The sequence below is a fragment of the Amphibalanus amphitrite genome, unplaced genomic scaffold, assembly GCF_019059575.1.
Source record: "Amphibalanus amphitrite isolate SeventyFive unplaced genomic scaffold, NRLGWU_Aamphi_draft 000403F_arrow, whole genome shotgun sequence".
Taxonomy (NCBI): domain Eukaryota; kingdom Metazoa; phylum Arthropoda; class Thecostraca; order Balanomorpha; family Balanidae; genus Amphibalanus; species Amphibalanus amphitrite.
The window spans coordinates 1-72,089 of record NW_024881897.1 but is presented as its reverse complement, the minus strand read 5'-3'; the positions used below and the strand labels follow the sequence as shown (position 1 = coordinate 72,089).

At 47.9% G+C, this 72,089-nt stretch overlaps 1 protein-coding gene and 2 long non-coding RNA genes across 4 annotated transcripts in view; 2 read left to right on the top strand and 1 right to left on the bottom strand.

Moving 5' to 3' along the window:
- Positions 1 to 10,617, top strand: part of LOC122390630 — a 10,965-nt gene extending 348 nt beyond the window's left edge. The window contains exons 2-3 of the long non-coding RNA XR_006258188.1: positions 10,203 to 10,322; positions 10,595 to 10,617. This is a non-coding gene — a long non-coding RNA (uncharacterized LOC122390630). The remainder of the gene's footprint in view (positions 1 to 10,202; positions 10,323 to 10,594) is intronic.
- Positions 10,618 to 29,239: 18,622 nt separating this feature from the next.
- On the bottom strand, positions 29,240 to 65,244 carry LOC122390626. Its single transcript, XM_043383772.1, has 4 exons — positions 64,887 to 65,244; positions 57,859 to 57,958; positions 52,616 to 52,769; positions 29,240 to 30,490 (listed from the first exon to the last, which is right to left on the bottom strand). The coding sequence occupies exons 2-4, from the start codon at positions 57,949 to 57,951 to the stop codon at positions 30,372 to 30,374; spliced, it is 366 nt and encodes a 121-aa protein (XP_043239707.1). The 5' UTR covers positions 57,952 to 57,958; positions 64,887 to 65,244; the 3' UTR covers positions 29,240 to 30,371.
- On the top strand, positions 36,093 to 50,899 carry LOC122390627. 2 transcript variants are annotated; one of them, XR_006258187.1, is made up of 3 exons: positions 36,093 to 36,147; positions 47,802 to 47,989; positions 50,371 to 50,899. It is a non-coding gene; the product is annotated as an uncharacterized LOC122390627 (long non-coding RNA). The 2 variants fall into 2 exon arrangements; XR_006258186.1 differs by lacking the exon at positions 36,093 to 36,147 and having other exon boundaries at positions 47,369 to 47,989.
- Positions 65,245 to 72,089: the final 6,845 nt, after the last annotated feature.

Genomic DNA, 72,089 nt, shown 5'->3' with positions numbered 1-72,089 from the left:
GGATGCGGATAGAAGCCGAGAAAACGGTCGGTTCCGGCTCCAACAGAGATGAATAATAGGTATATATAAATTAGACAACGAAATTGACGCCTGTCATTTAATGTCATATGATCTATAGATACCATAGAGCCTGGCAGCCGTGTTTGACGGGGCCCAAATGCCTCTCACAGACACTTCGAATGTTCTTTAGTGTGCCGGCACGCATATCTGAAGCCGGAGCCGGAGCTGGAGCCACCAGAGCCGCTAGATTTTACCCGAAGCCGGAGCCGGAGCCGTTTTTAGATTTCACTCGAAACCGGAGCCTTAGCCGACTCAGATGTGCACGGCTCCGCATCCCTGATCTTGAATGCAGTGAATGCAGTGTATTTGAAAGTGAACAACCGTCATGTTTTTTTTTTTATTGGGAATTGGAGAGTAACCAATAGGGTGTGTCATTTTGGGCACTTTTTTCGCAAAACATGGTGCTCCACTGATTTTATCGTGCCCCAGACACGTAGAAACCGTGTGACATTTTTTATTTCCCCCAAATATTAACACCCATGCGGCGCCGACCGCCGACACTTTGGCCTATCTCTCAGCATTAGCGACCTCAGCGCCCCTAGCGGCAATGTTTTGAACTAACACGCCCGCTATGCTTTGTGAGCTTACGATCATCATTAAATGCATTTTACCGAAATGACGCCTTGCTGTTGGCATGTCTGGCACTCAGAATGTTGGTGAAAATGTGATGTTATGCATCTTAACCCGCGCCCTGCTGGGGGGGGGGGGTGTTTGAACACCCCCCTTGTGGTTTTTCGCGAATATCTCAAAAACGGCGGCGCGGAGCGCCGCCGTTTTTGGTACACCTTATCATACATCAATTCTACACATGTTGTGAAATTTTCAGACCAAGGTCATTCAAGGTCAGGTCACCAGGTCACTTGAAGTGACCTCACCTCATAAAAAGTTTCAATGTCTGTCATAGCTACACCGAGTGACCGATCGCTTTGAAACTTTCAGCGATTGCTAAGAGTAATAGCATGTACAAAATGTATATCTCAGAATTGTGATATCGATGACCTAAGGTCAGGTCAATTTTGCGACCTCCCCATTATAAGTCAATGGGAGAAAATTGAAATGCGCCTCTTTTGGACGAAAGACATTATAAACACTCCCAAACACCTAATTACAAGTAGTTTAGACAAACTGAACATGAAAATGGTGTCCATGACCCTTGTTTATGCCCTGAGGTCATCTTAGGTCACGAATGGTATCTAACAGTTTTTCGCAAATAACTTTTGATAGAGGCATGCTAGAGCGATGAAAACGCCTTAGATGTGTTCAGCTCGACGATACGGATCGACTGATATGCAACATGACCCTTTCCGGTCAGGTCATGACCTTGACCTGAGGTCAAATTTTCAAGTTGACCTTTCAAGGTCAAGTTATAGTTCATTCGATGCGTCTTGACGAGAGGAACACGATGCCGGTAAAAGTAAGCTCGTACAGGGCCTGGTTCAAAAGTTATTGCAGAAAAACTGTTTCCGAAAAATCGGCTATTTTTGCAGTTTTTGCCCCCTGCAGGCAAAACCGTTGACGTTAGGTCAAATCTGAGAGAATTACTCAGAAAGGGCGTTAATAGGGCTATCGAATGCGCTTTTCCGCGGCGCTGTAGCTCTATTGGTTCCCGAGTTATGCGTTGGCTTCTTGGAAATTTTCGACATTCGACCTGGAAATCGGCGAAATTTTGCCTTCAATGACCTCTGGTGACCTGACCTTTGACCTGACCAAAAAATTGACCGAAGTGATTTCGTCATTATTTTTGACGCTCTTTCGAACGCCGCCTTCCGCGTATCGCTACGTGGCCCAGGAGCCGAGTTACAAGGGGGGGTGTTCAAACACCCCCCCCCCCAGCAGGGCGTGGAAATCCAGGACCCCCAGCCGGGCGCGGGTTAAAGCACGAAATAGTTCTGTGTTAATGTATATTGCATAGTACTACCCCGATCCCCGTCCTGGTCTGACGGGATACGTACGAGTGCATGTTTATAGTGCCTGCTATTAGGTGTCACATGTTTTTTTTTGTAGCGTCGTTCACTGCATAGACCCCGGGGAACAGGGGGGGGGGGGGGGCAGTGGGGGCGCTTGCCCCCCCCCCCCCCCTCCAACTTGAGAGCCGAGTGGGCGCCGCCCCCTCAACATTGATGCAACGATGAAGGACCTCTTTATTTTTTATGGACTTTTTATGGACCCTTTTATGGACCTACATGTCTGTTTTTATATAAACATCAGCACAAGGATTTCTCTTGCATGTGAAGTGAATGGTTTCTGCTGACTCGGCATCGATTTAAGAACACCTGCTATTATCATCCCACTTTGATTTTATCTGAACTTGATCATAACTTTGGTAGGTCAGATTTTATACTGGACCATTTTGGTTCCGGATGGTATTTGATTTGGCGTGATGAGAACATTATGACGTACAACGGTGGTAAAGTCGTTGATTGATACAGGTTTACTCGCTCCGGTGGGAGGCAGTAGCGGCGGAACACCTTCAATTAAGTGGAGGGGGGGGGGGGGACACTGCCGACTTTTGGTCCCATTCTTTCCATGCAACGCCCATAGGGCTAATGTTAAAATGCCCAAATCAGAGGGGGCACGGTGCCCCGGTGCCCTTCCCGTTCCGCCGCCTATGGTGGGAGGGCGGCGTGTGGGACTCAGAAGGAGACTAATGGCTTGTGTTGTGCCTTTGGTAGGACCCTCAGTATCACCGATGCAGGGCCTTCAGAGCCTCCAATTAGGGGCCTTTAGAGGCACTGGTGTGGGGTCCTCACATACGCCCGTGTGGCCCCTCAGAGGTGCTAGTGTGAATCCCTCATAAGCACCGGTGAGGGTCCTCACAGAATACAGACGCCGTTGTGGACCCTCAGAGACACTGGTGTGGGTCCGTTACATGTGGGTGTGTGGCCCTTAGAGCTGCTGGTGCGAACCCTTTAAAAGTCGGCAGGGGGCCCTCAACGACCGGGGAGGGGGACCTCAGACCGGCAAGGGGCCCACAGAGGCCGGCGGCATCTTCAGAAGCCCTGTGGGGTCCTTAGATACCGACAAGGTACTCTGAGACGCCAGTGCGGCCCTCAGTCTCTGATGTAGGGCCCTCAGAGTTGCAGGTAGGTGGCCGTCAGATATGCTTTTGCCGAACCCTCACAGGCGCAGGTGTGGGTACCTCAGAGCCACCAATATAGGGTTGCATAAATGGTGTGGCACTGGCTTGGGGGACCCTCAGTGGTGTCCTTATGGGCCCTTAGAACCACTGGTGTGGGTCTCTCAGAGGTGCTGGTTGTGAACCCTCAGAGGCCCTGCTGAGGGCCCTCACGGTCTCCGTTATGGGATCCTCAGAAGCCGGCGTAGACCCTGACGGAGATCTTAGTGTGGCTACTTAGGGGCTCATGAGGTGCTCTTACGAGACCTGTGAGGTCTTTCTCAGCTGAAGTATAGTCAGCGTGGACCCTCAGAGGTCAGTTGGTACCGCAGGGGTCTTTATGGCCGGGTGGGCTCTCAGAAGCACCAGTGAGGGCCCTCAGTCTCACAGTCGTCGTAATGGGGCCGTCTGAGACATTGGTGTGAGGCCATTACTGATTACAGGTTGGCGTAAGGCCCTAGATATGGCCCCTCTTGGGCCGGCAAGGACTCTCAGAGGCACGCTAGCGGCCATAAGAGGCCGGTAAAGGGCCCTCAGAGGCCGCCAGTAGCCTTCAGAAGCCGGCGTGTAACCCTCATGGACAATTTAGTGAGGCTTCTTTGGACTCACGAGGTGCTGTTACGAGCCCTATTCTTTCTGAATCGAAATATGGCCAGCATAGACCCTGAGCGGTAAACTGGTGCCACAGAGCCCCTCCGACCCGAGGGGTCCTCTGAATGCGATAGGGGGGGGGGGGCATAAGCGTAGGAACCATGGGTGCAAGGGTGCAGCTGCACCCACAATATTTATCCAGTGGGTGCAGACAATGTATTCTGCACCCACAATAATCTGAACCAAAAACCCCTTTTTCATCAACACTACTTCCCATGCAGCACGGCAAATTCAGGATATGTTGCCTACTATCCATCTTTCGAAGCATTTGCTACTGTGATCAGTGATGGTCTTCAAAACTTACATTTGTGCTGAAAAAGGGAAATGGAGCATGTGATTGAACACATACCGAACCGATGACCCACTGTCAAAAATTTTAGCCCGACATCTTCGAAAATGGCTAAGTTGACCGCTTTTACTTTTTGTGGTAGTCAATATTGACAATATTAGCCCTCGAATGTGTGCAGCGTTTTCCAGCTTCTAATGTGTAGGGGGAGGGGGAGGGGCAGGCGCGGATACAAGGGGGGGGGGGGCCATGGGGGCCATGGCCCCCCCCCCCTTGGCCGATTTTTTTCAAAAATAAAATAAAAAGTTAAAAAGTTAACCCGCGCACCGACGGGGGGGGGCGGATATCCGCCCCCCCCTGAGGTTTTTCGCGAATAGCGGGAAAACCGCGGCGCGTAGCGCCGCGAAATTTGGTATGACTATTCCCTTATCAATTTTACACATGGTGTGCAAGTTTGAACCTCCTACCTTTCAAGGTCAGGTCACCAGGTCACTTTGAATGACCCAACCTCAAGTCACTTTTTTGCAACTTTGTCACCGTGCCAGAGCTACAGTAGATGTCGGAGGCCTTTGAAAGTCGCAGGATGTTATTAGGTCATTAGTAGCTACAATTTGTATATCTCGGAATTTTGATATCGGTGACCTAAGGTCAGGTCAATTTCGCGACCTCCCCATTATAAGTCAATGGGGGAAAAATCAACTCCCTGTTTTTACCACTAAAACGGGTCGGAATGGCCCTGTATACCATACATGACTTCATATACGATCAACCTTCACTACCTTGAGGTCTGTTTTGCTGTTGGGCAGCTGTGAGGTCATGTGACGTCATCAAAGGTCACCAAAGGTTTTTGGCCAATAACTCCGTACAGGAACAAGATACAGACGCGTGGATGGTCTCATTGTGTTCAGCTCGTCAAGACGCATCGAATGATATACATGATGACCTCGAGGTCACGTGACCTGAGGTCAACCTTTGACCTTGACCTTTCGAGGTCAACATATATATCATTCGATGCGGATTGACGAGAGGATCACGATGATGCCCTTAGTTTGTTCCTATCTTCACTAATTCGAAAGTTATTCGAGAAAAACTCTCTCCATATTTAGCGCCGCCATTTTGACTTTTTCGACCCCTGTGACGTCATCTTTGACCTGACCTGAAAATGACCTAAGTAAAAATTGTAGATCTTGACCGTGCGTATCCGATGCCGTTTACCGCTTGTCGCTATCTTGCTTCGTTCTCGAGATCTCAGGGGGGGGCGGTCATCCGCCCCCCCCCGTCGGTACTAAGTTGGCGCAGACCCCCGTCGGTGCGCGGGTTAAAAAGCTGAAAAGGGGGCCTCCTGAAAATAAAGTGGCCGAAATCCGATGAGTTTTTTTTTTTTTTAACCTACCCACTTAGTTATTTCTTAGAAGACTAGCTGAGAAGACTTCTTTGTTAGAAGATTGGTAAAGCTTTTCATAACTTGGAGGTCTCTTATACTCACAGAGATGACCACTTTTACAGGGCCTCCTAACCTGCACAGAGGGCCTCCAAGCCTGCACACACTGAGAGCTGTTTTGATTCCTTTTAGGCATATTAGGGGAATTGGTCTAAAACAACACCCTGATCATTTCTCCGAATATACCCCAAATACACTTTCTTTGAATATCACTCTGAAATTCTTCTAATATACCCTACACTGAGAACCTTTTTGATTCCTTTTGAGCATATTAGGGGTTTTGGTCTAAAACTACACCCTGATCATTTCTTCGAATATACCCAAACTATACCCTTGTTCTTTAAATAGCTCCCTTGAATTCTTCTAATATACCCTAGTAAGTACCGAAGAGGAAAGGAATATGATTCCTGTTCTATTCCCTGCGATACCCACAGTACACTCCTTTTAACCTACCAAAATACCCTTACATCGAAACCTCTAGTATTCCTTCTAAGCGTATAAGGGGAATATTTTGCAAACTATACTCGCATTATACCACGTAACACTCCCCTATTATTCTGTGATTTCCATCACTGATCTCAATGTATTCTTGCATTAGACCCCACATAGACCCAGAAGGGAAAATAATAATGCCCTAGGTATATTCGTCGTAGAACTTGCTCAGAAACTGCCTCATTACTCCCAGCTTCCTCGTCCGATTTCCCTTTATATATCGTAACACATCCAAAACGAGGGTTAAGGTTCTATCCCCAGCAGGGCGCGTATGGCTGAATAGCCCAGCGGGGCGCGGGTTAGTGGTCAGCAACACGTCCAGGGAGCGACTGCCCGTCCTCCTCGCCCGCCCGGCCGGCCAGTCCCGGCCCGCCGACCGGTCACCGCCGGAGGCGCCGAGCGGCACAGGTACGGTATCTGACAGTAGCGGCAGAGACTGTACACTAGGGTATATTAGAAGAATTCAAGGGAGGTATTTAAAGAATGACGGTATAGTTTGGGTATGTTCGAAGAAAATGATCAGGGTGTTGTTTTAGACCAAAACCCCTGATATGCTTAAAAGGAATCATTTGAGGAATCATTTGAGTATCTTAAGGGCATTCCGCCAGGAAAACGGCAGAGTTATAGGAGCATGACACACCATGATCAAAGGGAATAGAGAATCGTTTTGGTTGTCAGTGCAGATGTTGAGATGTTGCCTGAACAGCTAGATAAGCTCAATAGACGCAGTTTTTTTTTTTGGGGGGGGGGGCCCAACAAGTGGGAAGATGGGGCCTCCAACAGGTGGGATTATGGGGGGGGGCCTCCTGGTTTCTAATGGCCCTCCCTTGGAGATTTTCTGGATCCGCCCCTGGGGAGGGGGTCGGTCGGACCCCCTGCCGTTCGGCCCCTGATCGAGCTAGAGCTTCGCGGAAAAAAACGAGGGTGTTGCCCGTGACGAGAGGAAGCGGATGATACCCAATTTTAAGGTCCTGCTTCATTGGTTGACCTTCCAGGTCAGGTCAATATTCCAAAAGTCGGGAAAATCGGGACCTGCTAGAACTGCGTAAAGTGAAGCTGTTATCGGGTTTTTCGGGGTGCTGATCACAAATATCTGATGTTAGTTTTGATCACAGATGATTTCTTCATGCATTTAGGCCAGATCGGGTCAGGTCAGGTCAGGTCAATCATTAGGCGTCCTACCGGCTATCCATAGTAGGTGTCAACTACCACTGACGGCGTCGTAGAATGTCACGAAAGCACTAAAACTACTTCGTAAACGTTCAAATGGATGCTAAATTCGAAATCAGCCCTATAAACTACCGTAGAAACATGTAAAACTCGAAAAAGTGAACCGAGGTCATCAAAGGTCAATGACCTGACCTGACCTTCAGGTTATCTTCACACCCACCGTGATGCATGGGAAGAACATCATTTCACATGTTTGGACGTCTACAATCACAAAAAGACTGGAAACGCGCGGATAATGTGAGCTGACATACATACGCCAAATCGCGATTCCGGCCGAACATGGTCTCGAGAATCAGGTCACAGGTCAAAGGTCTTTTGGGTCAGGGTCATGAAATTGTTAGAGTAGGTGTAAAACCATTGACCTCTATTAGTACCTAGACGGCCCACTCGCGCGGCGCCACCAGCGCCGAGTCGTTCCCGCATGGAGGCTCACTAGCGCCACCTGGAAGTGGTCAGAAGTTCCCGACCGCCACAGTCGGCAATGATGGGTGGCACTTTTCTAAATGCGATTTAAGCGGGAAATATCGTGTTCGTGGTACATTTACCACTTTTCTCAAACCAAATCATGCTTTTCTCATATGACATCAGGCTCGTTTTTTTCAGCACGACGGTAACAATGGTGATAAGGCGCACCGGAGCAACACCGGAGGGGAGGCGGAATCTGCCTCCCCACCTACTTGACTTCCGCGAATATCTTGAAAACGGCGGCATGCAACCCATGGCGAACCTGGCATGCATGCGCACAATTAAATAGCACGTCTTGTGTGCAACTTTTGACCCCCTAGCCCAAAAGGTCAAGTCCCGAGGTGAGGTCAAAGTCCGAAACATGCGCAGTGCGCACCTTCACAACTCAAGGACCTTTTCATTTTTTTGGGACAGGTCAAAGGTCAGGTCACCAGAGGTCACCAAAAGTAAAATGCTGCTTATTTCAACATTTTGGAAACTACCAACGTCTAACTCGGGACGGGAACCGATAGAGCTACAGCGCCGCGAAAAAGCGCATTGGATAGCTCTTTTAACGCTCTTTCGCCAACATATCCTCAGAGTTGACCTCAGGTTATGACCTTTTGAGATATCTGCGGAAAACCGCAGAGAGGTGTTCAAACACCCCCCCCCCCCCGGCCCAGCGCGGGTTAACACCCCCAGTGGAAGGGGGGAGTCGCCCCTTAAGATCTCAGCTCCCACTGGAGCTAGAAAGACGAAATTTGGATGGTAGGTGGGGGCCCTAAAGACCTCTGTTGTATGTGAATTTCATGACCCTAGGTCAATATCTTCACGGTAAAATGAGGTCAAATGTGGTCAAATATGAGCGACTTTTTGCGTTTACACGCCAATAACTCAAAAAGTTACCGGCCGATTTTCTTTGTTCTTTCACTATACGAAAGAACATACATTTGTGAGAATGTATGATGAATTTTCTAGTAAATCCAACAATAAAAATGGCAATAAGAAGCCTGCTAAGGATATGATGTCGCTGGCTGAAGCGGGACCGGCAGACGCGGGAAATACGGCAATCACAATTTTGTGTTTACACTCTCATAAGTCATAACTGAAATTTTTACCGGCCGATTTTTTAAATTCTTTGACCATAAGATTGCCTGTACATTTCTTAGTATTCACGCAAAATTTGACACGAATCGAATATAATCAGCGCTAAGGAGCGCGATGTAAAGACGGAACCGTCCTGCCCCGGCACAGTCTACAATTCAGGCGGCGCGTAACGGCTGACGCCGGCCGACGCGCCGCCGCACCGCGGCGGCGGCAGAATGTTTGACTTTACACCGCTATTGCTAGAAAATTTGTGAGGCAATTTCCTTATTTCTTGCACGAGAAGATCCGCAATTCAATTCTGGCCAGGTAGCCAAAATTTCACATTAATGTTATGTTTGCGGCGCGAGTTATTGGCGAAAAACAGGAGGGGTGGGCGAAATCCCCCTCCCCTCCCACTGCGCGTGTCTGAGAATCTCTGACCACTTGCGGCGCTGCCGTTTTGGGAAAGGGTAAATGTAGTGAGTGGGCCGTCTAGGTATTATAGAGGTCAATGTGTAAAACTGATCAACTCGAGGGTACTAAAAGTTTCGTCGCGCTCGGCCGCTTTTTGCGCGAGTTATTTGCGAACAACCATGGGGGGGGTTCATCCGACCCCCCTACACATGCGAGGATCAATGCTTCCAAATGCACTTATCGGTTGGTACCTTTTCGACATGGTACACCCTCAAAGCTCGTTACGAGCCTTCGCTCGGGTGTCGCCCCCCCCCCCCCTCACCGGCCATGGCTGGATTTCTGCACCCATGCACCCACAATGTTCCAGCCGTTCCTACGCCCATGGGGGGGGGACTAGATGGCACGTGCCTCCTGGGACCCCCTGACTACGCTACTATTTCATATGCGTCATGTCAGGTATTTTGGGCTTGCACCCCAACTTGAAGAATGTTCCTGGGCCCCTGTGACAATATATTATATTCATTATAGGTATTCGTCATTAGCTTGCACTCTCTGCAATCTGCCCATACTATTATTTGTCCCTAGACGCGCTTACAGAAAGCAGGGATAAGCCCATACAGTCAACGGCCTGTTAGTTTCGCAAACAGCCGCCAGGGGCGCTAGGGTCGCCTATGTTGTGAGAAAGGGCAAACTTCTCTCGCTCGGCGCCGCCTGGGGGTTAAAATTTGCGGGAAATTAACAATGCCACGCCCTTTCCACATGAGTGGAGCACAATAAAATCGATGGAGCACCTTGCATTGCGATTAGTGACACACCCTAGTAACCAATATGTCGGCATCGAACTGTTTCGATAAAACAGATGCCATCAGATTAGAGCAGAGAATACGAATAGTTTGGAATTTGAAATGCATAATTCAAGCTGCTGCATGGAAGGTGTTTGCTTTTCGGATACACTGCATGATGTTGTTTATTGCTCATTACAGGTCCTTCTCCCTACGCTCGAGGAGATGCGGGGTGACCACCCTCACGTCATTGTTCAAGATAATGCCCCGCAGCACACCGCCACCATCACTAAAAACTGGTTTCAAGACCACGAAGGCCAAGTAAATTCATGCGTAGTAGAATGCGTAGAGTGTGCGCATGCGTCTCTCTCTCTCTCTCTCTCTCTCTCTCTCTCTCTCTCTCTCTCTCTCTCTCTCTCTCTCTCTCTCTCTCTCTCTCTCGCTCACCCACTCCTCCTCATGTTCTTTTGGCATAAGTATGGAAACAACTATCGTGAAAGTATTAGGCTACTTTGTATAGATATGATTGCTTAGTAAGCCACTGCACGGGCGATATTCTCATCACAAATGATAAAATGATTCATTACCTACAGGTGACAGCGCTGGAATGGGCCCCCGAAAAGTCCCGATCTAAACGTGATTGAGAACGTTTGGGCTGCCATGGCCCGGGAGCTGGGAGAGGAGGGCGGCCTTCGAGACCTAACTGCCGACCAACTGTGGCGCCGCGTGGAACTCAAGTGGGAGGAGCTGAGGTCCCGCCCGTTGATGTTCGAGAATCTGGCGGCGTCTATGCCAGGGCGGCTGCAAGACGTCCTCGACGCAGGAGGAGCGACCATCTGAGGCCCTAGGTGAAAAGAGGTGTGAGTATAAAGAAAATATAGAACAACCCTTTAACCCGCGCCGTGCTGGGGGGGGCGTTTTTACGCCCCCCCCTCAGGTTTTTCGCGAATATCTCAAAAACGGCGGCGCGCAGCGCCGCCGTTTTTGGTACACGTGTTCCTACATCATTTCCGCACATGTTGTGAAAATTTCAGACCTAGGCCGTTCAAGGTCAGGTCACCAGGTCACGTCAAGTGACCTTACCTCAGAAAAAATTCAAAGGCTCGCTATAGCTACACCGACTGAACGATCACTTTGAAACTTTCAGCGATTGATATGAGTAACAGTATGTATAAAATGTATATCTCGGATTTTTGATATCTGTGACCTAAGGTCAGGTCAATTTTGCGACCTCTCCATTATAAGTCAATGGGAGAAAATTGAAATGCGCCTCTTTTGGACGAATATCGTTCAAAACGCTCTCAAACATCGGTTCATAGGTAAACATGACACACTGAATAGGAAAAATGCACCTGTGACCCCTCTGTGTGCCCCTGAGGTCATCTCAGGTCATGAACGGTCGCCAGCAGTTTTTTGGCTATAACTTTTGATAGAGACGTGCTAGAGCGGTGAAAACACGTCAGATGTGTTCAGCTCGACGATACGGATCGACTGATATGCAACATGACCCTTTTCGGTCAGGTCATGACCTTGACCTGAGGTCAAATTTTCAAAATGACCTTTCAAGGTCAACAAATAGTTCATTCGACGCGTCTCGACGAGAGGAACACGATGCTGGCAAAAGTAATGTCATGGCGCTTATGAGTCAAAAGTTATTGACGAAAAAACGTTTTTCGTAAAAACGGCTATTTTTGGAGTTTTTGCCCTCTGGAGGCTAAACCGTTGACCTGAGGTCAAATCTGAGAACATTACTCAGAAAGGTCTGTAAAAGGGCTATCGAATGCGCTTTTCCGCGGCGCTGTAGCTCTATCGGTTCCCGAGATAGCCGTTGGCAGTTTCCAAAATGTTGAAATAGTCAACATTTTACCTTTGGTGACCTCTGGTGACCTGACCTTTGACCTGACCCAAAAAATGACCGAAGTGTTTTCGTCCTTATTTTTGACGCTTTTTCGATTGCCGCTTACCGCGTGTCGCTACGTGGCCCAGGAGCCGAGTTAGACGGGGGGGCGTGAAAACGCCCCCCCCCCCAGCACTCGGCGGAAAGTTCAGGCCACCAGCACGGCGCGGGTTAAACAGCCCATGTTTAAGTTAGGTAATTTAGAACTTCAGCTGCAGTTCAGAAACCTAAGTAATAAATTGCACAACTGTTGAAAGTGTGCAAGCAATGCCTGTGCACACATATGTCAGTAGTTTGTGTAAGATGTTTATATGGTTAACTCTCGCCCGCACATGCCATTTCAGCATCCTATAACGCATATGGAATGATTGTCACCGTTGTAACATTGTCACCAAACATTGTTACTATAGTCTGTTTTTTTTTTTTCACATCTTTGATCCTCACTCCAAGATGTGTTGTAAATAAAGCACGGACCATGTCGTGACCGATGAAAAGACACTTTTGGAAAATCAAGCCTTGGCTTTATTTTAATTTTGTGGTTGTAAGTCAGTGGCGGCGGAAGGTATTTTGGGGTGCGGGGGCACAGGAAAATTAGCGCCCCTCACAGAGAGTCGCCCTTAAAAAATTGACGCATTTATCTGCAATCACACGATAACCCTTATTTGGTCCGTCCTCTTGCAGAAAAGCCAGGCGCCCCTCGCCAGAATTTTACGGGGGCAAATGCCCCCTCTGCCCCCGCGCTTCCGCCGCCACTGTTGTAAGTTACCCTGTAAAGTATCGTGCTTTGTTATCTGTGTATCTTGAAGTGAGGGTAAAATATAAGAAAAAACGGACTTCACCTAGCATAATATGAATAAGGTGGTGCGTTTTAATTTCTTGCAGAGGCGTATCCAGCCATTTCCAAAGGGGGAGGGTGCCAAAAGGGTGCCAAAGTCCGGAGTCTCTACAAGAACTGCATATGTGTATGCAGGTCTGAGGAGCAAAAAGGGGTGCCAAACTCAGTTTTGGCACCCTGATGACCGATGTTGGCACCCCTGGCACCCCTCTGGATCCGCCCATGATTTCTTGTCTTTCTAAAGCAGGTTTTGTTACAGGTGACTGATGTCATCCATGGAGTGGAGCTTCAAGCGACGTGAAGAAGAAGTTTACGTTTGGAGATGTTGACTGTTGTTTTAGATAAATTATCATCAGTTTGTTGTTTTTTATGTTCGCATCAGTTTGATTTTAGCCATTTACAAACGTTTCGTCGTCTATGGTTGAATAGATACCTACCGGATCATGTTGAACTTTGTTTATTCGTGTGCATCCACGACCCGTCCATTGGTTGTAAGCAACGATATCAAACCGTATCGCCAATTATTTACCTGAAACACAGATACTATAAATATACAGACTAAATGTTACACGTTACCGAATTGAAGCGCTACGAAATATCTCGCTGGTAGTTGCATATTTACCGGAAAATACCACCATAACGCGACTTCATGTATATTTTTTTTCAATAGGTAAAGTTATTTTAGGTTGTTTAGCGATTGGCCGGCTGGTCGTCATGACTAGGCTGGCCTTGCAGATTTCTCGCGATGCCATAGCGCTATTAATACATTTACCTATTTTTGATATAATGATATTAAAATTTTATAAAATATATCATTATGAAACGACAAAAAAATCAAGGAAAACGTTTAATCTGCGCCGGGCCGGTGCTCTATCTGTAACACAACAGGCGGTTTTAGGAGGGGGCGGTTTTACGCCCCCCCCCCCGTCTAACTCGACTCCTGAGCGTCGTAGAGACAAGCGGTAGGCGGCGTTCGAAAGAGCGATAAAAAACGTTTTTACTTCTGATACTTTTTCTTAAATAGCTTTTGATCCAGACAAGATAAAGGATCGATTCGAACGTCATCGTTCTTAGCTTGTCAAAGCGCATCGAAAGCTATATCATGTGACCTCGAAAGGTCAAGTTGAAAATTTGACCTAAAGTCAAGGTCATGACCTGACTGAAATAGGTCATGTTGCATATCATTCGATCCGCATTGATCAGACAAACATGATAAACGTCGAACGGAGTCTCTATTTCTATTCACTCAAAAGTTATTGCAGAAAACCCCCGCTGGTGACCTCAGGTGACCTCGGATGACCTAGCGACACCTTCCAAAGGTCACCGGTGACATCTTTCGGTAGAATGACCACCAGGGACCTGCAACACCATGATCCTGAATATATTGTGTGGATCGGGTGGCATTCGGATGAAGTTGAAATTTATCCCATTGACTTATAATGGGGAGGTTGTGAGATTGACCTGACCTCAGGTCATAGATAAAAAAATCCGAGACATACATTTTGTGGATATTGTCACCCTTACTAACTCCTGAAAGTTTCATATCGATCGGTCAACAGTTGTAGCTTTGGTGCAAGTTCAAACTTTTTGTGACGTTAGGTCACTCAAACCGACCTGTTGACCTGACCTTAAGTCATATAAGGTCAAAATTCGCACACAGTATGCGCAATAGATGGAAAAACAGGTATGCAAAATTTGGTGGCGCTGCACGCCGCCGTTTTTCGGCTATCTGCGAAAAACCTGGGGGGGGGGCGCAAATCGCCCCCCCCCGGCCCGGCGCAGGTTAAGATTTTCAGTAGATATGGCTTAACGCTTTCCCGTTAATGCCAAAAAAAAAATGAAAAAAGTTTTTGCTTTATCAAAAAATAACCGGTCATAATTCGATTAAATATTTCTCTTGCGCTAATCATCATATCACCAAGCATTCGATCGTATCAAGAGCAACCATCTTCATTTTTAGGTCAGCGACCCCTGTTGAAACACCAGATAATCCTTTGATAGCTCATAGCACTCAGTCTACAATTTACACGGCGCATGAAAGCACAGCCATCATTAGACCATCGCGCTGCCCTCACATTCGTTAGATTCCTAACGCATCCGCTTGCTCGCCTCTCCCGGCCAGACCAGCCGGAGCACCCGGCGGCGAGGCCGTCCAGTGCTGGTCTGCGGTCACTCTCCAGCCGGCCGCTGTGTAGCTCCGCCCCCCGCGCGTGACGTCACAGGGCCGCCAGGTCAGCTGGGGTGTGGGCTCAGCCAACTATCGAATCCAGACCGTAGCGCCACTTGGCGGCCGGGAAAGATACATATTTGACCGACTATACCTCTGTGCCCCGGAGTGACGTCACCTGAGACACCGTGTGACGTCATTGGACACCACACTGAAAAAAATCGGGGAACCCCATTTCTTACAATCTGACACCACATACTCCAAAATACTCCTAAATTAGGCTCCGTTTTCATGATTTTAGGATGTCATGGGTGTTGTGACACCCGACACGGGAGCCCCATTACCTTTTGACGCCGCAAAAATGTACATGACCCCCTTGGGAGAGGTTCGGCTAGCGAACTCCCCAAAAATTGCAGGCCAAAAAATTGGAGTGTCGCTGAGACACCCCCGTTGAAACCCCTCTGGGGTGTCATTATCCTGGAGTGACACCCCGTGTTTTCAGCTTCAAATCCTACCGATAGATGGCGCAAACTGAAGTTGGTAAAATCGGGACCTGTTTTTCACGAATGGCTGGTGCATGTTTGGAGCTAAGGCAAAAGCGTGCATAGCGTAGAGTGGCCAACTATATCATGATGATATCTAGACTGATTACCGTGTCATACGTTGGTCGTGCACACTACAGGGCGCCGCAAGGCCGCGAACGGAAAGAGTAACTCCTCACCCGGTTATAAATATAGTCTGAGATTCTCGTTCCGAAGGACATTTAATCCTCGCCGGGAGTTTTTCGGAAGTATAGGGGAGTGAAACTTCTCTGAGAGATTCCCAGCTGAAGGCGCGCGGTTCCCCGCGTGGGGCCGGTCAGGAACAATATGGGGAGTTATATCAGAAAAATAGGGGAGTTGAGCTGCTATATTTTACACCCTAATTTGGGAGTTTGACACCCTGTCGGGTGCTTAGGGACCAAAAAGGGGTGCTCGGCTGATATTTGAGGGGTGTCACCTGCAGTCTAACGGAACCCCATGTGGGCCGGCGCTGACCCCCCCTTTAGCGGCTGCGACTCCCCACTTTGCGTCGAAACCCTCCTGGGGTGTACGCCAAACACCCCATTTATAATAGCTCAGCGACTCCCCTCAAAACACCCCACTCGGGTGTTATTTTTGACATGACCGTCAATACCCCGTACAGGGTGTCATTTTTTCTTTCAGTGCAGACCGCCGCTGTCTCGCTCTCTCGCTGTACCTCTGTGCCCCGTGCCCTACCGCGGAGTGGAGAGTCTGAGATCGGCTGTGCTGATATTCGTTGTTGGATTATGTGACGTGCTGTTGATCTGAGGCAGCCTGCTGAGCGGCTGGGCGACACTCGGAGCTTGCTGAAAGGCTTTGCGACCCTTGACCGGTCTGGTCAATGTCAGGTCACTGACTGCTACTGGCTGCTACTGGCTGCTACTGGCTGCTACTGGCTACTACTGACTGCTACTGACTGCTACTCTACTGGCTGCTACTGGCTGCTACAGCCAGTGAAGCTACTGCTGGCAGTGTGAAGCTGCTCCTCTCGGTCTGAAGTTGTATGCGCTGCTCAATCGCTTTGTGGCACGGCCATTAGGACACGGATGTGAAACTACTAGTTCTGTGCTGTATTGCTAATTGTTTTGCTGACGAATTTATTTTGGTTATTGTGGATGTGTGGGCAGCAAGTTACCACCGAGTGCAGTATGATCAATATTTATTATGGAAAGAAATGTAAACGATATGTGAGGCCAAACAATAAACACAAAGGGTTGTGACACGGGCTGTTCCGAGCAGTGGGACAGTGCGCACGGACAGGCCTGCAGTTCCTGAACTAGGTTCTGCCTCATCAAACGGAGATTGCGCCACCCGGAATCCAGGCAAAACTACCCACTTTTCATTTCATTTTCTTACACTCCTACATTTGTCATCGAATCTGTATGCATTTTCCCTACGAGCTAGCCTTATTTTTGCATGTCTAACGCAGATCCTTCAGGTTATGTGCTTCGTAGAAGGTATTTAACTATGAATGTAGCTTGTAGACCTCAGTACGTGTACAATGTAGTTATTGAATTAGGCTAGCGTAATTTGTAGATATCCCTAGATCTAGATGCAGTACATTATGCAGCTGCGTTAGCCTGAAACTCCGTAGGTATATCAACGAGGACGTTGTGTAGGTCCGCTAGCGTACCTATCTCCGTGAATATCCAATGCAACCAGTCAGCTCCGTTAGCGTATTTCCGCCAATCTCTGCAGCTCGTTTGATCCGTGTCCCAGTTTAGCAGCTCCGTTAGCGCATTCCCGCCAATCTCCGTTACCCACTACGGCTCCCCGGCGTACAGCATACAGACCACCTCGGGCCTCGGCATGGCCCCGACATCCAGCGGTACCGCCCTCATCACGCCGCTCCGCGCGTCAAAGTAGGCGAACCCGTCGTCCGTGGAGCCCGGCTCATCCACACCCCATTTGGAGGACCAGAAGGTGGACTTGGACCCGCCGAGCATCTGGAACGCACCGTCGGTGTAGCGGATGTTGAACCACACGCGGACGGTGATGGTGGAGACGAAGTAGCCCCACTGTTCCTCGGTCTCGAAGGTGGGCAGGGTGGCGGCGGGTCCGTAGGCGCTGCTGCAGTAGCTGGCGTCCTCCTCCCAGAGCGCCGACGAGGTGCTGACGGCGTCAGTGGTGTAGCAGGCGTTCCCGATCCTGGTCCACGTCAGGGGACACTCCTGGGGGATCCTGCCATCCAGCAGGTCAGAGTTGGTGAAGATCAGGGTGCCGGGGGAGGCGGTGAGGTTGGAGGAGGACGGCACCTCCGCCAGCAGGACGCAGGAGGAGGCGGATGTCTGGAAGGAGACGCAGGGAGTGGTGCGCAGGCAGCGGAGGGCGCAGGTGAGCGGCCGGTCGCCGGGGGAGGTCAGGACGGGGGTCAGTGAGGAGCTCAGGTCAGAGGAGGTCAGCTGGAACGTCACCGCGGCCGAGTGGGCGGCGCAGGTCAGCAGAAGAAGCAGCAGCTGTGGCAGCCGGTGCTGGAGCGGCGCCAGCAGCTGTGGCAGCCGGTGCTGGAGCGGCGCCAGCAGCCGTGGCAGCCGGTGCTGGAGCGGCGCCAGCAGCCGTGGCAGCCGGTGCTGGAGTGAAGTGACTGACACTGACGGTTGAAGTGGAGGACACTGCCGGTGGTGGTCCATGGTGTTATCGAGATCAGGTGACCGACCTGAAACACAGGTTGGAAACGGCGTCCAACGCTATTCCTCCACGTGGCTAAACCCTCGCATGTGTGCGGCGTTTGCCACCTTCTAATGTGTAGGAAGGGGGGGGGTCGGTTGGATCCCCCCTTTGCCGTTTGGCCCCTGATCGAGCTAGAGCTTCGCGGAAAAAACGAGCGTGTTGCCCGTGACGAGGAAAAGCCGATGATACCCAATTCCCTCGCCCCGTTGGGGGGGGGGGGCAATTTGGACCCCTTTGGTTTTTCCTGAATAACAAGAAAACGGAGGCGCACAGCGCCGCCAAATTTTTAGTTCCTTCCCGGGCATCAATTTGACACATTCACACCAAATTTCAAGTCTTAGGTCACCTTAGGTCAGGAGTTATTGAGGTCGAACTGAGGTCATGTTCGAGCAAAAATGAGCAAAAAACATGCAATCTTGAAACGCTCAGCAAATCTACAGTTACCAAGCAATTTCAAAATTATTTATACGGTCTAGTAGAAAAAAAGCGGCGCTACAAAACTGCCGTATAAGATTTTCAAACTTTGGGGTTTTTGACCCCTAAAAATAAAAAAAAAATGATTTTTCTAAAGACAAACTATTTTTTTTTAAATTTAGGATTTAGGAAAAAAACGGAATATATGTGATAGTCCCTGCGCTTTTCTATATACCTACCAAATTTCAGATCGATATCTCGTTTTTTTGGCAAAGTTATAGCGAAAAAACTGTTCAAAAATGATGACGTCAAATATTTGAACTCAATTTGTAGCGATTCTAGACCACGTAGGGCAAAACAAAGACCACCATTGAACTCCCCGTGACGAGCTGGAGTCGATGCCAATTTGATGCAAAAATATCAACTTTGAACTTTGACCTAATTTGACCTGATCTTGACCTGACCTTGACCTGACCTTGACCTGACCTTGACCTGACCTTGACCTGACCTTGACCTGACCTTGACCTGACCTTGACCTGACCTTGACCTGACCTTGAACTGACCTTGACCTGACCTTGACCTGACCTTGACCAAAACGTGACCTAAGCTGGCCCCACAGGCTGTCGGACCCACATAATCGCATTTGTCATGTAAAATGGACCATAAAACATGTATTACACGACACTTTCATATTGTGACCCCCCAGTGACCTGACCTTTGTGACCTGACCTGGTATCAGTGACCCCAAATAGCAAAATATGTGTTTGAAGAACATTTCCCCATCCATGATTTTCAATGAAATGCATTTTACTCGATTTTACAGCGCATTTCTTGAAATGCCTGTAAACGGTGAAAATTCAACCTTTGACCTGACCTGTGACGTCGTCGGTTTGATCTAGGTCAATAAAATTTGGTCACAAGGTAGTTCCCTGAAAGGGCTGTCCAACATTGTTTGCCGCTTGTCGCTAGGTTCTTGTCGCGTGGTTCTCGAGATCTTAGGGGGGAAATTGCCCCCCCCCCCCAACAGGGCGCGTTGCTCGGCAGAGCCCAACGGGGCGCGGGTTAATGTCCTAGGCCATTGATTGACGTTCCAGGTCAGGTCAATGACCCAAAGTCGGGAAAATCGGGACCTGTTAGAAAGTTGGTAAAGTGTGGCTGCTATGGGGGTTTTCGGGGTGCTGATCACGAATATCGTGTTAGTTTTGATCATAGATGATGTGTTCATGCATCATCCCAGGTCGGGTCAGGTCAGGTCAGGTCAACCAGGAGACGTCGTGACGGGTATTTGTAGTACATGTCAACCGCCTCTGACAGCTTCGTAACATGTTACGAAGGCACCAAAACTGCTTCGTAAATATTCAAATGGTTGCTAAATTCGAATTCAGCTCCAAAAATTAGCCTAGAAGCATGTACAGCTCGAAAAAGTGAACCGAGGTCACCAAAGGTGACCTTACCTGACCTTCAGGTGACCTTGACATCCACCCAAATGCATGGGAGCAACATCAAATCTCATGTTTGAGCGTTTGAAACCACGAGAAGCTTGCAAACGCGTGGCTAATGCGAACCGACAAACGCCGAATCGCGATTCCGGCCAAACATGGCCTCGAGAATTAGGTCACAGGTCAAAGGTCACTTGGGTTAGGGTCATTAACTTTTCAGAATAGGTGTCAAATTGATCAACTCGAAGGTACTGAAAGTTTCGTCGCGATCAGTCGCTTTTTACGCGAGGTATTTGCGAAAAACCATGGGGGGTCATCCGACCCCACCCCCTCCCTACACATGCGAGGGCTCATTGTGTGAAAGCTGCAGTTATTTGCTTTCATTGCGAAGTGCTTAGTAAAAATGTTTGACTTTTTGTTTCAGGCAAGGTGTGTTTTTTTTACATTAGCCAAGTAGGTAGGGTAGTGTGGGGTAATTTGAACATATTTTTACGTCTTCTCCGTTGTACCAAATTCCAGCTCAACCCTGGATGAAGAAAAACTGTTTCAGTAGCGCATGAGTCACTTGCTTTCACCATGCAAACCTCATTTTTGGACGAGCCGAGCATACCTTGACTAGCATAGCATCACTTCTCCACCAAGTCATGGTGTGTTCAAATTGCCCCACCGTGGGGTAATTTGAACATACTGCCTTTACCTGCCATAAAAACGATAGTCTCGCCAGCACCGATGTTGTTTGAACCATAAACGAATAGGCAGAGCAATTCTAAACATACCTTCATTTGAAAAATCAACACAACAACAAAAATAACAGTTGCAAAGTATCAATATCTGCACGCTGCACACAGGTTAGTTGACAGAATTCGCCTCTCTTCGATTAATAGAACGTCTATCATCTCCGTTCGATAAAAACTCTACCAAACCTTACTTCATCTGTTATAGTGGTGCCAATCGGAACCTGGCCGACCTGGACATTCGGAGTTCCGATTCTTTATAATGTCCAATTCGGAATTGATTGCACAAAGGTATAGTAGTCTGGACAACATTGGACAATGGCCTGCCACACTTAAGCATTTTTATCAAGTAATCGTGCGTAGCATTGATTGGCGAATGGAAAGCTTGTAATGCTCTCAATATAATGAACATTTTTCGGCTGGTAAAATTACATGATAAGCAATATAAATGACGGTTTTGAGTGTTCATAGCTGCATAATTTTCGGACATATTTGGACAAATAGTTGACTTTAACATTTTTGGACGGAAAATAAACGAAAATGCCGGACATTAGACGGATATTAGACGTAAATTTTCTAAAACTGGCATCACTTATCCTGCTTCTGCTTTGGGTTGAAAATATTGGCAAATAAAAAACTGGGAGCGTTGTTTTTTCGGAGCTATCCCTGTCTTCGTTGAAATTCTCACACTATGTTCAAATTAACCCACGCTAAAAGTTATTTTGCCATTTTAACCCGCGCCCCGCTGGGGGGGGGGGGCAGAATCTGCCCCCTCCTCCCGTTTTTGGCCAATAACTTCTAAACGCGTTACGCCAGCGACGTCAAACATTCAGTACCTTATCATACATCAATTTGACACGTTCCCTGAAAATTTGAGCGAAATCCGCCGGCGGTTTTTTGAGAAATTGACGTTTTAGTGACGTCATGTTCGCCATTTTCGCCTCAAAAACGGCAAAATTTCAAACGCCGCTAACATCTTCATTTTTAAAGGAATCAAGACGCAACAAAAAAAAAGGTTATACGTGATTCTCCTTTGTCTATCAAATGGCTATCTCGTTTTTTTTTTTAATTTTGGATTTTGGCCCAATTTTTTTTCAAAAAACTTACTTTTTTGGGAAAATAATTATAAAATCCAAAATTTTGAGTGCATCGGAAAAACCGGAATATATGTCAGAGAAGTGGTCTATGTTTACCTACATACCAATTTTTAGAAGAATCGGTTCAAAAATGTGGGAGTTATTAAAAAATTTATGACGTCACGACACACAAAAATTATGAAAAATGATTTTTTTGGAAGTTCTAGAACTTGTACGGAAACAAAAATAGCATCATTCGATTTGCCGTGAAAAACTGCATCAGATAGATACCTTTTTAGGCCTTAACAACCAACTTCAAAATTTGACCTTACTTGACCTGACCTTGACCTGACCTCGACCTGAAATTCATCCAGAGGTGGTCCATATCACTTATTGAGTGTGCCTATTGAATTCTATGAGTAAAATGACCCATAAAACATGTGTCGCACATGCCCTTTTCTATATTTTGTTTTGGGTGACCTGACCTGACCTGACCTGACCTGACCTTGACCTTGACCTTGGAATGACATTGTATGCAACGAATATTGTCTTGGTAGTCTACGAACACGTTTTGGGCAATCAGTCTCAGTCCATTCTTCGGCAACTACGGTGCAAGGCCGACACTGTAGAAACTTGCATTTTGTACCCTTGACCTGACGTTGACCTGACCTCTGCAAAAAAAAAAAAAATTGGGCTCTTTAGATCCGCTTGTTGAGAGCTTTCGATTGCTGTTTTCCCCGTCTTTCTACGGCCATCGGTTCGGAAGTTAGACAGGGGGGGGGGGCAGAATCTGCCCCCCCCCCCCCCCAGCAGGGCGCATAGCGTATGGCTGAATAGCCCAGCGGGGCGCGGGTTAAAAAACAGGGTTCAAAAGCAAATTTCTTGGATTGAAGGCACTGATTAAGTTATTGTACAACAAAAGCCGTTGCGTATTATGCGCTAGCAATGCAAGATTTTGTGCTGGTTGCAATGACGTGTTGTTAGGCGTTTTTCCTTGCGAAATTGATTTTTTACACTGTGCGTCAACATCTTCATTCCCTGGAACTTCAAACCCCGTGCATATGATAGCCCCTTTAGTTACGATATTTTCTCTAATTGGTCTTATTGTCATGCCACTTAGGATTTTCCGTAATTTTGTGTTATTCACACTATGTTCAAATTGCCCCTCATGTTCAAATTACCCCACCCTACCCTATGCACTTGGGTGACCGTTGCAATGTACCGAGTGGTTTCTTCCAGATAACACCGATTGACGATTCTAGAAAATACTTTGGACTAATAAGCGATCCACATGTTTTCAGCAGTCACCACAGGGGAACAGCGAATTATCGATGTGAAATGAGTGGAAGTTGTATAGCAGAGCAAATAACTGATCATGGTAGGTGATGTGAAATGTGGGCAATGAACACGGCGAGGGTAACGCCGAAACTCCGCTCCCGCCATGAATCTTATGCGGAGTGACGTTGCAGCAGTTCCATTATTACTATAATAAATTATGCATGCACAATACACATATTATGCTGGATATGAAACTTGGTAGGCAAACACTTTGAACAAAATATGGCTCCACTAATGCCTATGTCCTCATATTTTATCGATTTGACGAAAACCCACCGAGTGACACACTGCACAATGGCTCATTTTGCGCCGACTGGCCGCTCATGGGCGCGGTAATTCCCCGGTAATTTGGCCGTCATGATGTCTACGTCATCACACCAGTAGTTTCCCGTTATAATAGCTGCCGTAACATGGTTACGGTGGTTATGATTGGTTACAATTCGTTACACTTGCCGTGTCAGTGAGCTATTTCGCAGCTCCCCCCGTCGCACGCTGTACTGAACTGCTGGCCCCTGCTCCAGGAATAATACCAGGGTGGTCATTGTTCTCTTGTTCGTGATTTTCGCAATGACTAGTCTCCGTAGCCCAGGGGGTATAATAACTCGGCACAAAGGCGCACACGGGTCACGCCGTGCGAGGCTGGCAGTCGGCGTCGTCGCGTAGCATATTCAAATTCGCAGCCAGGTGACGTAAACGTGCGTAAAAGCGCACACGAATCACGCATACAGGTAGGTGGTTGGCGGTCGTCATTCTCGAATCCCCAGTGGTGGCATACATGCATGTGTAAAAGCCCACACGATTCACGCACATGTAACACTGAGCACGGCCGGCCAACTGCTTTTAACGTTACAGCTGAGCGATTCCAGCCACTGCCACTCATATAAACCAGTTTATGATAATTAAACCTGTCGTAATTTCTAGCCTCGCAGTACGTTTAGTATTCAATTATATAAGCGACTGACAAGGTGTTTAGTTTTGATTATATTTCATCATTATTTTGATAAATTGATAAAGCTAAGCAAATGTAAGATGGAAAAGGAAGTTGGTGGTAACTTCTGGAAAGAAGTTTGTTCTCCTTTTGGATACAAGACTGCATTATGATTATATCTAAGATTAAAGTTTGTATTCCTTTTGGATACAGGACTGCGCTATACCTAACTGTTCAAAAGATGAGGATCACGCTTGCCCGTGAAAAAGAAAGCAAAATGAATGCGCATGTCACCCATTTTGAGTATTTCGGGTCAGCATAGTCGCGAGGTCAACTAAAGCAACATTAACCCTCGCCCGCACATGCCATTTTCCCATCCTAGAACGCACATGGGGGGGGGGTGGTTGCCACCCCCCCCCCACGCCATTTCGTTCCTGTTGGAGATAGAGCTTAGCAGTAAAGACCAAAAAGATTCTTTGGGAAGAGACGAATCCAATGATACCCAGTTTTACCTTCTCAGGTCAGTCATTGACCTTCCAGGTCAGGTCAAACTAAAAAATGTTGCTGTTTTGGGTCACCGTTGGATGTCAAGTGTGCTGCTTATCAAATACCGATGACGATGCTGTTTTCTGGTGCCAAGCCAGCTAGAACCTCTTTGTCACACTACCCGACCAGAATTTTGCTGCTGAGGTCATTTCAGGTCAGGTTAGGTCAAGGTCAATTATATGTGTTTGTATGTCTGTGTGTGTCTGTGTGTATACTGATGTGTGCACCGATTGTTTTTGGGTCCATATTACATGAAATCATGATCTGAGAAGCTTTTACCAAAAATGCAGTCAAAAAACTTCAAAAAAGTAAATTCAGCTTGCCTAAAACGCAATTATCTTAGGTGACCTAGGTTGACCTTGACCCTGACCTTGACCCCTGTACATCGTCAAACAACATGTTCCATGATAGGTAGGAGGTAAGACTGGCAAAAAAGGCCGAAATCAGGGTGTCAAAAGCTCATAAGGCCCATGGCAAACGCAAGATGTTGAGAATTGGCCATTTGGGTCATGACATGACCTGAAAAACAAGGTCATATCTCCGAAACCAAAAATCACAGAAACTTGAAATTTTCAGTGGACATCAAGAAAGGATAGAGGAGCAGCTATACGAAAAATAAGCCTTCTAGCTCTAAAAATGTTGAGTGCAGAGCAGAAAGACTACCTGGGGGGGGTGGCAACCACCCCCCCCCATGTGCGGGCGAGGGTTAACCCGGCAGTTGCTGGGGTATTTCGCCACCCACCGTTTGTTGGGGGGGGGGGCGTTAAACGCCCCCAGCCGATAACTCGAGAACCAATAGGCGCAGCGAAACGCACGAGGCGGCAAACGGAAGAACGCGACGAGACGCTCACGATGAGTACTTTAAAGTTGAATTTTGAGGTCACAGGTCGGGTCAAGGTCAGGTCAAACACCTGAAATCGGGCTTTCAGTAGCATTGACTTCAGGACTTCGCAATGGGCGCCTCTCGTCATAATCTCTGTCAAAACGGTGCACAATCTATCATATAAGGCCTACAAGAGTGTCAGCTCCATGTAGGGGTCAGTCAAGCATAGGTCAGGGTCAAGGTCAGGTCAACCAGGTAGGCACATATCCCCAAAAATCAAAACTGATATTCGCAGCCTGTGACACATGTTTTATGGGTAATTTGGGACGTAGAACACGATGGTGACATTCATTTTATCATATATGTACGTGTTTGGCTCAAAAAGTTGAATTTAAGAAATTCATGTATCATGGTCGTGAAGGAGTCACGAGAAATTGCCAAGATTCAGTTCAAGATTTTGGAAAATGTGGAACGATAATCAATAATCGAAGATAGCCATTTGATTGTTCATGGAATTGGCAGTCTAATGGCGTTTACGGCATGTCTGTATGTCTAACTATTCTGTGATTTTATATGATTTTTTGAACATATGCCGTTTTTGGTCGAAAACTCATAAATCATGACGTCACTAAAACCTCGATATCTCAAAAACTTTCCGACCGATTTTTTTGAAACTTTGTCACAATGAACTTCAATCAATTCCCTACAGGTACTTAAAATAACTCGCGGGTTAACAGCCGGCTAGTTTCCATTTACTTATTTTTGGTTGCGTATTGAATAACCTCTGCAACAGCCAATAACAGTCTCAAAACAACGCTGTACGCAGCAATACAGTGGTTTTATCCAGGCGCCACTTATCCGCGCATGACTGGGGGGAGGGCTCTACAGAGCCCCCTCCCGTTTTTCGGCAATATCTTCTAAACCGTTTCACGGATCAGCACGAAACTTTCAGTATTCTCAGCGGTATCAATGCGACACCTTGTATTAAAATTTCAACTTTCTAGCTACCACAGTTTGGCCTGAAATGACGTCAGAGTGACGTCATGTCGGTCAATTTTGATGCAAAATATTTTTACGGCAAACGCTCTCAAGAGCTTAGTTTTAACCTTCGCCCCAGTGGGGGGGGGGGGGGGGCATATGTTACCACCCTGTCGCGTTTTTTGCGTGTAAATAAAAAACCGCGGCGCTAGTGCCGCGCCGCTTGGGGTAGCTTTTCGTACATCAATTTTTGACAATGTGTGAAATTTTTGACCCCAGGTCATGTCAGGTCAGGTCACCAGGTCACGTTAACTGACCAAGCCTAAAAAAGTTTGCAATCATGTCCAGCCTGCAGTGTTTGTCAGAAAGGTTTTAAACTTGGTGGATTGCATGATGTTATGGGCGCCTACAATTTGTAAATCTCGGATTTTTTATATCCGTGACCTAAGGTCAGGTCAGTGGCGTGACCTTTCCATGACAAGTCAATGGAGAAAAATGAAAATGCCTCTAGATCCGTGTGTACGCATAGGAACAGTCCAAATATTTCAGAATCACAATGATTTGGACCACCCGTGATGACCATGGTGTCATTTTTGCTGATAGCCTCTAGAAAGGTCATCCGAGGTCATTTGAGGCTACAAGATTTTTGCGAATAACTCGCGATTGGAAAGAGATAGAACGCTGGGGATGGTCTCATTGTGTTTTTCTTGCTCAGACGCATCGACTGATCTGCAACATGACCTTTTCCGGTCAGGTCATGACCTTGACCTGAGGTCAAAATTTCAAGTTGACCTTTCAAGGTCAAATTATAGTTCATTCGACATGTCTCGGCGAGAGGAACACGATTCTGGCAATATAGATGTCGTGGCTTTTTGTAGTTATTATTCGAAAGTTATTGCCGAAAAACACTTTTCGTAAAAACAGTTTTTTTTGGAGTTTTTGCCCTCTGGATGCTAAACCGTTGACCTGAGGTCAATTTTGATAATGACCTTATCAAAAGAAGAGTTCAAAAGCTATCGATTGCTTTTCCATGCGTTTTTCTAGCTAGCAAAATCCCGGTTTACATAGCATTTTTGACGAGGCTCTAGCTCGTTAATTTGGCGATAATTTCGATGCAGTGATCTTCAAATATTTAGAGGGGATCATTTTGTAAATTGTTAAGCACCATTGGCATCTTTTGCAACATCACGGACGGAGATATAAGCTTGCAACAAACCCTATGTAAACCGGTCTAAAGTTCCTGAGATAACGGCATGTTTCCTGAAAAATATAATGACCATTGGCAAATTTTGACCTTTGATGACCTCTGGTGACCCCAATATTGCTCTAAGATGAAAAATTACCGAAATACTTTCAAACGTACGCATTGAGAGCTATCGACTGCTTTTTACCGCGTCTTTCTATCCCTCTTAGTTTTTGAGTTAGAGGTGGGTGGTAACATATGCCCCCCCCCCCCCCCACTAGGGCGAAGTTGGCTGAGACCGCCACTGGGGCGCGGGTTAAAAGCTAGCTCCAATTTCTTTGCATCTGTGGACTACCAATCCACGTAGCTATCAAAATAATATCTCATGTTTAGGAGGCTAAGAAATCGGTAAAATGTTGGTATTTTCCTCATGTTCCCAAGTTGATTTGGTTTCGGTATTTCTCCACGGTTTTGGTTGGTATTTGGTTTGGTATCGGTATTCCGATTTTCCGTAATTGACATCACTAATCTGAACGCTGCACCCGGTATCAAATCACACCAGATCACATCAGATCACACCAGATCGCACCGGATCGCACCGGATCGCACCGGATCGCACCTCACCTGTGTGCAGTCGCCGGCCGAGTGAGGGGTACATGGGTGCCACGGGGCTGCTGCGACTCTGACCCCCAGGCTCCTAGGGAACGCACTAACAGCAACGACCCGCGCGGCGGGGGGGGGGGGGGGGGGCTGAACGCGTGTGGTTCGGCTCACATGGTGGGGTCCGCTTGGGTACAGTTTGGGTGCTGTAAAGACTGGTGTGAAATCTGGACTCTGGTTAGGACACTGATCCTCAGACTCGGAGTAATCGTCACGCCATGTGTGGATCGTCCATGATCATTAAGATGCACAAATGCCTTGCAATTCAAAGATTAACCCAGCCACCTACATGGTGGTTGAGTCTGTTGGCTCTGTTGAACCCCACATGTGCATCAATCCAAGAAAATGGACCTGGAATCTGATCCCACGGATCCTGATCTCGGATCGGATGAGATCAGGGATACAGCTTACAAATTCATTGAGAGATCCTGTGAGACTATTCTTACTTTCTCGTCAACACAGAAATACCAAAGATTTACTCGTTGCAACTCATGAAAGTTTTGTGTCAGTAGTTTTATTTCGTTGCACGCCATATGTCATAGTTTTGAAGCACTTATTCACATAGAAACGCTTGAAAACATAAACTCATCTGTTGTGCATGTCAGAATCTACTCGGGTCATAGATCCACGGTCTTGGTTTATCGGCTAATCTTATGACATCATAGACCAGGATGCATTTTTTTCACCGGAGATGCTGTGGGATCAAAGATCCTAGCATGCAGTTTGCTTCGGCATCCATTGAGATCATAAATCTATCAGTGAAATCCTTACATATATATGTTTGAACGCATTATTTACAGCTGTTGACTGGTGGACCCACTATCCACAGATGTTGACTATGATGAACCCACTATCCACAGCTGTTAACTGGACCTGGTGGACAAACTATCCACAGCTGTTAACTGGTGGACTCACTATCCAGAGCTGTTGACTCTGGTGACTGTTGACTCTGTTTCTGCTGAGTGCACGCCTGACGTAACACAGCTGTCACCAAGTTAGTTTGTATTTCAAACCGTCTGGGAGAGGCCACAGCACGTTACAAAAAGCCCGGATAGTTGGGCCGGAAAGCAGCCAGGACTCAGCACGGCATCGCGCGTTGGAAATCGCCAAAATCCTGCTCATGGACTCTTCTTATTCTTTCGCTAAAAGGACTCTACCAACTAGACGTTTCAAATTCACTTTGCCGCGGCTAGACCAGACGAGTTGGCAGTTGGCACACCATCGCAATCAGAGCACCTCAAAATGCCTGGCTGCTCCTAACGAGCTGAAGGGCAATGAAGGCATGTTTGCTGCATGAGGTTCTCACTCCGGATAACCAGCGAAGCAATATTTTAACTTATGCTTGACTGACGAAGGCAAACGCAGCACAATAACTGGGCCAAGTGATCCGGCGGCCCATGGATAGCGGCCACATCACCAACTGAGGTGGTATTTTGATTATCGCCTAAATATCTTCGAGACACGCATATGTGGCGCCCGTCAGCGAGTTACAAGGCCGCGAAAATCACGTCCGTTTTAGAGTCATCGGTGAATAGCGGCGGGATTGCACAACGCTATATAACGGACTGGCCTCCCCTCTCAGCATTATCCACCGGGCCACATGAGTTCATACATACAAACTCCGTCGTACTCCGCCGATAAGAAGCAGAAGCACACTGCAATAAACACCATAACGAAATAGGCAGCTTGCTTGCGTTATGTTCATCCCTGCGCAGCATTTGTCGCAGCCGCGGCCACCGCGTCGTCACAGATGTCGCTGATGCAGCCGCAACGCTTTTATAGATGTCGCTTCTGCAGCCACCTTTTGCTGTTGCAGTAACCACACCACCATAGATGTCGCTGCTGCATCCATTGCACCATCATAGATGTCGCTGCTGCAGCAACTGCATCTTTATAGATGTCGTTGCTGCATTCGCCATACCGTTGCATTATGTCGCTGCTGCATCCGCCACACCTTTATAGATGTCGCGACAGTTTCGTCGCTGATCAGGAAGCCTCTCCTGATTTGGCCGCTGATAAGATGGATGTCAGCACCACCTGGAGTTGCCGATCAGAAGGAGGTGGTGTTGCCGATCAGAAGGAGGTGGTGTTGCCGATCAGAAGGAGGTGGTGTTGCCGATCAGAAGGAGGTGGTGTTGTTCGGCAGGTACCGCCCCTCCTCCGGGGTGATGTGGCAGACTCCCGGCGCCACGCGGTAGCCGCAGTGGGTCTCCGGAAGACGGTTCTGCGCGAAAAACTCTGCGGGCAGAAACCAGAGAACATGACACAGTGGGTCTTTGCCATACGGTTCTGGGCAAAAAAAAAAACAACAACACTGAGGGCAGAAACGAGAAAACATGACACAGTGGGTTTCCGGTGGACGATTTTTTAAATAGAAAAACACTTCATGTAGGCCATAAAAGCACGGTACCAGTAAAATGGTTAGATTTAACCCGCGCACCGACGGGGGGGGGCGGATATCCGCCCCCTGAGGTTTTTCGCGAATAGCGGGAAAACCGCGGCGCGTAGCGCCGCGAAATTTGGTATGACTATAACCTCATCAATTTTACACATGGTGTGCAAGTTTGAACTTCCTACCTTTTAAGGTCAGGTCACCAGGTCACTTTTAATGACCCAACCTCAAGTCATTTTTTTTGCAACTTTGTCACCGTGCCACAGCTACAGTAGATGTCGGAGGCCTTTGAAAGTCGCAGGATATTATTAGGTCATTAGTAGCTACAATTTGTTTATCTCGGAATTTTGATATCGGTGACCTAAGGTCAGGTCAATTTCGCGACCTCCCCATTATAAGTCAATGGGGGAAAAATCAACTCCCTGTTTTTACCACTAAAACGGGTCGGAATGGCCCCATATACTTTACATGACTTCATATACGATCAACCTTCACTACCTTGAGGACTGTTTTGCTGTTGGGCAGCTGTGAGGTCATGTGACGTCATCAAAGGTAACCAAAGGTTTTTGGCCAATAACTCCGTACAGGAACAAGATACAGACGCGTGGATGGTCTCATTGTGTTCAGCTCGTCAAGACGCATCGAATGATATACATGATGACCTCGAGGTCACGTGACCTGAGGTCAACCTTTGACCTTGATCTTTCGAGGTCAACATATATATTATTCGATGCGGATTGACGAGAGGATCACGATGATGCCCTTAGTTTGTTCCTATCTTGACTAATTCGAAAGTTATTCGAGAAAAACTCTCTCCATATCTAGCGCCGCCATTTTGACTTTTTCGACCCCTGTGACGTCATCTTTGACCTGACCTGAAAATGACCTTAGTAAAAATTGTAGATCTTGGCCGTGCGTATCCGATGTCGTTTACCGCTTGTCGCTATCTTGCTTCGTTCTCGATATCTCAGGGGGGCGGTCATCCGCCCCCCCCCCCGTCGGTGCGAAGTTGGCGCAGACCCCCGTCGGTGCGCGGGTTAAAAAAAAAAATCAGCTCGAATGTTTGAATGGACGGATTGACAGAGCCAAAGCCAACGTTAAGCAGAGCTTGTTGCGTAGACCCCGGCCCCTGCCGTCCGATCGCGCAATTACGGGTAACGGGAGAATTTAGATTCCGAAGTTTAACGTGCCCTTCAAAGCCGGACACGGCCTGCCCCACTCAACTGACTTCAACTGGACGCGGCCGCTCCCACCAACCGCAGACCATCCCCGTCAGGAGTCTCAAATATCGAGCGCCGGAGCGTCTCGAACTCGGGCACTCACTACCGAGAGTCCGATGCTCTACCAATTGAGCATACGGGACAATTTTAGCTTACTCCTTTTTGACTTTTTCATGTAAGCTAACGCAAACGTAGCTATCATAAACGCAACGTAACACAGCGGGCCAGCAGCTAAAACCCCAACCCTCCAACCTCCCAAAGGAGGCCGTTCAGCCCCAGGTAGAGCTAGAGTTTCTCGAAAAAAGGGCGTGGCTCCCGTGGCGAGGGAAAGTCGATGGAAGGTATTCTATTTCAGCCGCTAGGTTACTGGCTAACCTTCCAATGACCAGACGTCTGGTAAATCAGGATCTGCTAAAAGTTATTTAGGTGATGTTTCCTTATCTATTTGGGTTGCTGATAGCGAATGAAGCATTAGTTGTGCTCAACATATAATGCATTTTTAAAATTGGAACAGCTGGGTCAGGTCAAGCCCCTGATTGTTCTTAGCCCGGCGGCCGCTGGTCCTTCACGCCACCTACCGGCCACGGGGGGGGGGGGGGACAGCACGTTGCCCCTAGTTAGGAGGATCAAATATCATCCCTAACACCTTGTGGCAATGCTTCCAGCTACGTCAAAAGGTGTGGCTGCTCACTGGTCAGATCACGCTACCCCTTGTGACGTCACTGGTGGAACAGCTGAGCCGCAGCACGCCCGCTGTGGTGTGTCTCGGCAAGGGGAGGGGTAGAGCCAGCAGTCTGAGCCTATCCAGAGGCTATTTCGGTGTCTGGTGGCCGGACAGAGGGGAGGGGGGTCTGCTCCTGCCCTCTGGATATCGGTAACCGGCCACAGCAAACTATGGGGACGAGTGGATCAGAATCAAACTGATAGTAGGGTGGGGATACAGAATATAGAGGGACATAGCTGAGGTATATTCCCATCTGGGCGCATAGCGACCCATTCATTCATTTAACCCGCGCGGGGCTGGGGGGGTAAATTTTACCCCCCCCTCGCGAATTTTTGCGATATCTCAAAAACGGCGGCGCGCAGCGCCGCCAAACTATCAGTACCTATTCTTACATCAATTTGACACTTTCTCTGAAAATTTGAGCGAAATCCGTCGGAAAATTTTTGAGAAATTGACGTTTTAGTGACGTCATGTTCGCCATTTTCGCCTCAAAAACGGCAAAAGTTCAAACGCCGCTAACATCTTCATTTTTAAAGGAATCAAGACGTAACAAAAAAGGTTATACGTAATTTTACTTTGTCTATCAAATGGCTATCTCGGTTTTTTGAAAATTTTGGATTTTGGCCTATTTTTTTTTTTTAACTGATTTTTTTGGGAAAATCATTATAAAATCCAAAATTTTGAGTGTATCGAAAAAAACCGGAATATGTGTCAGAGAAGTGGTCTATGTGCACTTACATACCAAATTTTAGAAGAATCGGTTCAAAAATGTGGGAGTTATTCAAAATTTTATGACGTCACGACATACAAAATTTTCGAAAAATGACTTTTTTGGAAGTTCTAGACCTCGTACGGAAACAAAAATAGCACCATTCGATTCTCCGTGAAAAACTGCATCAGATAGACACCTTTTTAGGCCTTAACAACCAACTTCAAAATTTGACCTCACTTGACCTGACCTTGACCTGACCTCGACCTGAAATTCATCCAGAGGTGGTCCATATCACTTATTGAGTGTGCCTTTTGAATTCTATGAGTAAAATGACCCATAAAACATGTGTCGCACATGCCCTTTTCTATATTTTGTTTTTTGGTGACCTGACCTGACCTGACCTGACCTTGACCTTGACCTCTGAATGATATTGTATGCAACGAATATTGTCTTGGTAGCCTAAGAACACGTTTTGGGCGATCAGTCTCAGTCCATGACTCCATTCTTCGGCAACTACGGTGCAAGGCCGATACTGTAGAAACTTGCAATTTGTACCATTGACCTGACCTGGACCTTGACCTCAAACTTTAAATTAAATACATGTTTTTAGTAGTTCGTGATGAGAGCTTTCGATTGGCGTTTGAATTTTCCAAATCGGACCATTAGTTCGGGAGATAACAGGGGGGGGGGGGTAAAATTTACCCCCCCCCCCAGCCCCGCGCGTTCGGCTGGAGACCCCAGCCCCGCGCGGGTTAAAAAATATTATTATGTGTTTATCCGGTAATATATTTGACCAGATGAGATAAACTACGTGACATTCACCCACGTAAAGATAAAGAGACATGACATGCCACTGTTATTCAATGGCACTTTCAAACAGGATTGTCTAGAAAAGGACTCATCCTGACTAAACTTCGTAGGATTCGGAATAGATTTCTTTTAAACATACACGCGAGCTTGTGTAAAAAAAAAATGTTTACACATCTGTCACATCCACAGACCATACTTTGCAATCACAATGACGAAGCGTCCTGTTCCTCTGCACCCGCCACTGCTTCTCCCCATCCGCCCCTGTTCCCCTCCCCACCCGCCCCCGCTCCTCCCCATCCGTCCCCCCTCCTTATCCGCCCCCGCCCCCCTCCTTATCCCGGCAGTTGCTGGAGTATTTCGCCACCCACCGTTTGCTGGGGGGGGGGGGGGGGCGTTAAACGCCCCCAGCCGATAACTCGAGAACCAATAGGCGCAGCGAAACGCACGAGGCGGCAAACGAAAGAGCGCGACGAGACGCTTCAGATGACTGATGAGTACTTTAAAGTTGAATTTTGAGGTCACAGGTCGGGTCAAGGTCAGGTCAAACACTTGAAATCGGGCTTTCAGTAGCATGGACTTCAGGACTTCGCAATGGGCGCCTTTCGCAATGAACTCTGTCAAAACGGTGCACAATCCATCTTATAAGGCCTACAAGAGTGTCAGCTCCATGTAGGGGTCAGTCAAGCATAGGTCAGGGTCAAGGTCAGGTCAACCGGGTAGGCACATATCCCCGAAAATCAAAACTGATATTCGCAGCCTGTGACACATGTTTTATAGGTAATTTGGGGCGTAGAACACGATGGTGACATTCATTTTATCATATGTGTACATGTTTGGCTCAAAAAGTTTAATTTAATAAATTCATGTATCATGGTCGTGAAGGAGTCACGAAAAATTGCCAACATTCAGTTCAAGATTATGGAAAATGCGGAACGATAATCAATAATCGAAGATAGACACTTGATTGATCATGCTTTTGTGAAACGGGTTTAGGCTAACTTTTCGTTAGCCTAAACCCGATTTTCAATTTATTTTAATTTACCCTAACTTTTTGGATAGCATAAATTAAAACTAGTGTATTTTGATAGGAACAGCCCAGATCCGAGTTTATACTAACTTTGGAGCATGTTAGCCTAAACCAGATTTACCCTAACCTGGCCAATTAAACGATTCTGCTAGTTCATATTTTATCCACCAGAGTTTGCTTCGTACTCAAAGGCCTTCCTCGTCCAGTAAAAGATCTGGCAGCGATGTGCTACGTCGATTTGGAAGCACGACTGAGATACAATTTCGGCGCAGCTGTTTGCGCTGTTTGCACGCCGGAATATCTTTGAGCGTTATTGTTGTTGCACGTGCAGTTTCAAGGATGGTGGTCGTTGTCATTGTGTGCCTACAACAGGTAAGCTAAATATTGTTCTCCCTAATATATGATAGATCAGGTTAAGTAAACAGCCAGAAGAACTCCACCCACCCATATTGTTGTCACTTGTCTCCTTGTTTTGTTTTGTTTTAACACCTACCTTCTTGCAAAAATTGCCTGTAGGTAGCTTGTGCCTGCCATGACATGACTAGAGTCCATACCGGTATCCCTTTTTGCTTTATCTTGGCGGCTATATAGTTGTGTGAAGATGGTGGATACTAGGCTCATGTGTTGTTAATGGTTACATCACTTTTCATTTTGAATTGATGGAGCAGGGCATCCTTACAATTCAAATTGTAAAACTAACCATACTTTGTTGGAAGCCATTCTGTTAGGTTGTGCATCAGTTGGGTAAAGGACGAGGCTCAAATCCAAATATTGATTGACCAATGAAAGGTTGGAGTGGGCAGGGCCATGACCATGTAACGAAAAAATGGACGTGATTTTGTGCATCCTAGCTTTCAAGTGAAAAATAAGACATTAGCAAGTTGTGATTCACACAAGGCCTGTACTCACTCAGCGCACAATTAACTGGCGGTCCTTTTGAAGTAAGTTGTGACTCAAGGCCAACCGACGTTTGACTGCAATTGCTGATCGAAAGAAGCGTGCCAGAAAAAGTGAGTAATTAAGAGATGGTAAATAGTTATTTGTATTAATTTGTTTACAATATTGTCAATTATAGCAAAATTAATTATTATTCAATAGTTACTATTTTGTATTTATTGTTTTAAAAATAAATTTCTTAAGTTTTTCATAGTGCCGATCCATTTATGGAATGGCCAGCTGATTGTCTGGCAAAGTGGACGCCCAGAACCTGCAAAAAATATCGTGATTTTTGGGTGAATGTGCGTACTTTCGTCAAGTATTACTCGTTAACTATCATTCCTTTGGTAAATGGAAGCTTTTTCTCTTCAGTGGGTGTACTCAATACCGCAAGTATTGTCCCGTTACACTGAATGCACCCCGTCATAGGGCATAAATGCAGCCTCCGTCATAGCGGGGGCTGCATTTATGCCCATATATGGTCATAGGTACAAGATCCATTTATTGATCGATCAATGTTTTTATTTCTGCTTCATAGTTTCCCCAATTGGCATGCTTCTTGTAAAACACTGATTGGCAGTGCTGCTAGCAGGTGGCAAAGAAAAATGATGAAGCTAACCACACACACAAAAAATACAGCCAAAATAATGACTGTTTTTTATGCAAAGCATGCTAAAAGGCAATCAGGAAATTGATTTTTTATGGAGGCAATCTGGTGTCAAAATCAAACTATTGATTCCACACACATTAGTTTGTGTTTTGTTTTTGATAGTTTGGCTATTAACAAAATTGCATAGGCGTAGGAACAAGAGGGGCCAGGTGGGCAAGTGCCCACCTACTTTTTGAGGTGGGGGGGCCGGGGGCTACAGGGCCTCCTGTAAGGGATTTTCACTGGGGGGGGGGGGGGGGCAGAGGCTCAAGGAGCCAAACCTAGGGTTCCCTCAAATCCTGTTTTCTCATCGGATTTAGGCCACTTATTTTTAGTCATAGCCCTGACACAATGATCTTTTCTTAACTAAGAAAAATAAAAATAGTAGCCTATCTTATCCATGCTTTGATATTTATTTGTAACCCTTTCACATTGCCCGACCAGGTGGTTACAAAAATGAAATACAAAGGAAATACAAACCTCCCAATTTTAACCCTCGCCCGCACATGGGGGGGGGGGTGGTTGCCACCCCCCCCCCCCCCAGGTAGTCTTTCTGCTCTGCACTCAACCTTTTTAGAGCTAGAAGGCTGATTTTTCGTATAGCTGCTCCTCTATCCGTTCTTGATGTCCACTGAAAATTTCAAGGATCTGTGATTTTTGGTTTCGGAGATATGACCTTGTTTTTCAGGTCATGTCATGACCCAAATGGACAATTCTCAACATCTTGCGTTGGCTATGGGCCTTGTGAGCTTTTGACACCTTGATTTCGGCTTTTTTGCCAGTCTTACCTCCCACCTATCATGGAACATGTTGTTCGACGATGTACAGGTGTCAAGGTCAGGGTCAAGTTCAACCTAGGTCATCTAAGATAATTGCGTTTTAGGCAAGCTGAATTTACTTTTTGTGAAGTTTTTTTGACTGCATTTTTGGTAAAAGCTTCTCAGATCATGATTTCATGTAATATGGACACAAAAAAAATCGGTGCACACATCAGAATACACACAGACACACAAACACATATAATTGACCTTGACCTAACTTGACCTGAAATGACTTCAGCAGCAAAAATCTGGTCGGGTAGTGTGACAAGGAGGTTCTAGCTGGCTTGGCACCAGAAAACAGCATCGTCATCGGTATATGATAAGCAGCGCACTTGATATCCAACGGTGACCCAAAACAGCAACATTTTTTAGTTTGACCTGACCTGGAAGGTCAATGACTGACCTGAGAAGTTAAAACTGGGTATCATTGGATTCGTCTCTTCCCAAAGAATCTTTTTGGTCTTTACCGCTAAGCTCTATCTCCAACAGGAACGAAATGGCGCGGGGGGGGGGTGGCAACCCCCCCCCCCCATGTGCGTTCTAGGATGGGAAAATGGCATGTGCGGGCGAGGGTGCTATCTTGCTCAAAATTTTGCGCTGAACCTGAATCCCCTTTCAGCATTTGGGGCCTGGGGGTAGGTCTGGTCAGGTAAGCTCAGGTCAAACAGTGTCCAGTAGCTAGCCTAGGTGTCATGCCAGGTAGCCAAAGTAGGTGTCAATCACCACTGAAAGGGAGCTTCGTAACATGGGAAGCTTCGTAACATATTTTTTTGGCACCAAACCCTCTCCTGAAAATGGATCCTAAATTCGACATCTGCAAAAAGGACACTAATATATGTTGAAACTTGAAAAGGTGAAGCAAGGTCATCTAAGCTCAGTAACCTTGACCACCTGACCCTAATGCGACCCTTACACCTACCATAAGGCATGGTATTACAATCATCCCACAAGTTGGCGCGTTTTTTTTTTTTTAAAGACACAAATAGTCTGAAAACGCGTCGATAATGTGCGGTAACACGCAGAATCGCGATTCTGCCATGCCATGGTCTCTAGAAACACGCCATAGGTCAAGGGTCATGGGGTTCGGGGTCATATAATTGTCATGATGTGTGTAATTTTGATTAGCTCGTGAATGCGAAAAGTTTCGCCGCGATCGGCCACCTTTTACGAGTTTTTTCTTAACTGAGTGTCATGGGTGGGTCTATCCGACCTCCCAATAAGCGCGACGTTCAATTTCTCTCAAACACTCAGGGTATATTTTAACAAACTGACTGCGTCCCATTTGGGGACGCAGCCCCCTGCCTTTGGGACGTAGCCCTCGCGAAATTTGAACCACTGCGTCCCACACTGGAATGACAGGGTGTCAGCGGAAAAGTGCTAGCAAAAATAAGTAACATGCCTCGGTCTTTTACTGTGTAACAGATGTTGCTTTTCGATTGCTTTGTGCCCTGATTTACTATGTACCTAAGCACAAACATGCCCTCTCCATTCCTTGTGCCTTGCCCTATCCTGAAGACGTACACCTTGTTATATCCTCCCCTACTATACCCCTAGGGTATGTGCCCTGCCCAGTGTCCTGTCCTTACGTCTTGTACCTTGCCCTGCCCTTCCTTCAGGCCCTGTGCCCCGCCCTGTCCTGCCCTCAAATCCGATACCTTACGAGTATGTACTCTGCCTTGAAGTTGTATGCGCTGTCTTCCCATCTTTACGCCCGTGCCCTACCCTAGTTTGAGGCCCTGTGCCCTTCTCTGCCCTCAAGCCTTGTACACTTGTCCTGCCATCAGACCCCGTGCCCTGCCTTGCCCTCAGGTGCTGTGCCCTGTCCTGCCATCAGGTCTTGTGCCTTCCCATGCCCTCATGCCCCGGCCCAGCGTCCTTCCTCAAGCCTGATGCCTTGCCCTGCCTCAGGCCCTGTCCTGTCATGTTTTGCTACCAGGCCCCATGTGCATGCCCTGCCCTCAGACCCTGTCCTATTCTGCCATTAAGCCTTGTGCATTGTCTTGCCCTCAGACCCCGCCCTCGCACTAAGCTGCTGTGCTCTGCCCTGTCATCAGGCCTTGTGCTGTCCCATGCCATCAGCCCTGTGTCCTACTCTGCCCTCAAGCCTTGCACACTGCATTTCCCTAAGGTCTCGTGTCCCACTGCTCTTAGGCGCTGTGCCCTGCCCTGCTATCAGGCCTTGTGGTGTCCCCCGTCCTCAGGTCCCGTGCCGTTTCCCGTCCTCATGCCCTTACCTGTCCTCACAACCTGTGCTTTGTTCTGCCCTCATGCCCTGAGCCTTGTCTTGCCCTCAGGCCCTATACCCTGTCTTGTCATACATTCAGGCCTTGTGCCCTACCTGTGTCCTTATATCTTGCTCTGCCCTTAGGTACTGTTTCTCGCCCTGCTCTAAGATCCTGTGTGTGTGTGTGTTGCCCTGCCATCAGGTGTGGTGTTCATCAGGTGTTCTAAGGCCCTGAATCTTGCACTGCTCTCCAGCCTTGTGTAATGACAGCCTCAGACCCGCGCCTTGCCTTGCCCTCGGACCCTGCAACCTACCCAGTCCTCACGTGCCTAATTTGTCTTATCTTAGCCTCATGGGCAGTGTCTGCCCTGTCCTTAAGGCTCAGAGTCTGTGTCCTGCCCTTCCCCGAGGTCCTGTTTAGAGATGTCAAGGTCGAGCCCGCAGGCCCGGCGGCCAACCAGGGGCCCTGGGGGCAATCATATGTTTTGCCGCCCCCCGCCCCCATACACTTTTTACTCGGGACCCTCTCGTCTCGAGTTGAGAGGACGTTGTAACCTTCCAGAATAAACAAACTCAGTAAAAATAAGTTCCACGTATCTCCACGCACGGACTCCAAGGGACCCTTGTCGATCCAAGGAGGCCCTCTATCCATACTCGTCAGCGGAGGCTCCTGAGACTGATGGCCTGAGAGGCGCTAGTGGATCTGAGGAGGCCGGAGGCCCCAATATCCAAACTGGTCTGGAAAGGCCCCTGACACTGGCGGTCTGAGAGGCCCGTCTATCCACACTAGTCAGAGGATGTCCCTGAGACTGGTGGTCTGGGAGGCCTCTCAATTTACATTAGTCAGAATAGGCCCCTGACACTGGCGGTCTGGGAGGCCATTTACCCTCACTAGTCAGAGAAGGTCCCTCTATCCTCAATAGTCAGAAGAGGCCTCTGAGACTGATGGTCAGAGAGGTCCTAGTGAATCTGGGGAGGCCCCTCTCCACATTGTTCTAGGGAGGCCCCCGAGACTGATGGTCTGAGGGGCCCTTTTATTTATACTGACCACAGGAGCCCCCTGAGATTATTGGTCTCAGAGGCTCTCCTGTTTATACTCACCAGAGGAGGCCCCTGGGATTGATAGTCTAACAGGCCCTTCTATTTATACTAGCCAGAGGAGGCACCTGAGACTGGTGGTTGGAGAGGTCCTACTGTTCGTAATAGGTAGAGGAGGCCCCTGAAATTCAGGATATCAGAGCCATTCCTATGCATACTAGCCAAGAGAAGACCCTGAAATTAATTATCTGAGAGGCTGATCTATTCATACTAGCCAGGGAAAGCCCCTGGGATTAACCCTCGCCCGCACATGCCATCTTCCCATCCTAGAACGCACATGGGGGGTTGCCACCCCCCCCCGCGCCATTTCGTTCTTGTTGCAGATAGAGCTTTGCGGTAAAGACTAAAAAGATTCTTTGGGAAAAGACGAATCCAATGATGCCCAGTTTTACCTTCTCAGGTCAGTCATTGACCTTCCAGGTCAGGTCAAACTAAAAAAATGTTACTGTTTTGGGTCACCGTTGGATATCGAGTGCGCTGCTGATCATATACCGATGACGATGCCGTATTGTGGTGCCAAGCCAGCTAGAACCTCTATGTCACACTATCCGACCAGGTTTTTGCTGGTGAGGTCATCTCAGGTCAAGTTAGGTCAATGTCAATGATATGTGTTTGTATGTCTGTGTGTGTCTGTGTGTATACTGATGTGTGCACCGATTGTTTATGTGTCCATATTACATGAGATCATGAAATGAGAAACTTTTACTAAAAATGCAGTCAAAGAAACTTCACAAAAAGTAAATTCCGCTTGCCTAAAACGCAATGTTTCCAGATGACCTAGGTTGACCTTGACCCTAACCTTGGCATCTGTATATCGTCGAACAACATGTTCACTGATAGTGGAGGTAAGACTGGAAAAAAGGCCGAAATCAAGGTGTCAAAAGCTCACAAGACCCATGGCCAACGCAAGATATTGGGTATTTGTCATTTGGGTCATGACATGACCTGATGAACAAGGTCATATCTCCGAAACCCAAAATCACAGAGACTTGACATTTTCAGTGGACATCGAGAAGGGATAGAGGAGCAGCTATACGAAAAATCAGGCATCTAGCTTCAAAAATGTTGAGTGCAGAGCAGAAAAAAAAAACTACCTAGGGTGACAACTATCCCCCCCCCCATGTGCGGGCGAGGGTTAATGATCTGAGAGGCCCTTCTATCTGTACCTACTTGCCAAAGGAGGCCCCTGAGACTGATGGTGGCCAGAAGAGGCCTTCGAGACTGATGGTCTGAGAGGACCTTCTATTCAAACTATGCAGAGGAGGTCCCTGAGAATAAAAGTCCTAAGAGCCCTGCGGCGGCAACTGGCCGTTAAAAAAAAAAAATCTGGCCATATTTCGGCTCGGTAGGGCCCCACAGAGCTCGTGAGAGCACCTCGAGGGCTGCTAAGTAGACACGCTTATCTCCATAAGGGTGCCACACCAGCTTCTGAAGGCTCCTTGTAGGCACCTAAGGGCCCCTTCAGGCCTCTAACGGCTCCACCCGCCTGTAATGGCTCCACACCAGTGTTTATGAGCGCCACACACCGGCGCCTTTGAAGGTCATACCTACCAGTGTCTCTTAAAGGTAGACTGCCACCTTTTTTCCACAAAACGGTTTTCACTAGAGCTGAGCCACCTATGTCCCAGACTGAAGTCGGTTTTCCGAAATTCGAACCCGTTTGCGAGAAATCGGAGACCAAAGTTCAGTTTGATGCCATTTTTTTAGTCCAAGAAAACCGACATCTCTACTGTTTATCGATAACTTTGAAACATGAATTTTCTTATCTTTTGGTAAATATATGTCAAAACTTTGATTGTTTCGAGATCAGAGAAGAATTTTGGAGTGTCAAAATAAAAGTTAAACTTATATATTCAGTAGTTCATTTTTTCCAAAAAAGTGTGGGAAATGGGGTTTAACATGGGCCAGACCCATTCCAAATGAGCCATGATTTTTAAATGTTTTACGAACTTAAATGCAAAATAAATTAAACATGGCCAATTTCTTATGAAATCATATATTAGTAAATCATAAAATACCTTACTTTTTCAAATAAAATGTAATAATCTTATGACCTTGAAGTCTAGTGATGTGTAAACATTGTCGCTAGACATTAACCGATTGATAATTGTATGATAATCGACAATTTTTTTCGCGATTCACGTGATGATACTTTGTCAGGTGAATTATAAAATTTTGTTTTGTCCAGGGAATAAATCATAGGCCGATCTGAGAAAACTTTTTGAAGGTGGCAGTCTTCCTTTAAAGGAAATAGTCCACTTTTCACATGCTTTTTTTATAACTGGAATAGCAGTTTTGTACTTTGTAGCTTGAGCTGAGACTAGCACAAAGATGATTGGCTCTTTGTGGCTTTTATGGCTCAACAATCACCCTAGACGAAGATATTCCATTTCTCATTCCAAAAAGAGTGCCTTTCAGAGGAATGCGCGCCTTGCAGAGGAATGCAGTCACCTCATCGTCAGCCAATCAGCATGGGTATGTTTGAACTACACAATATGATTAGTCAACGCGTTGTAAGGTTCCGCGATAAACATAATTTTATATAGAATATAGTTCTTCCTAGATTAAAATATGGAAAATAATCCTTCATACAAAAAGGTTTTATTTTATTTTCTGATAATTATGATCATGAAAATCATTAATCTGTAGTAAAATACAAATTTCAGGAAAATGAACCATTTCCTTCAAGGCCCTATACCTATCTGTGGCTCTGAGGGCCCCACACCGGCGCCTCTGGGGCCCACACACGTGTGCATCTCAACTCTCAAGGCTCTATAGGTGCATCTGAAGGACCCACACCGACACCTCTGAGGGCCCCACACCAGTATCTCTGAGCTCTAAATGCCCCACACCGGTGACTGAGGAGCGAGGACACACCGGCGCCAGAGAACACTAACGGCTCCACAAGGCCACTGAAGGCACCACACAAGCTCTCACTGAGCTCTAATATCCCATACCGGCCTCTGAGGGATACCGGCCTCTGAGGGTCTGAGAGGCCCGTCTATCCACAGTCCACACTAGTCAGAGGAGGTATCTGAGACTTCGGACTATTATTCTCAGGGGCCTCCCATGCCTAGTTTGAATAGAAGGGCCTCTCAGACCATCAGTCTTAAAGGCCATTTCTGGCCACCGTCAGTCTCAGGGGCCTCCTTTGGCAACTATAGATAGAAGGGCCTCTTAGATCATCAATCCCAGGGGTTTTCTCTGGCTGGTATGAATAGAAGAGCCTCGCAGATAATTAATTTCAGGGTCGTCTCTTGGTTAGTATGAATATGAGGGGCTCTCATACCCTTAAGTTCATGGGCCTCCTCTGCCTTTTATGAATAGTAGGTCCTCACAAACCACCAGTCTCAATTGCCTAGTCCTCTGGCCAGTGTGAATAGAAGGGTCTCTCAGACCATCAGTCTCATTGGCCTTCTTCCGGCCAGTATAAACATAAGGGCCTGTTAGACCATCAATCCCAGGGGCGCCTTAGGTTAGTATAAATAGAAGAGTCTCTCAGACCATTTATCTCAGGGGGCTCCTGTGCAGCTGTGGCTAGTATAAATAAAAGGGTCTCTCAGACCATCAGTCTCGGGGCCTCCCTAGGACAGTGTGGATAGAGGGGCCTCCTCAGATTCACTAGGACCTCTCTGACCATCAGTCTCAGAGGCCTCTTCTGACTATTGAGGATAGAGGGGCCTCTTCTGACTAGTGAGGGTAGGGGGATCCCAGACCACCAATGTCAGGGGCCAATTCTGACTAGTGTGGATGGAGGGGCCTCCCAGACCACCAGTCTCAGGGACCTCCTCTAACTAGTGTGGATAGACGCCAGACGGGCCTCTCAGACCGCCAGTGTCAGGGGCCTCCCCAGACCAGTGTGGATATTGGGGCCTCCTCAGATCCACTAGCGCATCTCAGGGCATCAGTTCCAGGGGCCTCCGCTGACGAGTATGGATAGAGGGCCTCCTTGGATCAACAAGGGTCCCTTGTACTCTGTGCGTGGGGATTCGTGGAACTTATTTTTACCGAGTTTGTTTATTCTGGAAGGTGACCACGTCCTAGACGAGAGGGCCTCGAGTAAAAAGTGTGTGTGTGGGGGGGGGCAAAACACATGGTTGGCCCCCAGGACTTCCTCTGAGATGCTAGGGGGGGGCATAGCCCCCCGCAGTGATGCCGCTGGCCCCCCAGTGAAGCTGAAAAGAAAAATAGGTCCTCTCGGCATCACTTATCATTCTGCTAGGGACTTCATGGTGGTGCGCCGCCCCGCATGAAAACTGCGCGGCTTGAATCAGGCATCAGTACACGTTCAGAAACTGAGCCCACCTGTGCAGCCTGGTTGAGTGGCTCTAACCAATCGCTAGCCAGGATGTTGCGCCGGTAATACTTATCACTGATAGTGGTTTTCTGTGGCGTCATGAACAGCTTGAATATTACACAGCAGCTGAACATGCTTCAGGTCTAGATTTTGGCCGGATGTTTGACGCCGGGCGACGCCGTTCGAGCTGCTGGCAGCCCACACATGGTCAATTTGACGGCTCAACGGATATCGCAGCTCGAACGGCTTCCCATCCGACCAGGCCACCTCATTCATCTCTTCCTTCGACCAGTGGAAACGCCCTGGCCTGAGTCCAAAGGTGGTGGACTGGTTGTTGTCCCGTCAATTTCATTGTCTTTTTCAGTTTGAAGGGCAGCAAAACCAAGCTAAAGGGCGGGTAATGGTGAATCATGATGTGGGACCTCTTATTATCTGCCTTGCTAAGAATTCGAGTCTGTTTGCGTTTCCCAGTCGCTATCTTGACAACTCTTCTCACCACTTGGCAAAGGGCGCCTTTTGCGATCGACGCCGGACTGAGTCTGCCACCAAGTCCCAGTCTGTTACGCCTCAGGCAGATGTGCTACTGGCTGCTGCTGATGTCCAGCTGCTGACAGACCAGCTCCTGGCTCATGCCACCATGCCACTAACACTTAGCCTTACTACGAAACGAGAGACTGTACTCCCTTCTCTCCACTTCCTTGAACGAAAACTCTCAAATGAAACCGTTGGCGACTCGACTCTTACTAAGAGCAAGAGTCATTTCGCAAGGTCAGGTCACTGCTGAGTTGAGAGCAGATACCAGAGATATGTCTCATGGAGCTGAGCTGGCGGCCGCCGCGCCGGTGCACGCGTACTTGCGCTCGTGACATCCGTGCTGGGGGCACTCGTATGTGAACCGTGGTGGCGTTGCCTCTGTGACCCGGGGGCTACCTGGCCGGCTCGAATACGCGGCGATGGCGGACAGGGCGCCCGAGTTCGATGCGGACGTTGAGTGCTTCGGTGCTTATACGCGGCGGTTAAATCAGTACTTTGTGGCGCAAGATATCGGGAGTGATCAAGAAGCAAAGAAGCGGGCCGTGCTGCTTTGTGCGATCGGCGCAAAAACGTTCGGTCTGCTGGAAGATCTTATTGCTCCAGCCACTGTAAGGCAGAAAACATACGATCAGCTGGTCAGCGTTTTGCAAAGTCACTTCGAGCCGGATAAATCTGAAATAGTGGCCAGATTCCGGTTTCATTCGTGCTCCAGGAATGACGGTGAGACAGTTGCTAATTTTCTAGCGCGGCTTCGTAAGCTGGCTAAAGACTGTTCGTTCGCACCTAATGTGCTGCGTGACCGTTTGGTCTGTGGCATACGGAACGAGTTGCTGCAACCTTGCTTCTCAGTGAGCCGGGGCTGACGCTCCAGTCGGCGGAGCAGCTGGCTCAGGCACACGAGTCGGCGGCAGCGAGTGCGGCTGAGCTCAGCGGCGGTGCTGAGCAGCGAGCAGATGGAGCCTCCGTTCATCGGCTGACTGGTGCCCGGGGTCCGCTGCGGCTGCGTAGCAGTTCTAGGGGTGCCGGTGCTGCCCGCGCTCCTGCCGGCTACAGGGACGGCGGTGGCGGCGCAGCGGACTCCAGAGCTGGTGGTCGGCTGCGCTCTCAGCGTGACAGGACGACGCCCGGGCCAGGTGACAGCACGGCGGCGAGCTGTTTTAGGTGCCTGAGGTATCATCAGCCGGCCAAGTGCCTGTTCATCGATAAGGTGTGCTACAGCTGTGGCCTCAGGGGTCACGTCCGAGTACCTCCGCCATGTCTCGGCTGATGGCGACGCGTTACAAGGGTCGGACGCGCAGGAGGGTAGCAGAGAGGACGGCACTATTAGAGTTGCAAAGTTTCCCCCAAAGGCTGCTACCGGCACCGCCCCGCCCCACAATTTTTTTTTTCTGGGGGGATACCGGCATGCTACCACGCCCAAAGCAAAAACACCACCAAATTACCGGCATACTAAAAAACCTGCATTGTTGATTCCAGTTTACCCTTACAAGAGATGCCACATTTTCCTCTTAGTGTCCAAAGTTTGAATCATATGCTAATATTTTTTGTGCAAAACCAAAAATACCGGCATGCTACCGGCAAGACATGCCAGATACCACAAAAAAACCTGCGGTAATGAAAAATTACCGGCATGCCGGTAATGCGGTAGGGAAACTTTGCAACTCTAGGCACTATGCAACCGAGGAGTTCTAGTCCCGGGACCGGTGAGGAGGTGTACATACAGCATTTTCACCGTCCGGACCGGCCTCGGTGTCAGGCGACCGCCGCTGATGGTGCCGGTAGCGCTCGACGGTCAGAAGGTCGAGATGGAGCTGGACACCGGGGCGACTCTGTCGGTCTGCTCTGACGCCGGGTTTCGGCAGCTCTGGCCCTGTGGCGGGCCGAAGCTGGAACCGTGTTCGGTGAAGCTGAAGACCTACAGCGGTGAGCAGCTGCCAGTCATGGGGCAGGCTGCAGTGAACGTTCAGTACGGCGGACAGGCTCAGCGACTACCTCTCATCGTAGTCGAAGGTGGCGGGCCCTGGCTGTTCGGCAGGAACTGGCTGGGACACATCAGGCTCGACTGGCCCTCCATCTGTTGAGTGACTGCGGAGACCCGTTTGCAGCCCATCCTGGACGAGTTCGCTGACGTTTCAAGGAGGAGCTGGGCTGCTATCGAGGCGGGGAAGTCGGCATCGACGTAGACCCGGACGTCCAGCCTCGTTTCTTCAAGCCTCGCACCGTACCGCTGGCCTTCAGGGAAGCTGTGGACACCGAGCTGGAGGACCAGATCCGTGGCGGACTCTGGGAACAGGTACGGCACAGCAAATGGGTGGCTCCCTTGGTGGTTGTCCCAAGGCTGGGGGTCAGTCAATACGGGTGTGTGGGGACTACCGCTTGACCGTCAACAGGGCTGCTAAGGCAGAGCAGTATCCCTTGCCGCGTGTGGAGGAACTGTACTCAAAACTGTCGGGATGTACCATATTTTCAAAGATCGACTTGAAAAACGCGTATAATCAGCTTCCGCTAGATGAAAAGGCCCGCGAGTATTTCACGGTAAACACCCCGAGGGGTCTTCTTCGACCCCTTCGGTTGACCTTCGCCTATTCGAGTGCAGTGTCGCTGTTCCAGCGGACGCTGGAAACTGTCCTGGCTGGTATCTCTGGCGTTGGGGTCTTCTTGGACGACATTGTAGTCGCGGGTGTCGATGCCGCTGCGCATGACGAGGCCCTCCGGCAGGTTCTTAGACGGCTGGAGGAAGCGGGTTTTAGGCTCAACAAGGCCAAGTGTAGCTTCAGCGTCAGCAGCGTGACCTATCTGGGGCTTAAGATAAGCAGCCGTGGTGTGGAGACCACCGACGAGAAAACGGCCACGATTGTCCGTGCCCCGGAACCGCGGGATGGTAAGGAACTGCGTAAGTGGCTAGTAATCAACTACTATGGGAAATTCCTTGAGAACCTGGCGAGTGTCTTGGCTCCGCTCTATCGTCTTCTAAAGGCAGATCAGCCCTGGCAGTGGGCTGAGGCAGAGAAGTCTGCTTTTCGGAAAGCCAAAGAGATGCTAGTTAGCCCTCCTGTACTAGCCCATTTTGATCCCGCCCTTCCGGTGGTTCTCGCCTGTGACGCGGGACCGGTCGGCATTGGCTGTGTGTTGAGTCAGCAGACATCACAGGGCGAGCGACCTGTGGCCTACTATTCGCGCGCGTTGAATGACACCGAAACTAGATACTCACAGACTGATAAAGAGGCATTAGCTGTAGTGACCGGCGTTAAGAAATTTCACTATTACCTAGCGGGGCGAACTTTCACTATACAGTCAGATCATAAGCCTCTCATAGGCCTCATAGGAGAGCAGAAACCTTTGCCCGTGATGGCGTCACCTAGGATGATGCTTGGGGCCTACGATTACCACCTTGAGTACCGGCAAGGATCTAAGCAAGGCCACTGTGACGCGCTTAGCAGGCTGCCTTCGTGCGAGAAGGCTTGTTCGAGCGTTCCAATTCCGGCTGAGACTGTCCATTTACTTGAGTTCATCGACTCATCCCCAGTGAATGTGTCCCAGATACAGCGGTGGACCGCTCTGGATCCCGTGTTGTCAGCGGTACATCGATATGTCAGAGATGGCTGGTCGGATGTCAATAGTGTTTCCCTCAGCCCTGATTTTCAGCCGTACAGGTCCCGTATAGGTGAACTGAGTGTGCAGGATGGCTGTGTTTTGTGGGGGTCACGAATCCCGCCGCAGGGACGGGGTGCCATGTTAAAGTTATTACATGAAGGTCATGCTGGCGAGTGTAGAACCAAAATGTTGGCTAAAATGTATGTTTGGTGGCCAAAAATCGATGACGACATTCGTGATATCGTGAAGTGTTGTGTGAAGTGTCAGGAACTGAAGGGCAGGGCCCCTGACGCTCCACTGCATTCTTGGCAGTGGCCGACTCGACCCGGCAGCGAGTCCATGTAGACTATTGCTCGGCTAACGGATAGATGTTTCTGGTGATAGTCGACGCCCACTCCAAATGGATGGACGTCTACCCAACTCGTTCCTCCGACTCACTGATCACGATTGAAAAATTACGAGCGTCGTTTGCGTGCTGGGGAGTGCCAACAGTGCTAGTGACAGACTACGCCCAGTGTTTTGTATCACAGCAATTCAAAACGTTTTGCAGTGTAAATGGGATCAGGCACTTAACGACACCCAGCCTATCACCCAAATCAAACGGCTTAGCCGAAAGAAGCGTGCAAAGCTTCAAAAACGGGCTGTACAAACAGATCTCGGGGTCCATTGAGACCAAGGTCTCTCGATTTCTGTTTAGGTACCGCACAACACCGCAGTTACTACGACCTCATGTACGCCCGCCGAATTATTTCTGGGTCGTGTGCCACGCACTCATTTAGGTGGTGTGCTACCAGATAGGCAGGAGCGTATACGGAGACAGCAGGAGGCTCAAAAGACGTACCGTGATCGAAATGCCCGTGAACGATGTCTGAACCCGGGTGACCCTGTGTATGTGCCTGCTGTCGATAGATTGCAGGGATTGGAGCGTTGTCGGTGGGCGCCCGGTCGTGTAGTGTTCGTAGAGGGAGTTAAGGTCACTGTGGAGCTAAATGACGGAAGGGTGATTGTGCGGCACGCCGACCAGGTTCGTGAGCGATATTCAGCTGTTCCGCATGTCGCTAACGATCCTCTCCGTTCCAGAGTGACACCGATACCTGCTCCTGATCCGGTCACGGAGAGCGCCGCTGCATCTGCACGGCATGCTCCCGTTCCCGGACAACTGGCCTCCACTCCCGACCGGCTGCCGGCTCCTGATCGAGCGCCTGCTCCTGGCCGGCCGCCTGTTCCGGCGCCGCCCGGGCTGACCGGAGCGGTGCCCGCGCCGGGTGTGACCACCGTCCCGCCGTCCGCACCCTCTCCCAGCGCGCCGCGGTACCGGCTGAGAGACCGGTCCACCCTGCAGCCCCCAGACCGATACGTGGCGAGCTATGAGTAGGCGTTTTGTTTCAGTTGTTATTTGTTCTGTGAGGTGCATATTTATTTGTTTGTCCATGCTGTGCAAGTATTCGGGGTGGAGGAGTGTCATGGAGCTGAGCTGGCGGCCGCCGCGCCGGTGCACGCGTACTTGCGCTCGTGACATGCGCTCATGACACTCGTATGTGAACCGTGGTGGCGTTGCCTCTGTGACCCGGGGGCTACCTGGCCGGCTCGAATACAGTTTGGACCGAGACACCGTCTGTGATAATATGCATTCATCCAATTTTCCAGCTTCCACATTAAACAAGAAACTGTGCGAGCAGATATGGCGAAAAAATAGATGTCCGGATAATTTCGTTACACCCTGTATGTTCTAGTGCAAACGAATGCTATGATGCTAGGGGAGCGGCTGCAGGCTGGCGTAGCGCGTGCGGCCTTACGGTGGTTGGGTGAACGTGCCGCCTTCTGCTGTGGGGTGGGTGGGTTGGGGGAGGTCCTCCTTGACCCCGTGCCGGCCCCGCCACCTGTGCTGCGCCATCTTTGGGCTGGCGACGGTGTGGAAGCGCGTACCTTCCGTCAGTTTTCCAGGCATCTGAAGTCTGAACTCGGCGCTGGCCCTGTCGTCGATGTCTGCGCGTGAGCCGTGACGGGTGCCACAGCCTGCTGGCACCGGCGGGTACGTGCCGTGTACATGTGGTGCGGACTGCGGCACCGACTTGAACCACTCGAAGCCAACGGAGACCAGCCACCCTCATTCGCTCAGATTTATGTGAACGACCCACGAGCCGAAATACTGATGCCGAGGACCACGCACGCATTGTGGCATCACATAGAGAACACCTATTACATCCGGGAACGACTCCGAACGGCCATTTTCGGGAAATTTACCGTCCGCGGTGAATATTCCTGCAGGAATATGCTCTGAACGTATCAACCGAATTTGATGTTAGTGCCGGACCCGTGGACTCAGAACTGCGTCACTAATGCCTGTTCATAAATGTAGCGCGGCGTGAGCCATCCATGGACTGCGTGTTTCTTTTTTCCAACCAAAGGTAGGCACTATACCTGAAGATGCTTCTTTGTAACCAAACCAAACAAAAACTAACAACCTAACCTAACCTAACTTGATCTAACCTACAGCCTACAAACCTACAACGCGCTAAAAAATTCAGCCGCCGGCGGGATTCGAACCTTCGGTCCTCTGAACACGGGGCGAGTGCACTAACCAACCACTACACCTCGCAGACAGCTGGCCGGATAAAGGTGTTGTAAGTCACTTGACAATGACGCACTGGGATATACTCCGTGTAGCGCCTTCCTTTGATTGGAAAAAAGAATTACGCCCGTGGACTAGCATCTTCAACTCCGTAGCAGTGTCTCCCAATCTGCGGAAAGCTCAGCTGGTCGCATGATAACCGTGGCGAAGTTTTCTGGCTCTGCTTCAACGGCTCCTTCATATTCCCTTCATATCAGCATAAGCCAGATTTAGGCTAACTTGCAATTAAACGATCAAAAATGTTAGCTTAAGTTTCGTTAGGGTAAATTAAACGGTGTTTTATTTGGTTAGGCTAAGCCCGAAAAACGCGTATACATGGTATTGGCAGTCTCATGGCGTTTACGGCATGTCTGTATGTCTATTCTGTGATTTTATATGATTTTTTGAACATATGCCATTTTTGGTCGGAAACTTAGAAATCATGACGTCACTAAAACCTCGATATCTCAAAAATTTTCCGACCGATGTTTTTGAAACTTTGTCACAATAAACTTCAATAAATTCCGTACAGGTACCTAAAATTTGGCGCGCCGGCGCGCCGTTTTTATGCTATGGCCCGGCGAAAAAAAGTGGGGGCGTTTAACGCCCCCCCCCCCAGCAACTCGCGGGTTATCCACCCTTGCTCCTCCCATTCGCCCGTCGCAGAGTCCTGCCCTTCCTCCACTCCCCACCCGCCCCTGAGTCGCCACTCACGTGTATAGTCCTTTTTGGGTAGCCGAGGGGTCTCTGTGCGCGGGGCGGGCAGGTCGTCGCCCGGCTGTTTTCGGTAGGGGGCCGGAGGCCACTTGAGGTCACCGCGCGCCCGCACAGGGACACGCTGGGACATCTGCTGGTCGTTCTGATAGGCCTGTAGCCGGTCAGGGCAGGTCAGCAGGGTCAGTGGGGTCAGGTCAGGTCAGGGCAGGTCAGGGCAGGTCAGTAGGGTCAGACTAGGAGAGTCAGTAGTTCAGACCAGGAGGGTTAGGTCAGGTCAGAGCAGGTCAGGGCAGGTCAGTAGGGTCAGACTAGGAGAGTCAGTAGCTCAGACCAGGAGGGTTAGGCCAGGTCAGGTCTACAAATCTCAATTGAATACCATCTTTTTGGTACACCGATACCAAACCGATACCAACTTGGTATTCGGTAATATAACAATTTTGGTATTTCGTTGGTATTGAGAAACCTTGGTAATGTGTTTACTTAACGTTAGAAATTTGGTAAAAGGTAGGCATTTTTATCCTAATTTGCTAGTTGGATCGGTTTTGTTTTCTGTTCCAGATTTCGGTTTGTATTTGGTTTGGTAACGGTTTGCAAATAACCTGTGATCGACATCACTTGTCAGAACAGTTCAAATTAGGCCCGGTCAGACAGATTAGACTGAAAATAACCAATACTTTGTCAAGGTCAGAAGTCAGAACAGACCGGACTGGTCAATGTCACATATCACGAAAATCAATTAAAACAGAGAAAACACAGACAGGTTACGAAACACAACTGAAAAGCCAGAGGAATTAGACAGGTCAGGTCGGTGACCGAAATGGGTACCTACTAAAGCGCTGAACGCCTCCAGATGTATGTAAAATGCGGGAAAGTCGGGTCAAGTCTGAACAATCAGTGGGAGTGACAGCGACAGTTGCAAATAGACGAACGGGCTGACAGACAGACAGACAGACAGACAGACAGACAGACAGACAGACCTCACTCCTCTTCTGACTGATCTGTGCTGCCGCCTCGTGTACCGGTATGACACATTGTACTGGTACTAACTAACCTGTGCTGCCGCCTCGTGTACCGGTATGACACATTGTACTCGTACTAACTAACCTGTGCTGCCGCCTCGTGTACCGGTATGACACATTGTACTCGTACTAACTAGCCTGTGCTGCTGCCTCGTGTACCGGTATGACACATTGTACTCGTACTAACTAACCTGTGCTGCCGCCTCGTGTACCGGTATGACACATTGTACTCGTACTATCTAACCTGTGCTGCCGCCTCGTGTACAGGTATGACACATTGTACTCGTACTAACTAACCTGTGCTGCCGCCTCGTGTACCGGTATGACACATTGCACTCGTACTTACTGACCTGTGCTGCCGCCTCGTGTACCGGTATGACACATTGTACTCGTACTAACTAACCTGAGCGGCAGCCTCGTGTACCGGTATGACACATTGTACTCGTACTAACTAACCTGTGCTGCCGCCTCGTGTACCGGTATGACACATTGTACTCGTACTAACTGACCTGTGCTGCCGCCTCGTGTACCGGTATGACATATTGCACTCGTACTAACTAACCTGTGTTGCCGCCTCGTGTACCGGTATGACACATTGTACTCGTACTAACTAACCTGTGCTGCCGCCTCGTGTACCGGTATGACACATTGTACTCGTACTAACTGACCTGTGCTGCCGCCTCGTGTACCGGTATGACACATTGTACTCGTACTAACTAACCTGTGCTGCCGCCTCGTGTACCGGTATGACACATTGTACTCGTACTAACTAACCTGTGCTGCCGCCTCGTGTACAGGTATGCCACATTGCACTCGTACTAACTAACCTGTGCTGCCGCCTCGTGACCCGGTATGACACAATGTACTCGTACTAACTAACCTGTGCTGCCGCCTCGTGTACCGGTATGACACATTGTACTCGTACTAACTAACCTGTGCTGCCGCCTCGTGTACCGGTATGACATATTGCACTCGTACTAACTAACCTGTGTTGCCGCCTCGTGTACCGGTATGACACATTGCACTCGTACTAACTAACCTGTGCTGCCGCCTCGTGTACCGGTATGACACACTGTGCTCGTACTAACTAACCTGTGCTGCCGCCTCGTGACCCGGTATGACACAATGTACTCGTACTAACTAACCTGTGCTGCCGCCTCGTGTACCGGTATGACACACTGTACTGGTACTAACTAACCTGTGCTGCCGCCTCGTGTACAGGTATGACACATTGTACTCGTACTAACTAACCTGTGCTGACGCCTCGTGTACTGGTACTGGTACTAACTAACCTGTGCTGCCGCCTCGTGTACCGGTACTGGTACTAACTAACCTGTGCTGCCGCCTCGTGTACCGGTATGACACACTGTGCTCGTACTAACTAACCTGTGCTGCCGCCTCGTGACCCGGTATGACACAATGTACTCGTACTAACTAACCTGTGCTGCCGCCTCGTGTACCGGTATGACACATTGTACTCGTACTAACTAACCTGTGCTGCCGCCTCGTGTACCGGTATGACACATTGTACTCGTACTAACTAACCTGTGTTGCCGCCTCGTGTACCGGTATGACGCATTGTACTCGTACTAACTAACCTGTGCTGCCGCCTCGTGTACCGGTATGACACACTGTGCTCGTACTAACTAACCTGTGCTGACGCCTCGTGTACTGGTATGACACATTGTACTCGTACTAACTGACCTGTGCTGCCGCCTCGTGTACCGGTATGACACATTGTACTCGTACTAACTAGCCTGTGCTGCCGCCTCGTGTACCGGTATGACACATTGTACTGGTACTAACTAACCTGTGCTGCCGCCTCGTGTACCGGTATGACACATTGTACTCGTACTAACTAGCCTGTGCTGCCGTCACGTGTACCGATATGACACATTGTACTCGTACTAACTAACCTGTGCTGCCGCCTCGTGTACCGGTATGACACATTGTACCTACTGGTACTAACTAACCTGTGCTGCCGCCTCGTGTACCGGTATGACACATTGTACTCGTACTAACTAACCTGTGCTGCCGCCTCGTGTACCGGTATGACACATTGTACTCGTACTAACTAACCTGTGCTGCCGCCTCGTGTACCGGTATGACACATTGTACTCGTACTAACTAACCTGTGCTGCCGCCTCGTGTACCGGTATGACATACTGTGCTCGTACTTACTAACCTGTGCTGCCGCCTCGTGTACAGGTATGACACATTGTACTCGTACTTACTAACCTGTGCTGCCGCCTCGTGACCCGGTATGACACAATGTACTCGTACTAACTAACCTGTGCTGCCGCCTCGTGTACCGGTATGACACATTGTACTCGTACTAACTAATCTGTGCTGCCGCCTCGTGTACCGGTATGACACATTGTACTCTTACTAACTAACCTGTGCTGCCGCCTCGTGTACAGGTATGACACATTGTACTCGTACTTACTAACCTGTGCTGACGCCTCGTGTACTGGTACTGGTACTAACTAACCTGTGCTGCCGCCTCGTGTACCGGTACTGGTACTAACTAACCTGTGCTGCCGCCTCGTGTACTGGTCTGACACATTGTACTCGTACTAACTAACCTGTGCTGCCGCCTCGTGTACCGGTATGACACATTGTACTCGTACTAACTAACCTGTGCTGACGCCTCGTGTACTGGTACTGGTACTAACTAACCTGTGCTGCCGCCTCGTGTACCGGTACTGGTACTAACTAACCTGTGCTACCGCCTCGTGCACCGGTATGACACATTGTACTCGTACTAACTAACCTGTGCTGCCGCCTCGTGCACCGGTATGACACATTGTACTCGTACTAACTAACCTGTGCTGCCGCCTCATGTACCGGTACTGGTGCTAACTAACCTGTGCTGCCGCCTCGTGTACCGGTATGACACATTGTACTCGTACTAACTAACCTGTGCTGCCGCCTCGTGTACCGGTATGACACATTGTACTCGTACTAACTAACCTGTGCTGCCGCCTCGTGTACAGGTATGACACATTGTACTCGTACTTACTAACCTGTGCTGCCGCCTCGTGACCCGGTATGACACAATGTACTCGTACTAACTAACCTGTGCTGCCGCCTCGTGTACAGGTATGACACATTGTACTCGTACTTACTAACCTGTGCTGCCGCCTCGTGACCCGGTATGACACAATGTACTCGTACTAACTAACCTGTGCTGCCGCCTCGTGTACCGGTATGACACATTGTACTCGTACTAACTAATCTGTGCTGCCGCCTCGTGTACCGGTATGACACATTGTACTCGTACTAACTAACCTGTGCTGCCGCCTCGTGTACAGGTATGACACATTGTACTCGTACTTACTAACCTGTGCTGCCGCCTCGTGACCCGGTATGACACAATGTACTCGTACTAACTAACCTGTGCTGCCGCCTCGTGTACCGGTATGACACATTGTACTCGTACTAACTAACCTGTGCTGCCGCCTCGTGTACCGGTATGACACATTGTACTCTTACTAACTAACCTGTGCTGCCGCCTCGTGTACAGGTATGACACATTGTACTCGTACTTACTAACCTGTGCTGACGCCTCGTGTACTGGTACTGGTACTAACTAACCTGTGCTGCCGCCTCGTGTACCGGTACTGGTACTAACTAACCTGTGCTGCCGCCTCGTGTACTGGTCTGACACATTGTACTCGTACTAACTGACCTGTGCTGCCGCCTCGTGTACCGGTATGACACATTGTACTCGTACTAACTAACCTGTGCTGACGCCTCGTGTACTGGTACTGGTACTAACTAACCTGTGCTGCCGCCTCGTGTACCGGTACTGGTACTAACTAACCTGTGCTGCCGCCTCGTGCACCGGTATGACACATTGTACTCGTACTAACTAACCTGTGCTGCCGCCTCGTGCACCGGTATGACACATTGTACTCGTACTAACTAACCTGTGCTGCCGCCTCGTGCACCAGTATGACACATTGTACTCGTACTAACTAACCTGTGCTGCCGCCTCGTGTACCGGTACTGGTGCTAACTAACCTGTGCTGCCGCCTCGTGTACCGGTATGACACATTGTACTCGTACTAACTAACCTGTGCTGCCGCCTCGTGTACCGGTACTGGTACTAACTAACCTGTGCTGCCGCCTCGTGTACCGGTATGACACATTGTACTCGTACTAACTAACCTGTGCTGCCGCCTCGCGGTATGACACATTGTACTCGTACTAACTAACCTGTGCTGCCGCCTCGTGTACCGGTATGACGTGTTTGACATTTTGCTGCTGTGGGGCCCGGCAGGCCGTCGTATAGGCGGTCGACGCGTTCATCGTTTTACTGTGAACAGATACAAATATTCGTGTTCAGCCTCTGAACAGACAAAATGATGATATTGAGTCAAAAGTGTAATCGCTGAAGGCGTTTATATTTAGCCTGTAGACAGACAAGTGTGCAGACTTTGCCTGCGTCTGTGATGTCCGCTCTTATTTAGCCGCCAGCCACCCTTGTTTCGGGGTATTCAGCCAGTAGTGGTGAAGACGACGGAGCGCAGCTACCGCTGGTAGCTGGGGCTAACACGCATATGAAGCGAGGAGTACGAGTAGGTTCGGTAGGAACCGGGGGCGTCGCCACGGTCCCCAAAATTGTACGGACACATTCCGTAGGCCAACGAGTTCTTTAAAATGGCAATCTCCGATTTTCCATAAAATGCGTTATTCACCCCAAAAATTCAAAAAACTATATTTTTTGGAAAACAGCTAATAATATCCAAAATTTTGGGAATTTCCAAAAAAACCGGATATATGTTGTAGAGCTCTATTAGAACATTAGATGCCCCAAATTTCAACTTTCTATCTTGATTGTTGACCCCCAAATTGTAAAAAATAGCTTCAACATGCATAGGGCATGGTGACGTCATAAGCATTTTCGTGAATTAGAGGCACTTTTGAACATCGCAAGTGAAAACAAATGGCACCACTAGATTCTTGGGACAAAGCTCGTCTAGAAAAGTGTATTTTTATGTCAAAAATAAAAAGTTGAAAAATGGACTTTTTTTCTTAGCCCTCGTTTAGTTATGTATGGTATAAACGATTTTTTATGTTTTCAATGCACACTTATCACCAGCACAGTGACTTGGGGTCATATATAACCATTACCATCGGATTCGGCGTGAAAAATAAGCCATAAAACATGTGTCGCACGCCCATGTATCAGAAATTGAAAACCGTGACCTTTCGTGACCTGACCTGACCTTGACCCGTGCTTAGTATGACCCCTATACGCACATGGTACAGTCCACAGCAGAAGTAATGTGGGGTTTCAGTCATGGGTATGTTCTGCTTCTGAAGCTTAGGAACGATTAGCCAGACTACAATGAAACTTTGAATGTAGCTTATATGTATCGTCACCCTTGCAGCTGCAACTTTAGCTATTGACATCTTCTTTTCAATCACTTCGCATTAAACAATCGCCAGTCAAAGCCAACCGTTGAGTTTGGTAAAACCCTACATTACTTTAGCGGTGGGCTGTACCTTCACTAGGCCTTTGAGGTCATTTTTGGTGAGTTTCGAGTAGCAGCTATCGATTCCGCTGTCCGTAAGCCTAATCATGCAAAACCCCTGAATTTGACCTTTGACCTGACCTTGACCCGAAAGTTGACCTCAATCTGAAAATCTTAAGAGTGCTTTGGGAAGGTCTCGTAGAGACCTTTCGAACGCCGCCTCGCGGGGCTCGATACGACCATTGGTTCTTGAGATAACAGGGGGGGGGGGGGTCGGATCCGCCCCCCCCCCCCCAGGCTGTCGTGAGTACGGAAATAGCCCAGGCGGTGCCGGGTTAAACCAAAGCTGTCAAAGTATAGCTGAAACTTAGTTATAAATCAGCTGACATATTTCGTCATGGTGGTATTTCCGACAGAGGGTCGTCGTATGCGCAGCAAAAAATAAATAAGATCCGTTCAAACTTCTGACGAAGCACGTCAATAAATGTGCAATTTTTCGCACAAAAAGCCGTAAACTTGAAGTCAGTTTTCTACAACTGAGCGGAATACTAAGTGGTCATGAAACATTTTTTTTTTGTTATTTTAGAAGAAACAAGCTGCTGCGCCACTTGCTTTGCTGCGTGGTCATAAAATGCGGCACCAGCCAATTTGCTTTCGAATGGTGTTCGATTCATGCCGATGTGTCGTCTAGAGGCAGAGATATGGACGGAAACGTGAAGAGGAAAATCTTGAACTTGAGGACTGCTCGGAGGACTCTGATAAGTGAAATGTCGGTGATTCGGGGTCAAGTCGGGTCAACGTCAACCGTCTCGAAACGGCGTTTCGAGACGTAGATAACAATATCGCTAGTGTAGTTAACCTTCGCGCATGTAGGGGTTTGCTGCAACCCCCCCCCCCCCCGAGGTTTTTCTTAGCTACACGCCGAACCGTTTCAGATAGCCTGCTCAAATTTTCAGTACCCTCTGGGGCATCCTTTGCGTAACTTTTGGTATTTCTTTTGTCAAGGTCATGTCAGGTCACGGAGTTATGACGTCATAAAGGGAACAACCTCCGGCCAGATTTACGCCAAATTGGAGATTGCTTCACATTGGTATAAATGCCGACTGACCTGACACACTGATGGATTGTTTTAGAATCGCAACTGGCTGATTTGACATTGGCACAATGTCCGTTGACATTTTGAAGGTTACTAAAGGTCAAGGTAAGGTCAGTGACCTCGGTTGACCTGTAATGACTTCTTGCACTTGTATGCCTTTTCGGGGTATTTTGATGCCATGAATTCGAATTAGCTATCCATTTCAGGCATTGTCGGTTGTTTCTTGTAGTTCATTTTGGGTCAGGGTCAGGTCAGTGACGTCACACGCCTGACGTGACCCAATGCAAAAATGACCTTGCAGACTTCCGATGCTCCCAACGCATCATTTTTAGAGTTATGACATCGAAATACACACCAAACGATAGAGAATTGATCAAGGATCACGATAGTGAAGATTTCAATTCGATATCTCTTACCGTTTTGCCGGAAACGGCGCAGAAATCTGAAAAAGTTAGATTTTTTTTTTCGAAACTTTGACCTTTGACCGGTCATAAGTAGGTTAAATGATGACCTAGGACCAAAAAATATACCACCAATCGCGAGATCTCGTTGAGAGCAATCCGTTGGTCTTTTCCGCTAAGCTTTACGATGCTCCGTTTTCAAACGCCAGGGGGGGATCGCACCAACCCCCTCCCCCCTGCATGGGCGAAGGTGGCAAAACACCGTTTACGGGCGAGGGTTAACCCCTTTGACGATTGTGATGATTTGCGTCTTTTCATGTCCTTAATTTGCAATTTGCTTTAAACCCTGATTTTTGGCGATTTTTTAAACATTTACCACTTTTTGACTAAAAACGCCATGTAGTTACATCACTAAAGTCTATATATCTAAAAAAAAATCGATTTTTTTTTCTTAAAAATTGCACAGGAGACGTCAAAGTGATGGGGGAGAAGGTACGCCAAGTTTCAAGTAGATAGCGAAAGTGGTTCATGAGTTATTCAATAAAAACGGAGGGGGGTCGGATCCGACCCCCCCTCCCCAGGCGGTCGCGGGTTAACTGGTTTGAGTTGCTGAATCATGATTAGGCGGATTGAATGATAAGCTCTCAACTGAAATTTGTCTGTGAAATTAATGGCCCACAATATCCGAGCCGGTAGCCGTAACGTCTCGCTGCGATCTGACGTCACTTCTGACCTGGTCGCCATGGCCAGCGTCTCGTCGTCCGACGTGAATGACGTCATGTCTGGTCTAGTGGCCTCGTTTTCTAGCTGGGTCTCGTTTCATAAAGTGAGTCCGTAACTTGCGCCGGTTTTTGGTATTGTATTGCGTTGAATTTATTTGCCTTGCAAGCAAGAACAGAAGGGAGAAGGGCAAATAAATGTATCGCTTCACATGCGCTTGCAATACAAGCCCAAAAACTGGCGTAAGTTACGGACTCGCTTTATGAAACGAGGCCCAGGTCTGAAGCCTGATCCAACCCCGTCTACTCTCGCTCTTCCAGTTAGACCTTTCTGTTTCTGTTTTATGCTATTTCAACATGGTTTACCAGCAACCGCTGTTTCCGTTTTGATGATCCATTTCTAGCACATGTCTTCTACAAGTACTACTGGCCCTTTCCCGTCACCTTCCAGTTACCCTGAGTTCTGACTCCTTTCCTCTCTTGCCGTCCCTCCCCAGCTGCCCTCTGTCCTGACTGGTGACCCCTCCCCGGCCCCTCCCACCGGCAGTCTGGCCGTCCGACTCCCCCTCCGCCCTTCCCCTTCCCCCCGGTCGGTCTGGATATTCTGCCCGCGGCCAGTGGTTCTGGAGCCCCCTCGCTGAATGTCTGACCTCAAAAATAGCCCGCGGCGTGCCAAACGGTCGAGTGAGCCGACAGAGGCGGATCGAGGTCAGCTTCTGAGGGGAGGTCCTCCACGCAAAATCCCACAACAGTAATCAAACATAGGAAAGTAAATGATGGGTAACTTAGTCTCAAGTACAAATGCGACCTGTTTGGCTAACTGCCCTCCCTGTTTGAGCTCCTGGAGTCGCCTCTGTCGCTCGAAGGAGGCGGTCTGGAATCCACCTCGGACCGCCCCGAACAATAACACCGCCCGCCGACCTAGCTGAACTCCGCGGCGTGGTGATGTGTTGACACGGGCTCACATGAACACCCGTCTGGGGTGTCCGAGCGCCTTGGGCTGACGACAAGGTAACACTCAGTGACACAGTTTTTGTTAGCTGAGGTTACCGGTTCACACCGCGCTGTGGTAGCGTTACGCACGAAATTAAAACACGGAGAGGGGACGATAGGCCAGGTGATGGCTAATTTGATCGGGTAAAAACGGAAATTGTTTGGATAAAGAGCGGCCAAGGCCACCTGTTAGTCAGGGTTCGGTTACTGTGATAGCTCACTTGTGATATATCTGCTAGTAGAGTTAGCAATGATATGTCGATGACCTGTATGATTCATGGTATGCATATGCAGACATATCCAGAGTTCCTACAAAGTGAACTTCACCCGCGCACCGACGGGGGTCTGCGCCAACTTCGCACCGACGGGGGGGGGGGGCGGATGACCGTCCCCCCCTGAGATCTCGAGAACGAAGCAAGATAGCGACAAGCGGTAAACGGCATCGGATACGCACGGTCAAGATCTACAATTTTTACAAAGATCATTTTCAGGTCAGGTCAAAGATGACGTCACAGGGGTCGAAAAAGTCAAAATGGCGGCGCTAGATATGGAGAGAGTTTTTCTCGAATAACTTTCGAATTAGTCAAGATAGGAACAAACTAAGGGCATCAGTCACGATGTTAGTGTTTATTGAAGCTTGCGATGTTCACCGATGATAACATTATACCGTCACCGCAGCCTAAAGTGGAGGCAAGTTGACCCACTATGTTAATTCCTTGCATTACTTGATGAGGTATTCCTATTGGTGTTATCCGAGCCAGTTCTACCTCGCCCACTTCCTGACATAGACTTCCATCCACCCCTCCCCCTCCATGGTCCCTGCCAACCAGCGCGGTCCGCGACTGGGATGGTCTCCACTCCCCGCATCTCGTAGACAATACTTCGGTGTGTACCTACCTTTTATAGGTAGGTATATGATTAGGATGGATGGTCCTGCAGTCGTTCTGCACCTGGTGAAAATCCTGGCAGCTTTCTCGTTTGTTACTGATATGCACGTATGCAGGTCAATTACGACAATTTATTTTTAGGACATGGCGCCTTACAGAGCTTTACCAACTGGCAACAGAATACATGTCCTTTTCCATTGGTTGGGCAAGTTGGTGCTGGGAGTGGTTGCTAAGGATACACGTACGGGGACCCACAGTTGCTACTGTATACGTAACCCCAACTCTAGCCGTCTGTCCTGTCCAGAAACAACCGATAACATTGATATCGACTGCCGGTCCCTGTACAAGAGCATGGCTGGGGTTTTCTGTGCGTGTCATCTGACAGCTTATCGCTGTTCCCTGTGAGGGTGCTGGGACAATTTCCTCAGGGTCGCTGTACAGTAGCAACTGCGGGTTCCCGTACACTCATCAAAATCGGGTCATTTCACTCCAAATTAATTATTCTTGTAGACGGCTAATTTAGATCCAACGATCTATAAGCCCTATATGATGACCATTGACCACTCTGTATCGGTGTCCTAATGGCTTATCAGGTTGTCAGTCGGCACTCGTAGCACCAGTACAGTGGATATTTCTTTGGTGCAACGCCATATGCGATATGGTATTTATGGTCCGGTGTTTCACAGCCAACGATGCACCATTTATACGGGCTAAAGCCCAGATCATAACGAGAAACATCCATCGATAATCAGATGACGACCTGGCTGTTTGTATTTATCTATGTTCCAAGGCAATGGCAGAATAAACGATATCAACAACGATTTGCAGCTGCTTTGTTTCTGAGACAAATAAAATTGATAGCTTTTTTTATAGTACTGCCGGTAATAAAAGAAGCTGCTGCATTTGCATACCTACTTGATATGATGGAGGAACGTCAAAGAAAAGACTATCACATTTCACAAATGTTGCTAAATGCATAATTCATCAAACATATTTGCATTATAAACTTTTACAATCGTCACCATACCTTTACAAACTGTCTATTTTTGTCGATAAACTCATGTTTGGCTAGCCAAGAGTGACTGAAAAAAATGAAGCATAAGAAAATAAACATATCACAGCAACGTTCCATTTAGCTCCAAATTTTCCCTCGAGCAGCTCACCCCAAATAGGGCCTGTCTCGTTCGGTCCATTAATTAAGTAAAAGGTGTTCCCGCAACCCCTTCATTGCTTAGCAGCATTTGTGTGTGTAAAATTCCGCACCAATGACAGTCGAGAGGAGCTGCTCACTGCAGTGAGTAACAGCCGATTGAGGTACTGAGCTGCTGCAAGCCGATGGAATGCTAGGGCCGATAAGAAGCGTTGCTTTGCATTTACAGATAGGTTTGCAACATTTCCTGACATGCCAAGGCGCACTTTAATATGAGTCGCAGTCTAAATATGCGAATTTTAGCAAAAAAAAAAAAACACACACACACGAATCTCCATTTCCATTATCTCTTTCCTTTCTCTCTATATCTCTTTTGCTTCATCTCTCGCTCTCCCTCTCCATCCTTTCCCACCTCTCTCTCTCTCTCTCTCTCTCTCTCTCTCTCTCTCTCTCTCTCTCTCTCTCTCTCTCTCTCTCTCTCTCTCTCTCTCTCTCTCTCTCTCTCTTCCCCCTTCCTTACCTTGTAGTATTGTCCGTCCTCTGAGTCCACAGTCCGTCCACTCCTCACTCTCGCTCAGCGGCAGCCCGACTCTCCCCGCCCTCTCGGTCCGACGCGGCTCGACTCTCTCTTCGTCGGTAAAGTCGACACCGACGAGCAGCACGGTGAGTGAATCAGCCGTCTGACAGCGGGTGAATCAGCCGTCTGACAGCGGATGGAGAGTTCCAAACAAAACACCGAGTGTCGGCCCACACCCACCGCCCTGCCGACCTGCCGACCACCGACCACCGCCTGCCGACCTGCCGAATACCGCCCACCGCCCACCGGCCACAGACCTGCCGACCGGCCAGCCGGACAGCCGCTCACTCCAATAGCCCCTAGCCGGCATAATCGCCATCCTCTGTACACACACTGCTCGGGGTTACATGAGCAGAGTTATTAATACGCATTACAAACGGACTACAATGGTGAGCGAATAGGAAAATCCGTTCCTGATACGCATTTACTTGCTCATGTAACCCCGGTAACTGGCAACTGCAGCACCGACTGCACCGACTGCAGCTTGACCGGCAGACCGGCCGGCCATCTTACCGAGCATCGACCACCAGCCACCGACCGAAGCTGCCAACCAGCCACTGGATGCTGGCAAATTCTGAAGTCACGTGTTATTTTTATCAACCTTCGATTGGAAATGTCAAGTTGCATGAAAGAGATGACCTCAGGCGCATTTGGGAGAAGCAAAATGTAAGGCAAAAGATAAATATCTTAGAGAGGAATGATACATTTTGCACTTTTTAAGAGTTGGATCATTTTGGGCAATGCTATCTTACACGGTATAAGTATGATGAGAATTTGCATTTTCTGAACGCGCATGAATGAAAGCATGGCACTATATCCTTCGCCCCAGTGTGTGTGGGGGGGGGCATGTGTTACCACCCTGTCGCGTTTTTTGCGTGTGAATAAAAAACCGCGGCGCGTAGCGGCGCGCCGCTTGGAGTAGCTTTTTTGTACATCAACTTTGGACAATGTGTGAAATTTTTAACCCAGGTCATGTCAGGTCAGGTCACCAGGTCAAGTTAACTGACCAAACCTAAAAAAAGTTTGCAATCATGTCCAGCCTGCAGTGTTTGTCAGAAAGGTTTCAAACTTGGTGGATTGCATGATGTTATGGACGCGTACAATTTGTATATCTCGGATTTTTGATGTCCGTGACCTGAGGTCAGGTCAGTGGCGTGGCCTTACCGTCAATGGAGAAAAATGAAAATGCCTCTAGATCCGTGTGTACGGATAGGAACAGTCCAAATACACGTATTTCAGAATCACAATGATTTGGACCACCCGTGACGACCAAGGTGCCTTTTTTGCTGAAAGCCTCTAGAAAGGTCATCCGAGGTCATTTGAGGCTACAAACAGTTTGTTTGCCAATAACTCTCGATTGAAAAGACAGGACGCTGGGGATGGTCTCATTGTGTTTGTCTTGTTGAGACGCATCGACTGATATGCAACATGACCTTTTCCGGTCAGGTCATGACCTTGACCTGAGGTCAAATTTTCAAATTGACCTTTCAAGGTCAAATTATAGTTCAATCGACGCGTCTCGGCGAGAGGAACACGACTATGGCAATATAAATGTTTTGGCTTTTGGGGCATTCCACGATAGATCGACCAAAAAAAAATTAAATTGACACCCTCATATTTTATTTTTCGCTCAAAATTGGTGTATAGGGTAGAAATGGGCGGGAAAGCCAGCTGTGGCAAGGATAATTTTTTTTGACCTACAGTTTTCGAGATATAGCCTCGGGCAATTCCTGGAGGTCACGCAGCAACCCTATGTTTGGCGGCTCATAACTCAGAAACTATTGATTTTTGTATAAGGATAACTTTATGTCTTCCAACTCAAAATTAACCAAGAAAACTTTTGGCTATCTCGGATTTTCGATTTTCGAAAATTTTGGTCACGTGACCTCTTGACCTATTTTTTGAAGAGTGACCTTGACACTTTCCCACCTGAAAGTTAAAATTTGGTCTGATGACGATTCAAGCCTTATCAATGGTCGTTCATATGCGACAATAAAAAACATGGCTATCGGCCTGCATTGACCTCAGGTCAGGTCATCTTTGTGACCTGCCCATTATAAGTCAATGGCAAAAGTACCGGCTAGGCCACTAAAACGCATCGGACTGGTACAGTTACTTCATAGTCATACCATATTAGGTTATTATTGATCACTCTGGTGCAATTTTGCATCAGTGACCCGCGGAAAGGTCATCCGAGGTCACATTATGACTCACGACATTCATATGCCTTTTATGTCTATATCTTTTGATAGAATAGGTATAGGGATTTGGGAAACACATCAATTAGTTCACTTTGGCCAGGCGCATCATGCCATACGCAGCCTTATATGTTAAGGTCATTTCGTGACCTTGACCTAGGGTCAAATTTTGGTCAAATTTCATATTTGACCTTTCGAAATAAAAACTTATACAATTCGATCCGACTGGAAAAAGCAAACACGATAGCGCTATTTTATACATCTGACTTCATAAACATAATAAGATATTGGCGAAAAACGTTTTTATTCCGTGAAAAAATGTTTATTTTCAGCCAGATTAAATAACAATATTTTGGCGTGGTAAAGGCATTCGAGGTGCATAGACACGTTGGCGTAAGTACTTGTACCTAAGCAATTCACGCTCATATGACTCGGTGTTGCGGTCATTTCTACAGGTACCAATCTAAAAAAAAATAGCATAGGTAGATATGTGATGATCAGCAGTTTCGTACATTTGGCATGAATAATAATCACTCACATAAATCACTCACAAGCTCGCTTCGCCAGGGCCAAAACTGTGAAGGGGACGAGACAGTACCACAGATTCTGTCCAGCTGACCTGACCACAGTCCGCGTCCACGAGCTTTCAGAAGATCGGGAGGGCAAGGAAGTCAAAGTGTCTTAGATAAGCACATACAAAGTAGACGAGTTTGGAAAGTTGCACTGTTGGATCGGACCAATGTTGTGTTGTGTTGTTGTGAATATGTTGTCGGTTTGCTGTGTGCCGTGCGTGCCGATTAGGGTGTACATAGGAAAATGTTTTGTGTGAGTGATTATTATTCATGCCAAATGTACGAAACTGCTGATCATCACATATCTACCTATGCTATTTTTTTTAGATTGGTACCTGTAGAAATGACCGCAACACCGAGTCATATGAGCGTGAATTGCTTAGGTACAAGTACTTACGCCAACGTGTCTATGCACCTCGAATGCCTTTACCACGCCAAAATATTGTTATTTAATCTGGCTGGAAATAAACATTTTTCACGGAATAAAAACGTTTTTCGCCAATATCTTATTATGTTTATGAAGTCAGATGTATAAAATAGCGCCATCGTGTTTGCTTTTTCCAGTCGGATCGAATTGTATAAGTTTTTATTTCGAAAGGTCAAATATGAAATTTGACCAAAATTTGACCCTAGGTCAAGGTCACGAAATGACCTTAACATATAAGGCTGCGTATGGCATGATGCGCCTGGCCAAAGTGAACTAATTGATGTGTTTCCCAAATCCCTATACCTATTCTATCAAAAGATATAGACATAAAAGGCATATGAATGTCGTGAGTCATAATGTGACCTCGGATGACCTTTCCGCGGGTCACTGATGCAAAATTGCACCAGAGTGATCAATAATAACCTAATATGGTATGATTATGAAGTAACTGTACCAGTCCGATGCGTTTTAGTGGCCTAGCCGGTACTTTTGCCATTGACTTATAATGGGCAGGTCACAAAGATGACCTGACCTGAGGTCAATGCAGGCCGATAGCCATGTTTTTTATTGTCGCATATGAACGACCATTGATAAGGCTTGAATCGTCATCAGACCAAATTTTAACTTTCAGGTGGGAAAGTGTCAAGGTCACTCTTCAAAAAATAGGTCAAGAGGTCACGTGACCAAAATTTTCGAAAATCGAAAATCCGAGATAGCCAAAAGTTTCCTTGGTTGATTTTGAGTTGGAAGACATAAAGTTATCCTTATACAAAAGTCAATAGTTTTTGAGTTATGAGCCGCCAAACATAGGGTTGAAGCGTGACCTCCAGAAATTGCCCGAGGCTATATCTCGTTAACCGTTCGTCGAAAAAAAAATCATCGCCACAGCTGGCTTTCCGGCCCAAAACAACCCCCTAGACGAATGTTGAGCGAAAAATAAAATATGAGGGTGCACAGCTTTGGTCGATCTATCGTGGAATGCCCCTTTTCTTAGTCAAAAGTTATTGTCGAAAAACCCATTTCGTAAAAACAGCTATTTTTGGAGTTTTTGCCCTCTGGCTGGAGGCTAAACCGTTGACCTAAGGTCAAATTTGATAATATCCTTATCAAAAGAAGAGTTCAAAAGCTATCGATTGATTTTCCATGCATTTTCCAAGCAATCATAGTTCCTGAGATATATGCATGTTTTCTGAGAAATATAATGACATTTGGCAAATTGTGACCTTTGATGACCTCCAGTGACCCCCAATATTGCTCTAAGATGAAAAATGACCGAGATACTTTCAAACGGACGCATTAAGAGCTATCGACTGCTTTTTACCGCGTCTTTCTACCCCTCTTAGTTTTTGAGTCAGAGGTGGGTGGTAACATATATGCCCCCCATTAGGGCGAAGTTGGCTGAGACCGCCACTGGGACGCGGGTTATGTTTGAGGTCAGTGACCTGAATTGAACATGACATACAGTTGAGAAAATAACTGGTAAAAAAAAGTTCAGGTGCGCCTAGTTTCAGCTCTTTTTTATTGTGTGTTTTGGGTTATCACCAAAAAAATGAAAAAACGAAAACAACACCCTTAATGTTAGGTAACATTTACCCTAAAATAAGTTCTTAATGCCATTCACGACACAACTCTCCCCATTGTTTGGCTGTCTGACCAGGGTGACGAATGGTTATGTGTCCAGCGTTTGTGCTGCATCTTTTCCTCGTCCTCTCGTGCGCAGTGATGATGTGTAAATTGTAAAACCGCGTGGTGTCTCTTTTGTGAGTGAAAAAAGTCATTAGATGTGAGTGCAACCGCGTGGTATCTTACTTGCTCAAGTAAGCAAGCCCTTTTATAAAAAAAACTATTCGTATCCCAAATCTTATCACAAAACGCATAATCTAGCATATCATGTTATAACCTCAATATAGCTTATTGCGTCATATTTTTAGGGTGGTCTTATGCAACACAGATTCGGGTTTGTGACACAGCACCAAAAGTGACCAGACATAAGCTGTATTTTACTCGTAATAAAATTCACATATCCATGTATGTAATTGTATACTGCAACCGCTATCAAAGTCAGCAATGAGCAAAGTAAATCTACTGATTCCCAGCTTCGATAATAAATCGACTTGAATTAACTATTCTTTCAGCCTTCTCAAAACATGATGACTTCAGACGCTGATTCACAGTCGGCCCCCCCTCCCGTCACCTCCCCCCTCCGCCTCCCCCTGTCCGTGTCTCCGCCAATAGCCGTATCAGCTGATCGGCGCGTCTGCCGCGAGACCGGTAAGTATGTACAGTCTGTCTTAAAAGTACCGCGCAAAGTGACGGTGGATCCATCGAGCCTGATTGAGGAAGGGCCTGTTAAATTTGGGTCACCGAAGCAACTGACATCCTCGTCCGTTCCCTATGTCAATTGGTCGGTGACTTTCAAATTAAAGCAGGCCCTTTCTCGGTCAGGCTTCACTGAAAGAAAAAAATACCACCCTAGTTAGTTTTTGGGTGGTGGTCATATTTTGAACAGCCTTTTACTTATGGTAAACCAGTTTACGATCCAAATACTAGGCCCAATATCAAAGGAATACTATGCAACTACCAATGCTCATCAAAATACCATGGTCTTAGTACGGTAATATTTTTTCATCATACTACCTTGAAACTAAAGCATAACTAATAAGAAACCAAAGCTCTACTAACGCTAGTATTATCCTGGTACCGCCTACTAAGAAAAATACCACCCTAGTTAGTTTTCGAGTGGTGGTCATATTTTGAACAGCCTCTTACCTATGGTAAACTAACTTACGACCCAAATACTAGGCCTAATATGAATGTAAAACCATGTGAATACCAATGCCAGTAAAAATTACCATGGTATTAACACGGTAACTATATGTCGTCATACCATGCCCAAAAACCCACGTGATACTAGCACGAAACTAGGACTTTACTATCGTTAGCTACTCCCTGGTAATGCTTACTAATGACTTATCATGGTAAAACCATCCTTTTGTCATCTGGATACCAGCTTTGCTTTGCTGGCCAACCATCGTAAAACAATAGTTTACTATGTGACATTTATTGTGATATTACCAGTCGGTTAACAGGATCTTACTAGTCATCAACCAGCATGCTTCATATGCTGTGCTTTAGCCTATCCATGCCAAATTTGTTTATCATTACGACAGCCACTTACTGATGCACAACAGCATGCATGACAGTATCTACCTAGCAGTCGACAAAGCAGCTCTTCACTTTTCCAAAGCATCTACCTAGTAACCTACATGAAATATTTCACACATAAAAAGCATTTGGCCACAAACAAAGTTACGTCTGCACATAACCAAACAACGCGCATGAACAACAATTATTACAGTTCACTTTATCATCACAATGCAATCGGTCTCTTTTCACACAATCGTTGAATGTCGCCCTTCCAGCGATTTATCACGCAACACCTTCTCCAAGGGCATTGGTAGCCATATACCGAAGGTTCGAACTTCGAAAGCCAGCTCTGGAAAAGAGCAGGCATTGATATAATAAACCAATGGAAAGATTGATTGTGTGTGCTGCAGTGACACTCTATCTCCTACCCCTCCCACCTTGACTCGCAGTGTCCCGTGACCTAGCTCCCAGTTTGATGAAACAAGGATTTAAGATAAGTTGTTTTAAAAAAATGGCAGCATCTAATAGAACAGGGGATTTGTAGGGTGAGGAATTTAGCAAATTTGGGACATTAGGCCAGAGGCTGGTTCAGGTAAAATGCCCTATAATGAATTAATTGCCATGAGGTGCAGTGTTGAGTGTTGGCAATTCAAAATTCTACTCTTAACCAGCGCCCCACTGGGGTATGTTCTGTAACGCACTCCACTGGGGGAGGCGGGGGCTATTTATAGAACCCCCCCCCCCGCTCCAACTCCGAAACTACTGGCCGATTGTCAAAACTGAAACGGTCTGATAGCCCTGG

What these genes read in the sequence shown, in the direction of transcription:
- LOC122390626 (XM_043383772.1), bottom strand. Translation starts at nt 57,951, where the DNA reads ATGAACGCGTCGACCGCCTATACGACGGCCTGCCGGGCCCCACAGCAG. An exon ending in TACACGAGGCGGCAGCACAG is followed by an intron (nt 52,770 to 57,858) that starts GTTAGTTAGTAC and finishes GACCGGCTACAG; the next exon opens with GCCTATCAGAACGACCAGCA. An exon ending in ACCCAAAAAGGACTATACAC is followed by an intron (nt 30,491 to 52,615) that starts GTGAGTGGCGAC and finishes TTCTGCCCGCAG; the next exon opens with AGTTTTTCGCGCAGAACCGT.